Genomic DNA, 72,089 nt, shown 5'->3' with positions numbered 1-72,089 from the left:
GCAGCAGTATTTCCTCTCTCACCTTAAACTTCTCCATACTCTGCTACAAACCTTCTGTTATCCCCTATTCTTCGTATCCTTTTTCCCATTAAATATTACAATTGTGAGACATGAGAGACTCTGGCATAGGACCATCCAGCATGGAGTGCCTGCATCAAAGAAGGCATTGTATTCTATGAGCAAAACAGAATTTTAGTAGCACAAAAGAAATATGAAACCTGCAATTTTAGAGACATCTCCAGCTCAAATACTTATACAGCCTCTTTGTACATGATCTGTGGTAGAAACTTCTGACTTTGTTCTTGGTTGATCAGTCATAGTTGGACATACCACACAACCCCAAAATAGTGATGCCATTTTAGTCCTCTTCAAATACAAAGAAAGTGTAATGGGTTCTACTCTTTAATTTAACAGATGTATAAACTGAGGTTCACAGAGGTTATCTGTCTTTCCCACTAGCACTTAGGAAGTTGGCATAAAAAATACAACATGAATCCAAGAGTTCCCATGTCAGATTCCCATGTCAGTTCTCTTTCTACTTTATCACATTTACAATTCATATTCAACTAAATGTCAAATACATTAGTCTTGCTCACAGAATTAAAGAATCTCCAAATGGAATTCACCTATCATTTGGATCAGTTCATACCCCTATAAATACCTAACAAATGGCTATCCAGCCTTCACTTGAAGATCTCCAGACATAGGGACTGTAGTACTTCTGTTCCCCTTTTGGACAGTTCTAATTGTTTTTCCTTATATCAAGTCAAAATTAGTCTACCATTTTCCTCCACCCCCTTGAATCCTACAACCTAATCTTACCATATACAAAAGCATTATCTTCAAAGGTAAGATGATGAGAAAGAATCCCTCTGTGTATACCCAATGGAAACAGGGTTTGACTTGGCACAATTTTGCTAAGTCATCCTGAATAATGATGTTTCTGAAATTACTGAGACTCCATAAGTTCATGGGGAGCCTCTAAGATATGACTCAGAGAATTAAAGAGAAGGTGGTTCTGACTTCTCTATTTCTGACCACAACAAATATTTTTCCTTCCATTCTCTTTCCTCATGAGGAGATAGCTACAGGAACAGAATATTTTAATGAAAGGCATAAAATGAGAGACTGAGAACACCAAAGAAAATCCATTTTTTTCCCAGGGCTAGTCTTATTGTCTAATCCTCCAAATGAGCACTGGCAAGTAATCTAGTCAGGGGCCTGCTATAACTTCACTTATTTCAAGGATTATTACACCATGGAAAGAGCACCAGTGCTGAAGTCGATGGATCAGGGTTCAAATCTCACCTCTGGTACTTAATACCTGTGTGATATAAGAGTTTAAATTTAGGTTTTGACATCAGGTAAATTATATGATCCCCTCAGTCCTCAGTTTCTTCTTTTGAAAAATGTGGGAATGAATTAAAGGGTATCAAAATTCTCTTTTAATTCTAACATTGTGATCTTTGTTATTCTCTGATATAACCCTCTTCACTAGCAATGGAAGAATGTGTAGCTCTGCCCCTGGAGTCGAGTTTCTGTTAATCTATTTTTGAGGAACACCTGCCAAAAATAAGATCCAAACCATAAGCCCCGGCATGCCTCACAATCTGTCTTTTGTCACGCAAACTTGGCTCACACAGATGTTCCAAAACAAGCTGAAGCTTTCACAATTATTCCTCACAAGCCTTCCCATGGCTTGTGTCACCAACTGGGAACAAGGCCAAGAGAGGTTGTTCACAGAGCTCATGCGAGGCGTTGGCCTCCCAACATTGCTGATAAGTCCAAAGTTTCTCTAATAATTTATATCTCTATAACACTTTGAAGTGAATGCAACACATTCCTCATATCCCTGGGAGTTGAATTATGTAGACTGTGAACCTCCTTTTGCAAATAATTAATATTAATCAGAGTACTATTTCTATAGGGATTTAAGGTTTGCAAAGCCATATACACCTACATATTAATATGTGTGCATATATATCATTTGGTCCTCCCCAAAACCCTATTATGCCTAGGGATACTGAGTAAGTGTAAACTACACAGAAGATACATTAATTACTTTCTATAATCATGACTTTCCTTCAAACTTTAGGTATGCCCTCTTTCAAGTTACAGCAGTATCTATCTCCTGAGTTCCTGGGGGGTGGGGAATAATGAGGGGATGCTATTATCTCCATTTTATACATATGGAAACTGAGGCTTAGGGAGTACTCTATTCATTATGCCACCTAGAGACAGACCCTGGGAGATGAAGTGATCAAGTTGGTTTCATTAAAAAAAATCAATAAAGACATTTGCCTGTAAATAAGCATAGAGGAGGGTCTTTCAAAATCCCAAAAATTAGGATAGGAAAGGATTTCAATGACCAACTAATTCAGCTCATAAAAGAAAAAAACCTCCAACATAGCACATCCTACAAATAACCACCCAGTGCCTGTTTGATGACTTCCAAGAAGGAGCCAATAATTTAAAAAAAAAAGTTTGGAAATTGCGATTGAGTGATTTGCCTAGCTGGGAATATCTGAGGTCAGATTAGAGCCCTGGTCCTCCTGACCTCAGGGCTGGTGCTCTATCCACTGAGCTACCTAGCTGCCCCTGGAGACAGTAATTTTTGAGGCAATCCATTCCATTTCTGGATGACTCTGATTTTTTCATCAAGTTTTTGCTGATATTGAGCCTTCCCAACTTCAACAGATTACAGTTGGTTCTGCTCTATGAGGTCAAACAAAGCACAATACTTTGTCCAGAAGTACTTGAGGGAAGTTATCATCTCCCTTCCTTTCCCCTACCACTAAATCTTCTTTCTTCCTCCTTAAAGATCACCATTTCCTCCACATGAGTGTGTCCATGAATATAAAATTGAGGAAGGCTAAATTGCGATGGTAATTATCTTTAATTGATGCCCCCCCCCCCCCAACTCAGGAGATAGATACTTGAGAGAGAGGGCATACCTAAGGTTTGAAGGGAAGTCATGATTATAGAAAGTAATTAATGTATCTTATGTGCAGTTTATACTTACCTCGTATTCCTAGGCATAAGTAGAGTGGAACTCATTGGATTTATATAACCAAGAGAAACAGTGTGATGTAGAGGATAGAGAACTGGAATCAGTCAAGAAGATCTAAATTTAAATTCTTCCTTAGGCTTTTAGGACTACTGTGACACTGTGGCACACTTTGTGACTCAATTTCCTCACTTATAAATTAGAGAATTTGGCTAGATGGCCTTTAAGGTCCCCTTTAGCTCTACATCTCTGAGTCTTTAAGTCCTCAGAAATTGTGTAGACCAGTCTCCTTAACTTGTAGATGATGAACTTTGAGATTCATAGAGGTTTTAGGGTTTTGTTCAATGTCACACAATGAATTTAGTTTTTCTTTTAAACCCTTGGCTTCTGTCTTAGAGTCAATACTAAGTATAGGCTTCAAGGCAGAAGAGCAGTAAGGGCTAGGCAATTGGGGGTAAGTGACTTGCCCAGGGTCATATAGCTAGAAAATATCTGAGGCCAGATTTGAAACACAATAGATTTGTTACAGAGTTGATGGTAGAAAGTAGTGGCCTATGTAGAGTGTGGTGAGTAATGCCTGCTCTGCCAGAATGTACTTTCCTTGAGGGCAGTAACTATTTAGTTTTTTTTTTTCCCTCCATATCCCCAGCACCTAGCACAGTGCCCATAGTAGATGCATAATAAATACTCAAGGATTGACAAATTGAACAATGGAGAAGGCCACCCTCGTCTAAAATATGTCATAGAATCCTTGAACTGGAGGCAAGCTTGGAAGATTATGTTGTCCAAGCCAATTCCCAAGAGGCCCCTTCTCAACATCTAAATTGATCATTTCATCATCTGGGCTCAATTTTAACCCCTCCCATAAGTCTACCTCAAGAGATAGTTTGTTCCATTGTAAAAATGGAGATTTGAACCCTGGACCTCAATTCCCAGAAATCCTTGGCAGTTCCCAGAACTCCCTATAATATCACCTGAATTGAGAACAAAAATGGGTATTTAAAATGACTGTACTGCCTACTTGCTCTCTCTACTTCCGCTTCTAAGCACATGCGGCTCTCTACCTAGCAGGCAAGATGTAGAGTAAGTATTTGTACCTAGGCATGTGCTTTCTTATTTTGTATTTTCTTTATTTCTTAATCTCTAATAAACCTCATAAAAATATAATACTTTTTAGCAGAGAAACTAATTTTAATTTTTAGAGTTTTGGCGAACCACGTTGGTTGTGATGAAATACCCTCAATCTTTTTAACTTTCCTAAATCTTTACTAAGTTCAACTTTTAATAGTTAGTGCCTAGAATTTTTAAAGCCAAGTTCCTCCAAGAATTTTCAGAAAAGCCTCTTGATCTCCTGAAATACAGACTTGTTTGATTCAAATCACTCCTGTTCTGGCTGCTGCTCCTGGTCTCTCTCTTGCTCACCTGATCCCAGCATCCGGGCCTGTTTGACCCAGATCTCGATCACCTGGTCACGACCTGTGTAGTGAAAATTTCACCTTTTAAGATTGTTATATTAAAACTGTGGCTGCCAAGGAATTTACTTATGAAATTCCTAAAATGAAACACTCAAGTCAGAATGGAGTTTATGGTGGTTTAATCACAATGGGAGTAAGAAAAAGGAGAGGGAGAGAAGTAGAGAGGAGAAAAAGAGAAAGGGTTTACTCAACCTCTGGCAGGGAGCCAGAGGGAGTTAGGCCCAAAGGGGCCAAGGTAGAGAATGAAACAGTCCTTGACTCATGTGACCAATCTGAAGGGAAGCTGTCTGCGGGCCTCCACCTTGCTCAAGCTTCTAGCACGAACTCGTGTCTAGCCCTGTCCACAGGAAGTGAGCAAATTCCCGAGGCTGCTCTCTCCGTCACTTACTGTGCCTCACACATGCCAATGGTGGCTCAGGCTTGGCTTACGACAGCCCAGGTGGGCAGTTAGTTATTTCTGATTTGTCATTGACTAGCACATGCCCATGTAGTGTGGGTGTGCACAATTTTGGGTACTAGACCAAGCTACATGGAGATTTAAAAATTCACACCTGCCCTCCCATCCCCAGCAAACTCTAGCCTCGGAGCAGATCGCTCATCACCCCAGGTCCAGGACTCACTTCCCCCGGATGGTAAAAAACAGGGGTGATTTTTCCTTAGGCTATGATTAGCCTCCATGTGGCAAGGGGCAGGGGATAGCCGAGGGGAAGAAAGAGGAGAAGAGACTTTTGAACTTATAAGCATGACTACTTTAAAAGGATATCTTTTGACTGTATTGATTCTTTCACTTAGCTCACCTGGGAGCCAGGGGGAAAATTCAACTCCCTGCAATTCTTTTGCAAAATTTGAGATTCCTAAAACCCACCCTCACTATGGAGAAGCAGCTCAGGGGCTCAGTGAATTGAGAGCCAGGCCTAGAGATAGGAGGTCCTTAGTTGAAATCTGGCCTCAGACACTTCCTGGAGGTGTGGCCCTGGGCTGGTCATTTAACCCCCATTGCCTAACCATTACCAATCTTTTGCCTTCTGACAATAGGCATCTAAATGGATAATTAAAAAAAACAAAACAAAACAAAAAACCAAGGAACTTTAAAGAGACTGGAGGTTATATTTTAAGGCATTTCAGACTCCAATGTTTTATAAAAATCTCTGTATTCTATTGCATTTTGCTGATTGTTTTGTTTAAGGTTTAACTTTGTGATTTTAAGTTCATCTATTACTGCATTCAATACTATTCTGTTACACTGGATCATTTTAATGTACTGGGTTTTAACTACTGTTATATTCTGTTGCTTTTCCTCTATAACTATACTGAACAAATATTATTGAATACGCCTATATAAAAACAGATTTTCTATTTTTGACTTTGTAAATTGTCACATAGTGGATAGATGGACTACATCAGAAAATTGATATAACAACCTTTGGAAAATTTAATGAGCTAAATATCTCAAATTAATTTTAAGGGTTCTTTAGACATGATTTTTAGAATTTTTCTTAACAATCTCTGGTCATTTTGCCTGCCCCTAACACAAGGTAAGGCCCATTTTAGTAGCTGAAAACAATTATAACCCCAACTCCCGCATTTATAAAAATGTGAATGGAAGCTGGGAAGTTAATCCCAGGGCATTGTACGCCTAGAAGCCTCCCCCCCCCCAAGAAAGGGAGCATCTCTCATTTATAACTCTTCAGCTCATTTTACTTCCACCAGAATGACATCTAGATTTCTTGATGATGTTCTAGACCCAAAATAAGTTTTACTTTGTTTAAAAATATGTTTACCAAGTTTGAAAGACTTGCTATATTTGTAAAAATTGTGACAAATATCCATCAGTTCATAGGCATTTAAAAATGACATACAGCAACTTATGTAAAAAATGATAGTGGTTTGTTTGTTATTGTAATTAACTGGACTATTGAGAATTTGGGGGATACCTACATATTTGTACTACTGTTCTTAAAAAAAAACTGTTACCTTGTAAAATTCATTCGCTTGTACTCACAGTGGATCATGGCCAGATATGAAGAAGATATGAAGATCTCATTTTGGTGAGAAATCCTTGTATTCTATATTTTCTTAGCTGACACAGAGTGTCAATGATTATAAATTATATTTTTGAATTTTTTAAAACTCTTATTATTATATTTTTCTTGCATGTGCAATATATTATTTCAGTCTTTTATTTTTTTCTCTCCTTTTTATATTTGAAGCACATGTCACCAGTATTAAGAATTTTCTTTAACTTTTTGATTTTGCAGTAATATAAGTTTAAAATACATTTGCTATAATGTCAATGCATGCCCCAAAAGCTTGAGACTATAAAAATTATGCCACTAATTGTTTAAACAAAATTATGGGACTTTACTTAATGATTCTGTCTGATTCCAGGACAAGATATACAAAAGAGCCATTGCACAGGGCCAATGAAGCCCAAAGATAAACCTGATTAGTGCCGCAAAAGAGCACATAGGATATACTAGTGTGAAGACTCAAGGTTGCAATGCTTAACATACGTTATGATGTAGGCCTTCCTTGTATCTATACTCACTCTGAAAATACTTACAGACGAGTATCCCTAACTTGGCTCCTGCTTGGCTCCTATAATCTAGTCCCTTTTCTGTCTTTCATAGTGTGGCAAACTTTCTGTAGTCCTGGCTCCTGATTGGATAAATACTTACTTGCTTAGATCATTTTAATTGGGCCCTGATTCAAGGACCTGTTATAGATTTACTTTTCCTTTACTTAGACTTTTTATACATAAGACTTTGATAGTCTATATTTTCATCCAGAAATTATCTTTTTTTATTTGGATTTTTCTGATGTTTTTTTAATTTCTCTTGCCAATTGATTCATATACCTCATAACTCAGCCATGCATGCCTAAGTGATCCTGTGTTTTTCAATCACCCTCTTAATGGGGAAATGTAAAAATATTATTATTTTAAATTGCAAAGTTTAAATTCTTTTTGAGAAGAATTTTAGGTTAAGAAACATGTTACCTCTCTGAATCCAGAAACTGAACTGTTTGGAGAAGACACCATGAAGATGCTTCCAGACCATAAGCTGCAAGAATGAACTTTGGGTGTGGTTGATTGAACATTTATTTGTATGTATACTTTCATGCCAAAGGGGACTGCCCCCTAACTGGCTTTTTGTCAATGTGTCTAGCAATTATTGGTTTTGTTCTTTTTTCCTCTTATCCTCAAATTGTTGTAATCTTTAAGTTGATTATGTTTTCATGATCCTTTTGGGGAAACTTTTCCCAATAGGATCAAATGAGGAAATGTAAAAATGGAGATTTGAACCCCAGACTTCAATTCCCAGAAGTTCTTGGCAGTTCCCAGAATTCCCTATAATAGCACCTGAATTGAGAACAAAAATGGGTATTTAAACTGACTATACTGCCTATTTGAACTCTAAGCACACATGGCTCTCTACCTAGCAGGCAAGATGTAGAGTAAGCAGTTGTGCCTAGGCATGTGCTTTCTTATTTTGTATTTTCTTTATTTCTTAATCTCTAATAAACCTCATAAAAATACAATACTTTTAAGCAGAGAAACTAATTTTAATTGTTAAACCATTTTTAGACAGGGAAAATCATTTGGAAGTTCTTTACATATGTATTGACCCATACTCAGCATCCTTTAACTTCCTTATTATCTTTTGTAGTTTCAAGCAGAATAAATAAATCTTTCTTCCATGTGATTAATGAATAGAGTTTGCTGTTATATAGTTCCCTCAGTATTCTTTTTTCCAGGTTAAAAAATTTAATTTCTTCCTATGGAATCCCATACTTCTAAATGCTATTGTCTTTAAAGTCCTTTAATGTCCTCCAGTTTTTACATGACTCCCCTAAAATATGGTGTCCAGAACTAAATATAAAGTCCAGGTGTGAGCCGTCCAATATAGAGTACAATGGAATTTTCACCTCCTGGTCTAATTTATTAAGCACTTGTGCAAGACATTGTGCTACGTGCTTGAGATACAAAGACAGAACAAATTCCAATTCATTGAGTACATTTTTTACTTTTATGTGACATTATTTCCTTACTCATATCAATTGTCAAATTAACAGAAACCCCCAGGTCTTTGGGATTGATGCCTAATTATACCTCTTCAATCTTGTACTGGGGGGTCTTTTTGACAAGAAAGTCAGAGCTTTGTGACATACTTTATAAGATACATTAAAAAAGATTTAAGATTTGCAAAGTAAAAGCAGCCAGATTTAATATGAGAACTGTGTAGTAGCAGGCTTATTGAGAATGACTGGGCAATCAGAGAAATATTAGCTGGAACTGAGAACTTCGTGGAACTTTTTATTCCTGAGGAAGGAGAAAAACTTCATCTCTTTTGTCTTCCTTTCTAGAATAAACAAAAACTGGACTCTGGGTATCTCAGGAAGTTCCATTGTTTAGTGGAATGTTGGAGTTTGAGGCAGTCCTAAAGAAACCATTATTTTACAGGTAGCTAAGACTAAAAATTCCTCCATGTTTTTGTTATCTGAGCTCTCACACTGGCAGAAGGTGGTGTCATTCTACTGTCCCATCTAAAAGTAGTTCTGGAATAACTTGAATAACCTAAACCAGAGTCATGGAAGTGATAGGAGATAGACAAATAATCAGAAGGGAAAAGGGATGCATCTCAAAACATCAAGAAACAGTGAAAGGTGCTGCTTCAAGTGTGAGATATAACAACCAAGCAATGGGGAAATGTTATAAGATTAGGTTTGGTAGTCTTAAGAACATCATGACAGTTTCTCTTTAAGGGAGGTTGTCAGTTTATGGAAGACTCATGGAAAAAAAATAATATTTTTCAAAGGTTACTACAGTTATGTCCCCCAAATATTATTTTGTCTATTGTCAGTTTGTTTTTGTCTCCCTGTTAACAACCCCTCCTCAAATATTTTGCCCTGACCCTTGGTATTCTACTTATCCAGCTACAGGGGAGTTATACAAATTGAGAGTATTAGAATCCAAGCCTTGGAAGGGTAACTTGGCCTACCCTTTTTCTACTGAATGGCCCATGTCTCTGTGCTCCCGAACACAGTACTGCCCATATGTGAGTAATGCTCTACAATAGTGTAAATGTCCAAATTGTATGTTGTGCTTCCATTCCCTCTGTCTCCTTGCCCCTTTTCCCAATTGCTTGCAAAAAGCTTTCCATTAAACTGAGTCCTATTGTTTTACATGTTATTTTCAGCACCTAAACTCAGTAAGGGGTTGTTTTCCACCATGTCTCTGACTGGCTCATGAGCCTTTCCTTAGCTATAAACTGGGTATTCAGACAAGAACCTAACCTATTAATGGTCTCACTTGTACTGGAAGAGTATGTTACTATAAGCCCAGTTGTGGAACACAAGGATTAATAGGGGAATCCTACATCCTCCCAGAACGGCCTCCCTTATGTCAAAGGACTATCTCAAAGTAGGAAGAGAAGGAACTTTGACATGTTATAAAAGAGCATAGGACTAGGATTAAAGATTCATTTGCTTTGTACAAGAAGTAGGAATTCCCACAGGAATTCTGAACCATCTCATGTCTTAGACTTCTTTGATAATCTGGTGAAATCTGGCTGAGATTAATGCTTTTAAGTGCATAAAACAAAATACAAAGGATTACAATGGAAATTAATCATATTGAAATATATTTGGCAAATTATTTTTTCAAATAAATTCACACACACACACACACACATATTAGAGAACACATTTCCTGGCAGTTCAGACAAATGGTATCTATTCAAGAAACTCTAAATTATGAAGTCAAGTGAGCAGCAGAGGGCAGTAAAGATTTTCCAACTGGAACTGCTTAAGGCAGCACTATATCATAGGAATTGTGTAACTCTTAAGGAAGGATTTATTACTTACTAGGAGATATAGTTACTCTTTTTTGGACTCTGTTTTCATGAACTTATAAATGCAACTGTATTTATTTGAGCCTCAAAATTTCTGTTCAAATCTGGTCTTTTCTTTAGGAATGCTTAGAAGTCTTCTATTTTATTAAATGACCATATTAAATGACCCTGGAAGAGTATAGTCAGTTTTGCCAAATAGTTGATTTTTGATTATAGACCCTTGCCTTCCAGAATATTATATTCCAAGCCTCCCAGACCTTCAGTATGGAGGTTGCTGGGTCCTGTGTGAGCCTGACTGAGGCTCCTTGATATCTGAATTGTTTCTTTCTAGCTATTTGTGGTATTTTCTTCTTGGTCTGGGAGCACTCAAACTTGGCTGTAACATTCCTGGGAGTTGTCAAATGGGGATTTAGTGCAGGAGGTGATCTATGGATTCTTTCAATTTCTGTTTTACCCTCTTATTCAAGGATATCAGGACAGTTCCCTTGGATAAGTTCCTGTAGTATGACATCAAGGCTTTTTTTTCTGGTCATGGCCTTCAGGTAGTACAATAATTCTTACATTTTCTCTCCTGGATCTATTTTCCAGGTCTGTAGTTTTTCAATAAGGTATTTCAGATTTTCTTCTATTTTTTCATTCTTTTGATTTTGTTTTATAAAATTCTGATGCCTTATGAAATCATTAGCTTCTAGTTGTTCAATTCTATTTTTTAAAGATAGCATTTTGTCCATAATTTTTATCCTCCTTTTCCTTTTGAACTATTTTTCTTTGTTACTCATTCTCTTTGTCTTTTTTTTTTCTAGCTCATCAATTCTGGCTTTCAAGACACTATTCTCTTGTTTTAATTTATGTGCCTCTGTTTCCAAATTATCTATTTTGCTTTTAAAGTTCTTTCCCCAGTTTTCTCCAGCTTGTGTTATTTGTGTTTTTTTTATTCCATTTTGAGCTCTTCCAGACCCTGAATCCAGTTCACTAGAGTTTCTGAGGTTTTACTTAATGTTCATTGGTTCACCTCTGTTTTTTTTAATTGTAGTTTTCAATTGTAGTTGCTTTTCTTCTTTTTCTGCTGTTTACTCATAGTCTTTCCTTGTATACTTGTCTAAAGTAAATTTCTCTCTCTCCCTTGTTGCTCTCTTGATGTCACCTGTAGGCCAAATACCAGTGAGTAAACTGAGATAGATGAGTCACCACCAAGGGAAGTTGTCATGATATAGGAAGCAATGGAGTCAAGAATATCATGAGATACAAACTATACTATGAAGCAGTGGTCATCAAAACAATGCAGTACTGACTAAGAGACAGAAAGGACGATCAGTAGAATAGACTAGGGGTAAGTGAGTCTATGATGAACCCAAAGATCCCAGCTTTGGGGGCAAAAATCCACTATTTGATAAAAACTGCTGGGAAAATTGGAAGACAGTGTGGGAGAGATTAGGTTTTGATCAACAGCTCACACCCTACACCAAGATAAATTCAAAATGGGTGAGTGACTTGAACATAAAGAAGGAAGCTATAAGTAAATTAGGTAAACACAGAATAATATACATGTCAGACCTTTGGGAAGGGAAATATTTTAAAACCAAGCAAGACTTAGAAAGAGTCACAACATGTAAAATAAATAATTTTGACTACATCAAATTAAAAAGTTTTTGTACAAACAAAACCAATGTAACTAAAATCAGAAGAGAAGCAACAAATTGGGAAACAATCTTCATAAAAACCTCTGACAAAGGTTTAATTAATCAAATTTACAAAGAGCTAAATCAATTGTACAAAAAATCAAGCCATTCTCCAATTGATAAATGGGCAAGGGACATGAATAGGCAGTTTTCAGATAAAGAAACCAAAGCTATTAATAAGCACACGAAAAAGTGCTCTAAATCTCTTATAATCAGAGAGATACAAATCAAAACAACTATGAGGTAACACCTCACACCTAGCAGATTGGCTAACATGACAGCAAAGGAAAGCAATGAATGCTGGAGGGGATGTGGCAAAGTTGGGACATTAATTCATTGCTGGTGGAGTTATGAACTTATCCAGCCATTCTGGATGGCAATTTGGAACTATGCCCAAAGGGCACTAAAAGCCTGTCTGTCCTTTGACCCTCATATAGCACTGCTGGGTTTGTACCCCCAAAGAGATAATAATAAGATAATAAAAGACATATACAAGAATATTCATAGCTGTGCTCTTTGTGGTAGAAAAAAATTGGAAAATGAGGTGATGCCCTTCAGTTAGGGAATGGCTGAACAAATTGTGGTATATGTTGGTGATGGAATATTATTGTACTCAAAGGAATAATAAAGTGGAAGAATTCCATTGGAACTGGAACGACCTCCAGGAATTGATGCAGAATGAAAGGAGCAGAACCAGGAAAACATTGTACACAGAGACCAATACACTGTGGTACAATCGAATGTAATGGACTTCTCCATTAGTGGCAATGCAATGATCCTGAACAACTCAGAGGGACCTATGAGAAAAAACACTATCCACATTCTGGGAGAAACTGTGGGATTAGAAACACTGAAGAAAAATAACTGCTTCATCACATGGGTTGATGGGGATATGGTTGGGGATGTAGACTCTAAATGATCATCCCAGTGCAAACATAAACAACATGGAAGTAGGTTCTGCTCAAGGACACATGTAATACCCAGTGGAATTGTGTGTGGGCTGCGGGAAAGGTAAGTGGAGGGGAGGGAGGGATAGAATATGATTCTTGTAACCAAGGAATAATGTTCTAAAGTGACTAAATAAAATTTTAAAAAAAGAATATCATGAGATAGTAGAGCAATTTCCCAGGCACTGCCCCACCTGGGAGGCCCAGGCAAATTAAGAAACCATGGTTGTTGTGTGAGAGTTATTGGATGGAGAAAAGACTTTATAAATTGAGCCAAGAAGGAAGTGGGGGTCTTTGGTATGCTGTGGATGTTGCTGAGGGGTCCTGAAGCTCTGTCTGGTTGTTGGATTTGGTTTTCTGTCTCCCCTTGAAGCATTTTGTTTTTTATTGTTGTTTGTGGGGGATGAGATTCAGTGTGAAATTCTCAGACTAGTATTTGGCGTATATTCTCAATTTTCAAGACCCCTGAGTATTACTATTCCTTAGAATAAAACTGCCACCCCCCCAAAAAAAGTTTTAGTTTTCCTGACCTATTTTCAAAAACCTTAAGAAGAGTTTATTTCTAGCCTGGGAAACTTGCCAGCTCTAAGAAGAAGGCAAGAAAAGAAGTATCTTTTTTGTCCCAAGCTAGAAATCTCATGATAGTCATAGGTTTTTTTTTTTTTTATTGTGAGTGTCTTTAATGGTACATAATGTTGAAAATCACATTTCCTCCCCCCCCCCCATGGGTTTCGAGAGAGGGAAGGAGGAGAATCTTCCATCAGGATTATTTAAAAAATTGTAACTAGAAGAAATGAGAACATTTTTGCCCTGAGAAAGCCGCTTGTGTGGGCAGAATCCCTTTTCCTTCTCTTCTCCTCCTCCTCACCTCTGCTGTCTGCTATTTTCTTCAAATAAAGCTGCTTTTCTCTGCTAACATCTCATCAAGTCTCCTGTATACTCATTAGAGTGATACCCCCATTCCACTCCACACAATGGAATTCACAGAGGAATCGAGTTTTGCTGTTTCTAAGCTGCCATCTTGACTACAACCCCAACTGTATTTATTTGAACCTTGTGAACCATTATGCTTGCAAATGGAGTTGTTGATTTTCCTTTGAGCAGGGTCAGATATTGAAAATCCCTAATCATCACTAGGTGAACAGGCAATGAACAAGAGAATTGATCCACCACCAAAGTGTGATGGAGCCTTTATGTCAGGTGCAACCTTTTATATAGGCAAGAGCCAGAGAGAAGAGACCCTAAAATTCTTATGCAAGTTTCTTAGAATCAGAGCCAGATTAAAACCAAGGTCTTCTGATCTCTTCTCTAGAGCTCTTTCCATTTATATCATGTTCTTTGATCCATTTTTAGATGACTTTAGGAAATCCAAGAGTAGGGGTCCAGAAGGAACTGAGAAATTCAGTTGGAAAATTATCAGGTTATTGCTATATGAGAGATGAACTGAGTTAGAAGACTCAAGGAAAGATAATGTAAATACTCTAGGGTAGTTAGATGGTGCAGTGAAGAGAATGCCAAACATAGAGTGAAGGAGATTGAGTTAAAATCCTGCTTCAGACACTTCCTGGCTGTGTAACTCTGGGCAAGTTCAGTTTCCCTATTTTAAAATGAGTTAGAGAAGGAAATCACAAACTATTCTATTATCTATGTCAAGAAAATTGAGTTGATCACATCTCAAAAGATTAAAAAATATCACATAACAAATTCTGCATAAGTGCTTGTAAAATGAATAAATTAAAATATTGGAATATGACAAATTATGTCTTTGAGTAATCCTGATTTTATTCAGAATGTCTTCATTTTTTCTGAGCAATTCTATAAATACTGGTAATTGAGGCAAATTTAGTTCAATGGGATGGTAGTAGGGATCATCAGGAGAGGGACATCCTTCTGAGAAGGGCAACATAAGAAAGAGGACTCTTGCCACAAGGGGACCTTGGAGGTACTGGATCAGGGCAGTTGTGCTGAAGTTTGTCATGGATGAAATACCAGATATCTCCAAACACCAAAGTAGGCAGACACTCAAAAAGGCAGTTATGACATCTAAATATTATCCCCAAAGGTGTTAAGTAGATGGATTTCTAAATGTGCAAGCTCTTGTGAAAATAGTACTCATGATTTCTTATTTAGAAGAAATTCTATTCATATAAATAAAGGAAATCATTACAAAAATGACCTTTTTGAAGCTGAACTGTGCATTGATTTGGAAATTGTCAAAATGGGATTCAGAACATATTTTTATCATTCAAATAGAAAAAATAGAAAAATACATATATTTTTCTAAACTTTGACAATCAGCCTTTGTATAAATTATTTTGCTTTTCTCATTCCTAATTTTGAATTATAAAACTATATTAAGTGTATGAAATATAATATCATCTCTTCTTTGAGGATAGGAATAATTTCTTTTTTGCTTTTGCATCTCCAGTGCCCAGTATAGTGTCTGGTGTACAGAATGAATGGAAATAAACAATGTGCTTTCTTTAAACTATTTTTATATTTTTTAATTGAAGTAGGTAAACTGTTAAACTGATAAAAAAAAAAACCTTTATCTTCTATCTTAGAATCAATACTAAGTATTGGCAGAGGTGAGGCAATGGGGGTTAAGTGACTTGCTCAGGGCCACACAGCTAGGGAATTTCTGAAGCCAGATTTGAAGCTAGGACCTCCCCTCTCCAGGTCTGGCTCTGAATACACTGAGCTACTTAGCTGCTCCAAATTCAATTTATTTTTTGGAAAAAACCCCCAAAAACTTTTCTTTGAAACATAAAGGGAGAAAAAAAGGAAATTGTCACCTATAGGCTTTTTGTCAGGTATATATGCATGTATATATTTAAATATATAATACATATGTATATATTAATATTTGCAAATATATGATACAGATATACATATAAATGTATAGATTATTTGAAAAGTCTTTATAAGTGCTTTTTGTCTATACTTCATAAAAAAGATAATGTCTGGTTATTTCTCATATATCTAGTCCTGCTCATTTGAAACAGATGATTTGAATCACAGAAATCCTTTAAGCTCTTATGAATTTGATCCAAGTATTTTATTGCTTCTTTTAAAATTTTCCCTTCAGTAAAAGGTCCAAAGTTCTTATACCGTAGCTGAAGATCTAGTCCAATATAAACCACTATCTTGAGATTAATCATCAATAACCCTAAAATTACGAGTAGTCCCCACTACTCCCCCAGGTAAATTATACTAGCGACAATGTTAATCCTTTATTTAAGGAACTCTTTATTTGTTCCAACAAACTTTTTTCTGTCTTATATTTTATCCACATGCAAGAGCCATACACACTTTATGCTTATTATAAGAAAATGAAATATAAGAGAGGTTGCTGAAGGGTCCACAGGTAACTTTTAGTACTTCACTGTTGAAACGTCAGGACTGTTCGAATACTGAAAGAGAAAATATAAGTTTCTGTTAATAGTTTATTCCCATATCTCCCAGTAAGAGTAATTTAGTATTATGCATTTTTCTATTTAGTGTGCACAGAGGCAGTAAATGAAATGCTGCTATTTCATTTAAATGAGATATTACTTATTAATTAAATGATGAATCTGAAAGACTGACTTATAAAACCTGGGGGAAAAGAAGGGTCAGTAACCTAAAGGAGATTTGGAGGTCAGTGAGGACTAAAGTCATTCCCACTAGTCTTAAGAAGAGGGCTATTTTATGGCTAAAAGTGGGTTTCAGGTTTCACACTTGTAAAATGAGAGATTAGGTATAGATGAACCAGAGGTTCCTTCCAGATGTGAATCTATGAACTGTGATTCTTTGATCTACAGAAAAATACAGGGTATAATATACATGCTAAAGCTCTTGACAAAGAGGAGGAGCTTGTAAAGATTAGCACAGTTCTTAAAATGGAAACACATTGAGATAGATAGACAGACAGGAAGAGGGGGGAGAGAGACAAAGACAGACAGACAGAAAGACAGACAGAAAGATAGAGACTCTAGTTTCCTACATGATTCTAGTTTCCCAAATGCAAACTGCTTTACAGAGATCAAAGAATGAGGAAAAGGATTCTTATATATAAATATATTTGTAATAATTATTTTTTTTGCAGTGGCAAATAATTGGAAACTGAAGTGATGTTTATCACTTGGGAAATGACTAAAGAAGTTATGTTTTATGATTATGGTGAAATACTATTGTGTTATAAGAAATTATAAAGTGGATGATTTCAGAAAAATCTAGGAAGTCCTGTTGAAACAGAATGAAGTAAGAAGAACCAGGAGAAGAATTTATACAATAATAAAAATACTATAAAAACAAGCAACTTTGAAAGCTTAAGAACTGTGATCTATATGTATATCTATCTATGTATTTATATATGAATGTATACACATATAAATATAAATTTTACAAAGATATGAATATAACATATCATAAATATGTGTTTATTTACAATATATAGCATATTTGTAAGATCAACGTGAGAAATCATTTTGCTTGATGATATATTTGTTATAATGACTTTATTTTCCTTATTTGAAGATAAGAAGATGGAAAGGAGAAATGGCAAATCTGAGTTAACTCTCCTAGATTCTTCAATGGTCTTCTAATTCTTGGACTTTAACAAGTTTTGTTAAAGTTGATCTATGGTGACAGAGGAAGTCTCCCAACATTCCCCTCTAAACAACTTAAAAATAATGCTTCAAATCAAGTTTTTGAATGGTAAGGCCAACAAAAGTTCAGAGGGAAACATTTTCCCATTCTAAGACAACTTAGGAATTATGCAAGAGATGTTTGGAACATTCAATTGGGTGCAGGCCTGGAGTGCATCAGGAGAAGTAGCTGTGGGTCTTGGAGGCAGCTGTGAAAGCAGCAACTTGAGAAGTTCTCAGCCTAGAGATGGTAAAGTGGTCAGACAACTGATCAGAAAAATACTACTGGGGACCCTTGTTGGCAATGGGTACAACTGGCACTGATTGGCAACTCTATTGCCAATACACAGTTCTGTATCATAGTTCCAGGATAAACAAGGACCTTGGTCACAATTCCAGGACTAAGAGGAGCTCTAGCATTTCTGGCTGAGGGGAGTGAGGGACCTTCCTGAGTAAAGACCATAAAACAAACTAGGAAAGCAATAACTATACTTCTCCCAAGATAACATCATCTTGGAAAGACTGAAAACTTGCAGACAGACCCACAAAACTAGCCCTGAAAACTAGCACAAAAAAGTCTGAACCTTGGGATACTTTCTCCTCAATCCCAGGTGAATACAGCTTTAATATAAAGTTCAAAGTCAAGAAATGGGATTTAAAAATGAGCAAACAAGGGAGCAGCTGGGTAGCTCAGTGGATTGAGAACCAGGCCTAGAGATGGGAGGTCCAAATCTGGCTTCAGACACTTCTCAGCTGTGTGACCCTGGGCAAGTCACTTAACCCTCATTGCCTAGCCATTACCACTCTTCTGCCTTGGAACCAATTGGTTCTAAGACAGAAGGTAAGGGTTTAAAACAAACAAACAAACAAACAAATAAAAATGAACAAACAAAAAAATTTGACTATGAAAAGTTATTATGATGTAGGGAAAGCCATACTTAGAAAACAATGCAAAAATGGTACAAGCAAAGCATCAAAGAAAATTGCTAATTGGACACAAGCTAACCAAGAATTCCTAGAAGAGTTAAAGAAAGAGATAAGGGAAGATTGGGGGGAAATGGGTGATGCTAGAAAATTATGAAAAGATAATTAAGAACTTGGAAAAAAAGGCACAAAAATTCACTGAAGAAAATAATTCCTCAGAAATTAGAATAAGACAAGTGGAAGCTAAATGTCTCTGTGAGATTTAAAGAAAAAATAAAAAAAGTCAAAAGAATGAAAATATAGAATATATGAAATCTCACTGAAAAAAAAAATAACTGATCTGCAAAACACATTGAGAAGAGATCATGTAAAGATTTTGGACCACCTGAAAGTAATGATCAACAAAAGAGCCCAGGCATTATCTTACTGTGTTATATTGAATAAAATGTAACAGCATATATATATATATATATATATATATATATATATATATATATATATTATAGTCTATATAAAAATTCAGATGAGGACAAATGTCAGGATTGTGATTTTTGGTGAATCAATTAATCTTTTTGGTTTCCTCAATTATAAATTAAGGGGTTAGGCTAGGTGGTCTTTAAGGACACTCTAAACTTTCTATTACTGTTACTATGATCCCATGATTTAGTCAAACAGGGTCATTGGGAAACAATCAGTTTGTCTGAATTCAACTGTTTTCCAACTGTAGTAATTGGTTGTTTAGAATAATTTACACTAAAATTTTAGGGATGCTTTTAAAGCCATTTACATTTGTAGGTAAGCATTTACTCTCTATACCCTGTGATCTGACTCTCTAACTTCAATCTATAAAGAGGTCATAAAGGCTAAAGAAGGAGGAGAGAGGATTAATAGAAAAAATAGGGAGAAAACCTAATTCTCAGATAAATGGAAATCACTTTTTGTACAATGAGTTACAAATATCTTTTGTTTTTTTAACCTTTGCCCCTGGGACACAGAGAAATGCATGATGGGTGATGGAGCAATGAGGGCACTCTCTTAGATTTCTTTAAGTAAAGAGAGGTACAATTTTATTGCCAATCATAAATGGAGGTACAGAAAATATGCTTTTGTGATAATCCAATTTCTTTATTTTGTTTATCTGGTGCTCATCTTTGAAATAAAAATTGAAGACATTCTGTCCTGTCTTATCACTTTGTAGCCCATCATGCATTTCTCTTTGTCTGAAAGGCTTCATGGAATGTATCCTATAGAAAAGGTTCTCTTGTTCTATTTCCAAGGTCCAGTGAGACAGTTTTTGTCTAAGATCCAAGTCATTCACCATTTGCATCCATGCTCTGACTTCATTTTCTTGCCAGCATTGGGGTTCAATGCCAAAAGCACTCAGGGTCAGGACACATAGAGAAGGTTATTTCATAAGATCATGTCTAGAGACCATAGACAGAATCAAACACAACAACCACATCACTTTACAGAGAAAGACAGTAGGAACCAGTGAGATATTTGCCAAAAGTCATATGGTTAGTAAGCTGTAGGATTGGGCTTTGAACCTAAGTTATTTGATTCTTAGAATTTTTTGTGTCACATTCACAAAATTCTGAAAAAGGTGGCATTCACAAAATTGACTTCAATATTTGGGAAGGGAAATAGAATTTAATAAGTCCAATGAATTAAAAAAAACATAAAATACAAAGGAAAATACTATATTCATCTGGGACAATCTGATAACCATCCTAAAAGGATTTTCGTTTTGTCAAAGTCAAAAGTAAGTAAAAATCATACAAATAGGATTAATGTTTCCAAAATTCTATATCATACAAATTGCATTTGTTGAGTGTGTTAAACATAAAACACCCACCTTTCTCCTTTTTTAAGTAGATTGAAGCCTTCTTCAATTTTATCAAAAGGTAAAACATGGGTAACTAATTCATCCAAGTTAAATTTCTTTGCCATGAAGTCAGACACTAGTTTGGGGAGATCATTTACTGGTTTCCAACCTTAAAAAAATTAAACAACATTATTTTACTTTATTCATAAGACATTAAACGCCAGTCAGTCAGCAATCATTTATTAAGTCCCTATAATATGCCAGGCTATGAAGAAAGGCAATAGCAGTTGTTGCATAAAGAGCTTACATTTTAATGGGCTGTAGAATGGTTGGATTGTCTCAGAAAAATGGACAAGAACTGCACAAGATTGGAAGATGTATTTGTGTGTGAATGGTTGGGTTGCAATCTGTACTGATTTCACATCCAAATGGATGAAATCATGAATCCACAGAATATTAAATGAATGAACAATGAATAATTAACTGGAGGAATTCCATGTAAACTGGAACAACCTCCAGGAATTGATACAGAGGGGAAGGAGCAGAACCATGAGAACCTTATACACAGAGACTGATACACTGTGTCACAATTGAATGTAATGAACTTCTCTACTAGCAGCAATGCAATCATCCAGGACAATTCTGAGGGACTTATGAGAAAGAACATTATCCACAGAGAAAGAACTGTGGGAGTAGAAACACAGAAGAAAAACATATGATTGATCACATGGTTTGATGGATATATGATTGATGATTTTGACTTTAAATGATCACTATTGCAAATATTAATAATATGGGAATGCATTTCAAATAATGATACTTGTAAAACCCATTAGAATTGCTCTTTGACTTTGGGAGGGAAGAGAGAAAAAAACATGAATCATGTAACCATTGAAAAATATTTTAGTTTAATTAATTAAATAAAGATCTTACTTCTTCCAAGCAACCTTTTCTAACTAATGTCACTGCACTGATCTTGCCATCTAGGAACTTGGGCAATGGATGTGATAACTTATATTAATGTATGGCTTTATATATTACAAAATATTTACATTCAAACAATTTACAACTTTGTAATAGAGGTAATATAAGTATTTTAAGATTGAGAAAACTAAAGCTCTATGAAGACAGTTGCCTTCTTGAGTCATCTAACTAGCAGGCATGTAAATCTAGATGCTATATTGAATCATTTATATTAAAATTATTTTGTTGAGCTTTGACTCTAGTTTCCTTCTCAGGTAGTACTTTATAGAATGGATTTTAATGATACTACAAAATTGTCTCTATAACTTGTTTTGTGCAATTCTCAAAACAATCCTGTAAGCTTGGGAGTATAAAATTATCACCATTTACCAGAGAAAGATATAACTTTGTTTTTCTTCCCTAAGCAGATCAGGTAGCAGAGACTACAAATCACTTTCTTATCCTAACATGATTACATCAGGAGGAGCTGACTCTTTCTCCTTTCTGCCTTTATAGTTTGGAAAATAGTCCTGAATAACCCATCCCAGCTAAAAGGAACCAGTAGGGATAAAATGGGAAACTTCCTTACTCCCTGAGGTGGAGCAGATCAGCAAGTGCTTACAAGATGAGAAGAGAGGCCTAGATGAATGAAGAGAGAAGAGGCAAATAGAAATAACTCATTGTGAACCTTCATGATGTTAAAACAGTGGCATCCTGAATCCTGATCAATCTGGTTCACTAGAAGCAATTGGTAAATTTTTGCATGTAGGGATTTTTCTTTAGAAATCAACGTACACAACAAACTAGGTTGTTTTTTGTTGTTGTTTTTTGGTCAACAATCCAGAATGCATTATGAAAATATTTTCTTTTAGAGAGCTGGTTGTTAATATTTGCCAGAAAAGCATGGAGTTAAAGGCAGAGATCAATCGAAGAAACAATAATAAAGAGTTCCTATATTTCCTTCCATCATTTGAACCCTCTCATGTGAAGCTTACCATTAAAAGATGACTTAAGAAGAATGGAAGAGTAAGGCATTTTGAGATATTAAGGCAAATTCTGAGACTTGTCTTTATGGAATTCAGTGGTAGAGAGCTGGTTTCCTAGGAAAGTAGATCAGTGCCATTTACTAGAAAACAATATAGCTGCCAAACTGCAGAAGCTCATGGAATAGATTGAAAACCAAGTACCAGGAGTCAGGGATTATGGTAGGCAATGCCACTGATGAATTATTATCTGCTGAGAGCTCAAGACTGCTACACAGAGTACCAGGGAAAATTGCAATTGGAAGCATTAATGGGAAGCAGTAACTGATGATACTGAATGAGAACAGGTCTGTCTATACAAGCCTCATGGGGGAGAAGATTGTTCACTTTGTTTTTATTGTTTCACCATTTGGACTTGACTGGAAGTTCAATGAATTTTTGTTACCATATAAATGAAAATAGTAATGCTTTGAAGCTTGTAACCTTAGTGATTTTAAGAGACAGCAGGTGATTATCTTTTGCGAGTGTCAGATACTAAATTTCCTAGGTCATGTAGGTGGAGTAATGAGTCACAAAGTCCAACGAGGACTTTCTGTCAACTGGGAGCCACTTAAATATATCGAATTTGTAAGTCTCTCAAGGGCAAGGATGCCAGCTTCTACCTTCTTTACCTTCCCAATATATAGCGTATAGTATGACACATAATATATGTGCTTGATAAATATTTCACTTAATAATATTCTGAATTTATAGAATGCCTGACCCTCAAAAATATGGACAAATATTAGGGAATATTGTGGCTCAATATTAATGTATCTTATTTTCTTGGTTTCTTTTTTTTTCTTTTTTGTTATTTATTTCCCAGAAGTTCTAAAAAATAATTTCTATTCAGGGAAACTGAATTTGATACAAAGTACAAACTAGAACAGTGGAATGATTTAAAGCTGAAATCAAGTCGAAGTCATGTAGTCTGACCATCTCTGACTTAACAGAGCATTAAGAGAAAATCTTTTCGATACTAGTTCAGTTCTTCATCTACATTGTGCTTCCTCTCTGAAGTTTCAAGTATGATTAGGAGTATTAATAGAAGCAGAAAAGATAGGAGAGATGATAGATTTAATGGGAAGGAGAATGTGGCAAAGGTACTTTATAAAATGTAATTGATGGAGATCAGAAACCTAAGAGACAGATGGAGTAAAAGGAAACAATACAGTGAGGTTCCTCCTACCAAAAAACAAACAAAATCCCTCCTAACATATTGAAAATGTAGTCGATAAAATCCAGAAAATGTCACAAGTCATTTGTCCAGTCTAGGTGAGCAGAAGGAGACAGAAGTCTGAAGATCCTAGGAATGGGGCAGCCCAGTGGAGTACTATGGTTCTCAGGCACAGACTATGAACCTGGGCAAAAGAAGGCATCATAAGACCCATAGTAGGGAATCACCATGAGGCTAGGTGCCAATCAGCAGCTTTATCATCTTATATCCTATTCTGAGTCACAGTCTAGGGTAAAATACAATTTCATGAGTGAGAAATGAAAGGGTGGATTTTTTCTACTTGAAAGAAAATAATAATTTTTTTAAAAGGAACCTAAGGACTTCTCCATATTGCCTGATCAAGGTGCAATGACCTTCCTTCACAAGCAGCAACCATTTTTTTTTATAGAGGTGGTTGGTATACATCTGGAACACTGCATATCCTGGCAGATTTGGCAATGTGTTAATTTTTGCTGAAGTTCTTTCTCTCCCTGTCCCCTCACTCTATATTATTCTCTGTTACAGAGGATGGTGCTCTGTATAGAAGATGGTAGAAATAGATATTTTGGAATTATGTGAATAAAAAACACAATAATAATAAAAAGAACTTCTAGCCATAAAAATTCCTTCTAGGAAAAATATTTCTATGGTTCTAACTCATAGTGAACAAAATAAGCCCCTTAAAAACTTGAATAAGAGGTGACATTATTGAGATAGTAGTCAGGGTTAGAACCAGGTAACTATTTTTTCCCCTTTTTTGATATTCTCTTCAAATTCCTGCTTTATTTTGTTCTCTAAACTTTACTCAAAGATTCCTCCCCACTTTCCCTGCTGAAACACTACTTAAAATATTAGATCATGGGTCTTGGTAATGGACATGTCAGAATGTCCAGCCCTTCCACCTATGTGTTGACACCTTTCTCAATTCTCTTCAGATGTTTCCAAAACTATGGCTTCTCATCTGATTGGTGAAACCTTTCCCAGTCCACAATTTCTTGCCAGAAGTTGAACTGAGAAGCTTGGCCATCTATTTTTACATCTTTCCTGACTCCACTCATGATTCTCAGCACTTTTCCACTTTGTCCTGATACCTCTGCCTTCTCTTCTGGTTGTCTTGTATGTGTTGTCATCTCCCATTTGGGAGTATTTAGGTAGTACAGTACATAGAGTACTAGGCTTGAAGATCAGAGGACCTGGGTTCAAATCTGATCCTAGTCATTTTCTAGCTGTGTAATCCTGGGCAAGTCACTTAACCACAATTACCTAGTCCTTGACAGGTACTGTCTTAGATACTAATACAGAAGTTATAGGTTTGCATTTTTTTTTTAAAAGGTAAGCTCCTTGAGACTAGAGGCAGTCTATTTTTTTCCTTATATTTGTATTCCTAGTACTTAGCACAGTGTTGATCACATTGGAAGAACTTAGTAACTTAGTAGAACTTTTTCTCTTTTGAAATTTAAATGAAAAGCCTTCATTTTTCAGCCACATACCACCAAAAATACATCCTTTCCAGGTGCGTCCATCGAACACCAACATGGGATCAAAGGTGAGCACTGAAGATGCTGGAGGATCGCCTACTACCACACTCATTCCACAGTTCTTATGGCACGAAGCCAGGGCATCAATCTGATTACACATGAAAGAGAAAATAAACTGCTTATTGTATCTATCAGAATGGAAAGGAGCTGTACCTTTCTCCATTGCCACTAATTAGCACAGTCCCCCAATTTAATGGATCAACCTACTTGTACTTAGTGATTACTGTTTACCAACACTTATCTAAGTAAGGAGTGGTTATACCAAACAAGGGAGGAACAGTTTAAGGCTCTGCATCCAATGAGTGTGTATGGGGGCAACAACATATTTGCCTATAAGTGTATACAATTTTAGAAAGCAAATTCAAAGTCATTTAGATGTTGGGGTAGGTGCTGACAGCTGACACTGACAGCTAGGGACATTAAGAAGAAAAATTTCATTTGGAAAGTAGTATTTGAGCAGAAACTGGAAGGAAACTTGGGTTTCAATGATATAAAGATGAAGAGGGAGGACATTCTAAGCATAAGGGATAGTCTGTACAAAGCCATGGAGAAGACCAATGAATGTCATATAACAATATTGAAGTACACTCCCATATGCGTGCATTGATTTGGTTTCTTATGAAAGGAAACTTATTTTGAATATTGTGGAAACTTTGCAATTCTTAGTCCACCTTCTATATCATAGGATCAAAGATTTGGAGGTAGAAAAGATCTTAGAAATCACTCTACATTTTATTGATGAGGAGACCCAGCAAAATAAAGCAGATTTCCTCTTTATTTTATCGATAAGGAGACCCAGCAAAATAAAGCAGATTTCCTCTTTATTTTATCGATAAGGAGACCCAGCAAAATAAAGCAGATTTCCTCTTTATTTTATCGATGAGGAGACCCAGCAAAATAAAGCAGATTTCCCAAGGTCCCAAGTTAGCATGTAGCAGTCCCAGGATTAGAACTCAGTTCTAGAGTACCAAAGTTTAGATATCCAAATTCAGCACTTTCTTATACAGCACCATGCTATGATATACATTTATATATATAATATGTTTAAACACACATATGTATGTGTGTGTATCTTATGTTCATAGTATTTCCATCTCTGAAAAAATATCAAATCATTGTCATAAAAAAACTCTAGATAAATAAACAATTTAATTATCCCCCCAAACATTAACCCAATGAACATAATAAACTTTATTTACTTTTCATTAAATATTTCAAATGAAAACAAATCTGCGTCAAGAGATAAGTGCTCCTTTCCCACACAGAAACTGAGATTAATGCATATTATTACTGAGAATGCTGCTTTTTCTCTTTCCTTCCTTCCTTCCTTCCTTCCTTCCTTCCTTCCTTCCTTCCTTCCTTCCTTCCTTCCTTCCTTCCTTCCTTCCTTCCTTCCTTCCTTCCTTCCTTCCTTCCTTCCTTCCTTCCTTCTCTCTTCTCCCACTATGTACCTTTCTCCCTCACACTGTCCATCTATTTCTGTTTTCCCTACCCCCAGGTATTTACTAAGGGCATAGTACTACTGTACTGGGAGAGGCACTATCATTGTTTTAAGAGATCAGTCTTCATTAGGAAATATCTAGAAATATCTAGAAAGTAATTATATTTTTATTATTATTGCTACTACTACTATGTAATAGAAACATATTGTGCTTGTAAAAGTTTAATTAAATATATTATCAATTTCCTTGGCAATAAATCTGTAAAAATGGAGATTTGAACCTCGAACTTCAATTCCCAGGAGTCCTTGGTAGCTCCCAGAGTTCCCCATAATCCCAGGTGAGGTCATCACCTGGACCACGAGGACAGAGGGGTTTTTAAACGGACTCTGACTTCAGGGTCTCCCTCTTCCTGCTTCTGCTTCCAAGCACACGCTTCTCTGGAGATGTAGTATAAATGAAATTGAATGGGCCTTTCAGTCCTCCTAAGCACATGCTTTCTTATTTTGTATTTTCTTTACTTTTTGATCATTAATAAACCTCATAAAAATATAATACTTTTAGCAGAGAAACTAATTTTACCTGTTACAAATCTAAATAAAGTACTAAAAGGACTAAATAAGAGATGAGGCAAAGTCTGGCCACCACCTAGGACACTCAAGAGTGAGGTTGTAAAGTGATTTCTTAGCCAACATTGACCATCAGGACTTTGATCTAACCCCTCCAAACTTCTCTCTTCCCTCCAAGCTCCACTCTTCTACCAGCCCTGTTGCCACCTAAATGGAGTTAGAACTACTTGAGCAACTTGATGAAAGGGGTTTCAATTTCCATTTTGTACACTGAGGACAATGTCCATTCTGTTCATATGAAGGCCCATTTACTCAGGTTGATTTACACACCAGGGAGCAGAAATACCAGGTGGGAAAAGTGGGAAGGAGGAAAGACATAGATTCTTTGGAAAGAACTTATAAGGCTTGCAAAAGACCTTTGGTGGTCCCATGACTTCCCTTTCCCCCTTCCTGACCCTCAGGCAAATTACTGAGGCAGCTTGGGCTCTGAATGGGATCACTTTTCTTTTCCTTAGGCAGTGAGGTGGTAGAGGAGTTAGAATTATGAAGCTGAAGTCAGGAAAACCTGATTTCAAAACTAATCTAAAACTTTTACTACATAGTTGGATGACCCTAGGGAAGCCACTTAACCTCTCTTGATCTCAGGTTTCTTATCTATAAAATGGGAATAAGAATAGCAGATAACAATAATGATAACAAGCAGAGCTGTTGCAAAAATAAAATGAAGTAATATTTGTAAAGTGCTTTGTTGCTATTATTATTATTATTATTATTATTCAGGAAGGTATAGATTTTCCTTGAGGTTCTGATTGCTTATAATTATTTACTTGTCTCCTATTACTCAGAAGATAATGGTGTAGAGTTATATTTGACTTTGGCAATATGAACTTAATCATACACTTCAGATATTCTTAATTGGTTAGCTTCTAAATTTACTGATTAGAGGGTGAATGACCATCTGGGATACCAAGGTTCACCTTGCACAGGAATCATGGAATTTGCCCTGTCACCAAGAATCACCCCCATGCCCACCCCAAGTTTTATACAACTTGCTCTTGCTCAAAAAAAATAATCATATCAGTACTACCATTGTCATTAGAAATAATGACAAAAACAATGATTCACTTGACCAAAATGCCTTTTTTTTTACTCCCTTATATATGTCATTTCTGCCTAGAGGAATATAAGTTCCTTGAGAGCAGGTATTGTCTCACTTATAAAATTTTTCTTTCCAGAATTTAGCCAGGTATTTGCACACAGTAGGTGCTCATTATATTCCTGTTGATTGATTAATACCGCTTTATGTAAACTCAGCTTTAGTCTGGATTATAGCTGCATCATAAAGCTAATTACTAATGAATTAAACCTTGGAGAGGTGAAATCTACCATTGCTCATATTTAACCATTTGCCCATGGTTTCCCAGATTTCTATTTTTCCTGTTGATTATTTACCATTGTATCAAGGTTTCCAGTAACCTCAAAGGTATACCGCACAGAATCACCAGTCATTTCCTTTAGCACTTCACTGATGGGCTTTGTGTGGTCCTTAGGGTTGACACACTCAGTGGCTCCTACAGCCTTGGCCTTCTCAAATTTGCGTGGATTGATGTCAACTCCAATGATCCGGGAAGCACCAGCGATTTTACAGCCTATAATAACTGAGAGACCAACTCCTCCCAGCCCAAAGACAGCACATGTAGATCCAGGGGTAACCTATAGTGAAGAAAAAATACTGGATGTTAGTAATTAATGATTGTACTAATAAAAGTAAAATTGTAATAAATCTGGAATCTTGGGGAACATGAAATCTAAAGTGTAGCCCAATGTCACCATTGACAAAATGATTCTGATAGTAACATTTGGAAGAGATGAGAAACATAGGTAGTTTAGAGATCAGAAAGATAGTCAGATAGATAGACAGATAGATAGATAGATAGATAGATAGATAGATAGATAGATAGATAGATGGACAGATAGATAGACAGACAGATAGACAGATAGATAGAGAGATAGACAGACAGATAGATATGGAAGTAATGCTCTGTCATCTCAGATACTTCATTTAAAAATGCATATACATTTTCGGGAAAGCATGGTGGCAGTCTAGACACAGGATGCTTCCTCTCCTCAGACCCACCGATATAGACTACCTCAAAAGACCCAAAAAGTCATTTTAATAAGAATGAAGGGACTCTACAGTAGGGCACAGCATTGAAGGTATTTGGGATTTGGGCATTTCCACACTATAAGGGGGTGAAAAAGCTCCCACCCAAATGTGAACTGATCTAACCTCCTCCACCCCACCTATGGAGCCAGAGCCAGAGCTAGTGTGTGCCAGAATCAGCGAGTAAGTGAGGGACACCTCTGGAGTGATCAAGGAGCACCTTTAGGTCCTTGGGAGCTGACTAAAAAAAATACCAAAGACCTACCCCTGAGAGCAGCTATACCTGAAAACTTGGTGGGCTGGGGAGCATAGACCGTGGGTGCTCTCAACAAGGAGATGCAGAGAAGAGCAGTGAACAGCAGAAGCTGCTGAGATTCAAGAGCTCACCACAGACAAAATCCTTGCTCCTTGACTCCATACATAGAGAGCCTGCCCATCTCACTGAGATATCTGACTAAAAAGGGAAGAAAACCCCCCCACAGTGCTGGCAAATTGCCCCCAGGAGCCACAACCTCCATATATCACCAAAAGAAAAACAAAAAAAGGCATTGACCCTCGAATATTTTTATGGAGGAAAAACCCAGGCTACAGTGGAAATACAGGAGGAAATTCAAACAATGCCAAAACCTTCAAAGAAATGGAAATTGTCCACAAGCTTTTGAAGAATTTAAATTGGATCTTATCCAAAAGATGGAAGTATTCTGGCAAGAAAAGTGGGAAATAGTTCAAAGAGAAAATAACAGTCTGAGGGACAAGAACTCCCAAATGGAGAAACATCTGGAAGCCACGAAAAGCAGGATAGGCCAAACCAAAAAGGAAATTCAAAAGATTGAAGCAGAAAACCAAAAGGTTATAACAGAAAACCAGGCCTTAAGGAACAGATTTGGGCAACTGGAAACCAATTATCTTTCAAAACAGCAAGAATCAATAGAGCAAAGTCAAAAGACTGACATAATACAAGAAAACATAAAATATCTCACTGACAAGATGACAGATCAAGAAAACAGATCACGAGGAGACAATTTAAGAATCATTGGTCTACCTGAAAATCCAGAAATAAACAGAAATCTTGACATCATACTACAAGAAATCATCCAAGAAAACTGCCCTGATATTCTTGAACAAGGGGGCAAAATAGACATCGAAAGAGTTTATAAACACCGTCTAAACTAAGTCCCCAAAAGACAACACCCAGAAATGTAATTGCCAAATTCCAAAGCTTTTAAGCTAATGAGAAAATTCTACAAGAAGCCAAAAAGAGACAATTCAGACACCAAGGAGCACACCAATCAGAATCACACAAGACCTGGAAGCTACCACATTAAAGGACCGGAAGGCCTGGAACATGATTTTCAGAAAGGCAAGAGAACTGGGTCTTCAACCAAGGATTACCTATCCATCAAAATTGACTATATGCTTCCAGGGGAAAGTATAGGCATACAACAAAATAGAATATTTCCAGGTATTTGTAAAGAAAAGACCAGAACTAAGTGGAAAGTTTGATATCCAAACACAAAGATCAAGAGAAACATGAAAAGGTAAATATGACAGAGAGAGTAAAGGGGAAAGATGTTTTGTTTTGTTTTTAATTTGAAATCACTTCCTTAAGGGCTATAATTAGATCAAATTATATATAGTAATATATGGGGAAAATGTTATTTGTAACTCTCAAAAATTGTATTCATTATTATAGTAATTAGAAGAATCACTTATAGGAAAAGATTGGGGCATTAATGGCTATAAGATGATATGCAAAAAAAGAAAAAGGGTTGGGGGAATTGAAAATGGTACCAAGAGAGAGTTGAAGAAATAAAATAAATAGGATAATCTTTATCACACAAAGATACACATGGGAAGGGAAGGGGAAGAATACTCTTATAAGAAGGAGAGGAAGAGAGTGTTAATAGGCAATACTTAAACCTTACTCTCAGTGAAATCAATTCTGAGAGGGAAGAGCATCTAGATCCCTTGGGATCTTGAATTCTATCTTGTCCTATAGGGGAAGTGAGAAGGAAAAATGAAGGGGGGTAGGGAGGAGGGAGTACAAAAAGAGAGGGAAGGATAGGGGAGAGCAAACTTAACAGACTCTAAAAAAACAAGAAGGCAACAAAAAGGGAGGGACCAGAAAGGGAAGCCTATTAAGGGAGGGTATTAGGGAGATTGATTTAAAGTAAATCACTGGTTTAAAAGGATATAGCAAAAGAAGAAAGGACAGAACTAGGAGAGCATGTCAAAATGCTAGGGAATTCACAAGTGACAATCATAACTTTGAACTTTGAATGGGATGAACGCACCCATAAAATGTAAACAAATAGGAGAGTGAATTAGAATCCAAAATCCTACCATATGTTGTCTACAAGAAACACAGCTGAGGCGTGTAGATATTCACAAGGTCAGAATTAAAGATTGGAACAAGACATATTGGGCCTCAACTGACAGAAAGAAGGCAGGAGTGATAGAAAGAAGGCAATCATGATATCTGACAAAGTCAAAGTAAAAATAGACCTGATTAAAAGGGATAGGGAAGCTAAATACATCTTGATGAAAAGGAGTATAGACAATGAGGAAATATCACTAATCAACATGTATGCACCAAATGGTATAGCATCCAAATTTCTAATGGAGAAATTAGTAGAATTGAAAGAGGAAATAGATAGTAAAACTATACTAGTGGGAGACCTGAACCTACCACTATCAAATTTAGATAAATCAAATCAAAAAATAAATAAGAGGTAAAAGATGTGAATGAAATCTTAGAAAAATTAGAGTTAATAGATATAAGAAGAAAAATAAATAGGGAGAAAAAGGAATACACCTTCTTTTCAGTAGCACATAGTACATTCACAAATATTGACCATATACTAAGTCATAAAAACATGGCAAACAAATGCAGAAAAGTAGAAATAATAAATGCAACCTTTTCAGATCATAAGGCAATAAAAATAATGTTCAGTAAGGGTACATGGAGAACCAAATCAAAAATTAATTGGAAATTAAATAATATGATTCTCCAAAATCGGTTAGTTAGAGAATAAATCATAGAAACAATTAATAATTTCATCAAAGAAAATGACAATGGTGAGACATCCTTTCAAACCCTATGGGATGCAGCCAAAGCAGTACTAAGGGGGAAATTTATATCCTTGAGTTCATATATTAACAAATTAGGGAGGGCAGAGATCAATGAATTGGACATACAAATCAAAAAACTTGAAAGCAAACAAATTAACCCCCCCCCCCAGAAGAAAACTAAATTAGAGATCCTAAAAGTTAAGGGAGAAATTAATAAAATCAAAAGTGATAGAACTATTGAACCAGTAAATAAGACTAGAAGCTGGTATTTTGAAAAACAAACAAAATAGACAAAGTACTAGTCAATCTAATTAAAAAAAGGAAAGAAGAAAACCAAATTAACAGTATCCAATATGAAAAGGGAGACCTCACCTCTAATGAAGAGGAAATTAAGGCAATTATTAAAAATTATTATGACCGAGACTTCCGGTTAAGATGGCGGCTTAGAGAAAGCTGAAGTTCAGATCTCCGGAAAACCCTTCCCAACCGATCTCAAACTAGAAGCTCCTAAGGCGCCGAAATTCAAAACGATCAACAGCACAGACCCTGGGAACCCTCCTCCTGGACCTGGACCCGGTTCAAAAGGTACGGCTCCCCTTAAAAGCCAGAACCCGAGATCCCTCGGACCTCAGGGGTAGGAGCGCAGAGTCCAAGGCTCCCGGAAGCGGCAGCCGCGCCGGGCTCAGAGAGCAGGGTCTGAGGAACAACAACCCTCAGGGTCTTCTACCCAAGTCCCAGTCCGGGTGAAAGTTACTGCCTGGGGCTTCCACTGCAGAGAGCCGGTCGGTCCGGGTGAAAGTTACTGCCTGGGGCCTCCGCTGCAGAGAGCTGGTCAAAACAACAGCAACCCTCAGGGCGGGCAAGACAGCCTCACGGGCTGGATCCTGCTATCCAAGTCTCAGTGAAAGTCTGTGCTCTCGGAGTTTGGGGAAGCGGCAGCCCATCCCCCCGCAGGCCGACGAAACAGCCTCACGGCCAGCGATTCTGAAGGCAACTTCCGGAAATCGAGCCGGGGGAGAGTGTGGCCTCGTGGTCCGACCCTTCCATTCCAGTTCCAGTGAGGCATATTCAGTTTAACCCAGGGAACGCTCATAGAACCAACATCTGCCCAGGACTAAAGCCTCTGATCACCAGACAAAGACAAGAAAAGCCAATCCTCCACGTTCAGAGATGACAAACTCCACAGAAGCACAGAAGCCCCAAAATACCAAGAAAAATAAGAAGAAAGGGGCGACTCTGGACACATTCTATGGAGCCAAAATACAAAATACAGAGCAGATAGAAGAAGATATATAAGAAAATTCTCCAAAATCTTCCAAAGGAAATAGAAACTCTCCACAAACCCATGAAGAATTTGAATCAGAAAGGACCAAAAAGATGGAAGCCCTCTGGGAGGAAAAGTGGGAAATGATGCAAAAGAAATTCACGCATCTACAAAACCAGTTTGACCAAACTGTAAAAGAAAACCAGGCTTTAAAGCAAGAACTAATAAAGCAAAGCCAAAACACCAAGAAATTAGAAGAGAACATAAAATATCTCACCGACAAGGTGATAGATCTGGAAAACAGGGGGAGAAGAGAAAATTTAAGAATAATTGGACTCCCAGAAAAGCCAGAAATAAACACCAAACTGGACATGGTGATACAAGATATAATCAAAGAAAATTGCCCAGAGATTCTAGAACAAGGGGGCAATACATCCACTGACAGAGCTCACAGAACACCTTCTACACTAAACCCCCAAAAGACAACTCCCAGGAATGTAATTGCCAAATTCCAAAGCTATCAAACAAAAGAAAAAATCCTACAGGAAGCCAGAAAAAGACAATTTAGATATAAAGGAATGCCAATCAGGGTCACACAAGACCTTGCAAGTTCTACGCTGAATGATCATAAGGCATGGAACATGATCTTCAGAAAGGCAAGAGAGCTGGGTCTCCAACCAAGAATCAGCTACCCAGCAAAACTGACTATATACTTCCAAGGGAAAGTATGGGCATTCAACAAAATAGAAGACTTCCAACTTTTGGCAAAGAAAAGACCAGAGCTCTGTGGAAAGTTTGATACAGAAAATCAAAGAGCAAGGAATACCTGAAAAGGTAAATATTAAGGAAAGGGGAAAAATGTTATCTTCTTTTACTCAAACTCTCTTCTATAAGGACTACATTTATATCAACCTATGTATACTAATATGTGGGGAAAATGTAATGTATAAATAGGGGGTAAAGAAAGACCAAATAGAATAATGGTTCTCACACAAAGATTCACAGGGGAAGGGGAGGGGAAGAAAACTCCTATAAGAAGGAGAGGAAGAGAGGGGGGGGGTTTACTTAAACCTCAATCTCAGGGAAATCAACTCTGAGAGGGAAAAACATCCAGATCCATTGGGATCTTGAATTCTATCTTACCCAACAAGGGTAAGGAGAAGGGAAAACCAAGGGGGGGGAGGGGGAGAGGGAGAACAAAAAGGGAGGGAAAGAGAGGGGGGAGGGGGAGGGAACAAAAAGGGAGGGACTAAAAAGGGAAACATCAAGGGAGGGGACAAGGGGGACTGATTCAAAGTAAATCACTGGACTAAAAGGTAGAGCCGAAGAAGAAAAGGTTAGAATTAGGGAAGGCAATCAAAATGCCAGGGAGTCCACAAATGACAATCATAACTTTGAACGTGAATGGGATGAACTCACCCATAAAACGTAGACGAATAGCAGAATGGATTAGAATCCAAAACCCTACCATATGTTGTCTTCAAGAAACACACATGAGGCGGGTTGACACCCACAAGGTCAGAATTAAAGGATGGAGTAAGACCTTCTGGGCCTCAACTGATAGAAAGAAGGCAGGAGTGGTAATCATGATATCTGATAAAGCCAATGCAAAAATAGACCTGATCAAAAGGGATAGGGAAGGTAATTATATTTTGTTAAAAGGGACTCTAGACAATGAGGAAATATCATTAATCAACATGTATGCACCAAATAATATAGCACCCAAATTTCTAATGGAGAAACTAGGAGAATTGAAGGAAGAAATAGACAATAAAACCATACTAGTGGGAGACTTAAACCAACCATTATCAAATTTAGATAAATCAAATCAAAAAATAAATAAGAAAGAGGTAAAAGAAGTGAATGAAATCTTAGAAAAATTAGAATTAATAGACATATGGAGAAAAATAAATAGGGATAAAAAGGAATACACCTTCTTCTCAGCACCACATGGCACATTCACAAAAATTGACCATACATTAGGTCACAGAAACATAGCACACAAATGCAAAAAAGCAGAAATAATGAATGCAGCCTTCTCAGATCACAAGGCAATAAAAATAATGATTAGTAATGGTACATGGAAAACCAAATCTAAAACCAATTGGAAATTAAACAATATGATACTCCAAAACCGTTTAGCTAAAGAAGAAATCATAGAAACAATTAATAATTTCATCAAGGAAAATGACAATGGCGAAACATCCTTTCAAACCTTTTGGGATGCAGCCAAAGCGGTAATCAGAGGCAAATTCATATCCCTGAAAGCTCATATTAACAAACAAGGGAGAGCAGAGATCAATCAATTGGAAATGCAATTGAAAAAACTCGAAAGCGATCAAATTAAAAACCCCCAGCAGAAAACCAAATTAGAAATCCTAAAAATTAAGGGAGAAATTAATAAAATCGAAAGTGATAGAACTATTGATTTAATAAATAAGACAAGAAGCTGGTACTTTGAAAAAACAAACAAAATAGACAAAGTACTGGTCAATCTAATTAAAAAAAGGAAGGAAGAAAAGCAAATTCACAGCATTAAAGATGAAAAGGGGGACAGCACCTCCAATGAGGAGGAAATTAAGGCAATCATTAGAAATTACTTTGCCCAATTATATGGCAATAAATACACCAATTTAGGAGAAATGGATGAATATATACAAAAATACAAACTGCCTAGCCTAACAGAAGAGGAAATAGAATTCTTAAATAATCCCATATCAGAAATTGAAATCCATCAAGCCATCAAAGAACTTCCTAAGAAAAAATCCCCAGGGCCTGATGGATTCACCTGTGAATTCTATCAAACATTCAGAGAACAGTTAACCCCAATACTATACAAACTATTTGACATAATAAGCAAAGAGGGAGTTCTACCAAACTCCTTTTACGACACAAACATGGTACTGATTCCAAAACCAGGCAGGTCAAAAACAGAGAAAGAAAACTATAGACCAATCTCCCTAATGAATATAGATGCAAAAATTTTAAATAGGATACTAGCAAAAAGACTCCAGCAAGTGATCAGAAGGATCATTCACCATGATCAAGTAGGATTCATACCAGGGATGCAGGGCTGGTTCAACATTAGGAAAACCATCCACATAATTGACCACATCAACAAGCAAACTAGCAAGAACCACATGATTATCTCAATAGATGCAGAAAAAGCCTTTGATAAAATACAACACCCATTCCTATTAAAAACACTGGAAAGCATAGGAATAGAAGGGTCATTCCTAAAAATAATAAACAGTATATATCTAAAACCAACAGCTAATATCATCTGCAATGGGGATAAACTAGATGCATTCCCAATAAGATCAGGAGTGAAACAAGGATGCCCATTATCACCTCTACTATTTGACATTGTACTAGAAACACTAGCAGTAGCAATTAGAGAAGATAAAGAAATTGAAGGTATCAGAATAGGCAAGGAGGAGACCAAGTTATCACTCTTTGCGGATGACATGATGGTCTACTTAAAGAATCCTAGAGATTCAACCAAAAAGCTAATTGAAATAATCAACAACTTTAGCAAAGTTGCAGGATACAAAATAAACCCACATAAATCATCAGCTTTTCTATATATCTCCAACACAGCTCAGCAGCAAGAACTAGAAAGAGAAATCCCATTCAAAATCACCTTAGACAAAATAAAATACCTAGGAATCTATCTCCCAAGACAAACACAGGAACTATATGAACACAACTACAAAACACTCGCCACACAACTAAAACTAGACTTGAACAATTGGAAAAACATTAACTGCTCATGGATAGGACGAGCCAATATAATAAAAATGACCATCCTACCCAAACTTATTTATCTATTTAGTGCCATACCCATTGAACTACCAAAATACTTCTTCACTGATTTAGAAAAAACCATAACAAAGTTCATTTGGAAGAACAAAAGATCAAGGATATCCAGGGAAATAATGAAAAAAAACACATATGATGGGGGCCTTGCAGTCCCAGACCTCAAACTATATTACAAAGCAGCAGTCATCAAAACAATTTGGTACTGGCTAAGAAACAGAAAGGAAGATCAGTGGAATAGACTGGGGGAAAACGACCTCAGCAAGACAGTATACGATAAACCCAAAGATCCCAGCTTTTGGGACAAAAATCCACTATTCAATAAAAACTGCTGGGAAAATTGGAAGACAGTGTGGGAGAGACTAGGAATAGATCAACACCTCACACCCTACACCAAGATAAATTCAAAATGGGTGAGTGACTTAAACATAAAGAAGGAAACCATAAGTAAATTGGGTAAACACAGAATAGTATACATGTCAGACCTTTGGGAGGGGAAAGGCTTTAAAACCAAGCAAGATATAGAAAGAATCACAAAATGTAAAATAAATAATTTTGACTACATCAAACTAAAAAGCTTTTGTACAAACAAAACCAATATAACTAAAATCAGAAGGGAAACAACAAATTGGGAAAAAATCTTCATAGAAACCTCTGACAAAGGTTTAATTACTCATATTTATAATGAGCTAAATCAATTGTACAGAAAATCAAGCCATTCTCCAATTGATAAATGGGCAAGGGAAATGGATAGGCAGTTCTCAGATAAAGAAATCAAAACTATTAACAAGCACATGAAGAAGTGTTCTACATCTCTTATAATCAGAGAGATGCAAATCAAAACAACTCTGAGGTATCACCTCACACCTAGCAGATTGGCTAACATAACAGCAAAGGAAAGTAATGAATGCTGGAGGGGATGTGGCAAAGTAGGGACATTAATTCATTGCTGGTGGAGTTGTGAACTGATCCAACCATTCTGGAGGGCAATTTGGAACTATGCCCAAAGGGCGACAAAAGAATATCTACCCTTTGACCCAGCCATAGCACTGCTGGGTCTGTACCCCAAAGAGATAATGGACACAAAGACTTGTACAAAAATATTCATAGCTGCGCTCTTTGTGGTGGCCCAAAACTGGAAAACGAGGGGATGCCCATCAATTGGGGAATGGCTGAACAAACTGTGGTATATGTTGGTGATGGAATACTATTGTGCTCAAAGGAATAATAAAGTGGAGAAGTTCCATGGAGACTGGAACAACCTCCAGGAAGTGATGCAGAGCGAGAGGAGCAGAACCAGGAGAACATTGTACACAGAGACCAATACACTGTGGTATAATCGAACATAATGGACTTCTCCATTAGGGGCGGTGTAATGTCCCTGAACAACTTTCAGGGATCCAGGAGAAAAAAAACACCATTCATAAGCAAAGGATAAACTATGGGAGTGGAAACACCGAGAAAAAGCAACTGCCTGAATACAGAGGTTGAGGGGACATGACAGAGGATAGACTTTAAATGAACACTCTAATGCAAATACTATCAACAAAGCAATGGGTTCAAATCAAGAAAACATCTAATGCCCAGTGGACTTACGCGTCGGCTATGGGGGGTGGGGGGTAGGAAAAGAAAATGATCTATGTCTTTAACGAATAATGCTTGGAAATGATCAAATAAAATATATTAAAAAAAATTATTATGCCCAATTATATGGCAATAAATATACCAACCTAGGTGATATGGATCAATATTTACAAAAATATAAATTGCCTAGATTAACAGAAGAAGAAATAGAATTCTTAAATAATCCCATATCAGAAAAAGAAATTGAACAGGCCATCAAAGAACTCCCTAAGAAAAAATCCCCAGTGCCTGATGGATTCACAAGTGAATTCTATCAAATATTCAAAGAACAGATAACCCCAATACTATACAAACTGTTTGACAAAATAAGCAAAGAGGGAGTTCTACCAAATTCCTTTTATGAAACAAATATGGTACTGATTCCAAAGCCAGGCAGCTCAAAAACAGAGAAAGAAAACTACAGACCAATCTCTTTATTGAACATAGATGCAAAAATCTTAAATAGGATACTAGCAAAAATGTAAGAATGGTTCAATATCAGGAAAACCATCCACATAATTGACCATATCAACAAGCAAACCAACAAAAATCACATGAATATCTCAATAGATGCAGAAAAAGCCTTTGACAAAATACAACACTCATTCCTATAGAAAACACTAGAAAGTATAGGAATAGAAGGATCTTTCCTAAAAAAGAATAAACAGTATATATCTAAAACCATCAGTCAACATCATCTGTAATGGGGATAAACTAGATGCATTCACAATAGGATCAGAAGTGAAACAAGGATGCTCATTATCACCTTTATTATTTAAAATTGTTCTAGAAACACTAGCAGTAGCAATTAGACAACAAAAAGAAATTGAGGGCATTAAAATTGGCAATGAAGAGACCAAGCTATCACTTTTTGAGGATGATATGATGGTCTACTTAAAGAAATCAGCTAAAAAGCTAGTGGAAATAATCAACAACTTTAGAAAAGTTGCAGGATACAAAATAAATCCAAATAAATCAACAGCAATTCTATATATCTCCAACACATCTCAGCAGCAGGAATTAGAAAGAGAAATTCCATTCAAAATCACCCTAGACAATATAAAATACTTAGGAATTTATCTCCTGAGACAAACACAGGAACTATATGAACACAACCAGAAAACACTCTCCACACAACTAACACTAGGCTTGAGCAATTGGAAAAACATTAACTGCTCATGGGTAGGATGAGCTAACATAATAAAAATGACCATTCTACCCAAACTTATCTATTTATTTAGTGCCATACCATTCCAACTTCCAAAAAAAATTTTTACTGAATTATCAAAAGCCATAACAAAGTTCATTTGGAAGGACAAAAGATCAAGGATATCTAGGGAAATAATGGGGAAAAAAAATGCGAAGGAAGGTGGCCTTGCAGTCCCAAATCTCAAACTATACTATAAAGCAGTGGTCATCAAAACAATTTGGTACTGGTTAAGAGACAGAAAGGAGGATCAATGTAATAGACTTGGGTTAAGGGACCTCAGCAAGACAGTCTATGACAAGCCCAAAGATCCCAGATTTTGGGACAAAAGTCCACTATTTGATAAAAACTGCTGGAAAATTGGAAGACAGGGTGGGAGAGATTAGGTTTTGATCAACAGCTCACACCATACACCAAGATAAACTCAGAATGGGTGAATGACTTGAACATAAAGAGGGAAACTATAAGTAAATTAGGTGAACACAGAATAGTATACATGTCAGACCTTTGGGAAGGGAAAGATTTTAAAACCAAGCAAGACTTAGAAAGAGTCACAAGGGGGCAGCTGGGTAGCTCAGTGGATTGAGAGTCGGGCCTAGAGATGGGAGGTCCTAGGTTCAAATCTGGCCTCAGACACTTTCCAGCTGTGTGACCCAGGGCAAGTCACTTAACCTCCATTTCCTAGCCCTTACCACTCTTCTGCCTTGGAGCCAATACATAGTACATAGTATTGGCTCCAAGGCGGAAGGTAAGGTTTAAAAAAAAAAAAAGATAGTCACAAAATGTAAAATCAATAATTTTGATTACATCAAATTAAAAAAGTTTTGTACAAACAAAACCAATATAACCAAAATTAGAAGGGAAATAAACTGGGAAACAATCCTTATACAAAAACCTCTGACAAAGGTCTAATTACTCAAATTTGCAAAGAGCTAAATCAATTGTACAAAAAATCAAGCCATTCTCCAATTGATAAATGGGCAAGGGACATGAATAGGCAATTTTCAGTCAAAGAAATCAAAACCATTAGTAAGCACATGAAAAAGTGCTTTAAATCTCTTATAATCAGAGAAACGCAAATCAAAACAACTCTGAGGTATCACCTCACACCTAGCAGATTGGCTAACATGACAGCAAAGGAAAGTAATGAATGCTGGAGGGGATGTGGCAAAGTCGGGACATTAATATATTGCTGGTGGAGTTGTGAATTGATCCAACCATTCTGGAGGGCATTTTGGAACTATGTCAAAAGGGCACTAAAAGACTGTCTGCCCTTTGACCCACCCATAGCACTGATGTGTTTGTACCCCAAAGACATAATAAGGAAAAAGACTCATACAAGAATATTCATAGCTGCGCTCTTTGTGGTGGCAAAAAAAATTGGAAAATGAGAGGATGCCTTTCAGTTGGGGAATGGTTGAACAAATTGTGGTATGTTGGTGATGGAATACTATTGTGCTCAAAGGAATAATAAAGTGGAGGAATTCCATGTGAACTGGAACAACCTCCAGGAATTGATGCAGAGTGAGAGGAACAGAACCAGGAGAACATTGAACACAGAGACTGATAAACTGTGGTACAATCGAATGTAACAGACTTCTCCATTAGTGGCAATGCAATGCCCCTGAATAACCCAGAGAGATCTATAAGAAGGAACACTATCCACTTCCAGAGGAAAAACTGTGGGAGCAGAAACACAGAAGAAAAACAAGTGCTTGATTGCATGGGTCGAGGGGATATGATTGGGGATGTAGACTCTAAATGCAAACACCAACAAGATGGAAGTGGATTCTGATCAAGGACACATGTAATGCCCAGTGGAATTGCATGTTGGATATGGCAGGGGTAGAGGGAAGGGGAGGGAGGAATAGAAAATGATTTTTGTAACCAAGCAATAATGTTTGAAATTGACCAAATAAAAAAAGTAATGTTAAAAAAAATAAAAATAAAAATGCATATATGTACTTACAAGGGGGACAATGCGCAAATATTTTGTTATGATTATTAGTTTTACTTATATCAAGTCTTCCCTGATTTTCTCAACACTAGTATCTCCCTACCAAAAATATTCTTATATTTATATGTGTTTTATATTGACTTATATGTACACATGCTATTACTCCTAGTAGAAGCTCCTTTAAATCACGAATAGTTTTATGTCTTCTCTATTACTAGGGCATAGCTCAGTGTCCAGCATAGAAAATTGTTATTGTTTAATCATTTCAGTCATGTCTTCTTGGCTCCATTTGGGGTTTTCTTGGCAAAGATACTAAGGTGGCTTGCTGTTTCCTTTTCCAGATCATTTTATAGATGAGGAAATTGAGGCTAATAGGGACCTGCAGCTAATGTCTGAGAGTGAATTTTAACCGACAAAGGTGAATGTTCCTGACTCCAAGTTCAGCACTCTAGCCACTGTGCCATCTAGCTGCTAATAGAAAATACAGTAGTTCCCTAATGGATACTTGTTAATTAATTGACTGATTCCTGCTTGTCACAATATTTCAATAGATCCATGAGCTCACTAAAGAGGGGACACCCATGGTACAGATCACAACTTATACATAATTGATTGTACTTTTGAATTCCTGCCCAGTCTTTGCATAGAATTTCTATGGAAAAATTTGCCCCAAGTACTTTAAAGGCCCTTTTCTAGTTTTTTTTTAATGTTCAGTGAGTATCAGCAAATCCTTTCATCTCTGTCCCAATATGAAATTCTTTGCCAATCATGAGTGTTTTAAGTAAGATCTATTTACATTTATTATTCACAATGAACAAAATTCAAATACAACAAATATTAAATAAGCATATGTGAAGCATTGATCACAAAGTTTGTAACCAGGAGAAGCAATGTCATTTTTAGCATTTTATGCACCTATGAGGTTATGTGTTGAGCCATATTAAGATAATTTTAAAGCTGGTCTTTAAACATTAAGTTCTGAATAACCATGAAATCTGAACTACTTATAACAATGATTCTGAAATAATCATGAGTACACACATGGGGCTATAAGTTTTGAGAAAGGAAGACCCAATCAAGTGATTCTTTAAAAAGCCTGAAACATGTGAAACTTTAGCATGTACGATTGAAACCTGAAACCAAATTATATCTAGACTATTGAAAGTTGTCCCACCATCTCCTTCATGTTATCTTGTGATGCCCATGATATATAATTCCTTCAGTCCTCCTTCCCAAACACCAACCCAGTCACAACCCCTATTTAGTGGATTATACACTGTCCACTATCATGCACACAACTGTGCAACTTCAGAAATATGATTCATGGTTATAATAACTTCATTATTTTGTTTATATGTATGGAGGGGAGGGAAGAGGTCTGGAATGAATTAATGAAAAATAATAATTTCAGAATACTTTGAAAGAATGCAGTTTCATTGGTTGTACATGTGGGGTTAGAGAAATATTCTCATGAAGCCTATGCTGATTTTTCCTTAAAGGATATTAAAAGTTCCTTTAAGACTTCATTAACTCTCAGGTCTTAAACCTGTAACAACCAATGCAGATTCTTAGAGTCCTACAGAAGCCAAAAAGCTAGGATGTGGAGAGTCACCAAGGGTTTCCTCAAATTTTTGATTGGTAAATAAGTTTTCAGGGAAGCTAGACCTCATTGAACCAATGGTTTTTCCTTATCAAATAGCCTTTCCCTGGTATGACTAAATAAATTATATTTTGTCAACTGTCAGATGTTCCATAATTATCTCATGTCATTCTAGTCTTGATCCTGAACTACCATAACAGATCTGAGTCTGGCCTGAGCTACTGCAATATGCCAAGATTTGTAGTCCATTGGGCAGAGTTTTTGAAAATCTAAAGGAAGGTCTTTGGCCCATCAATGAACTCCATGAAGACCAGTAGCCCAGAGAACGTTGATATCTCATGAAATAGCTGGAGAGTTGTTCTGAGGGATTTGCAAAGGAATTTTACCGAAATCAAGTTTGAATTCAGTCTCCTTGGAAAGAATTTTTAAAACTTCAGGTTAACAAGTAGTGCAGAAATAGAAAAGCACTAGGGACACTTCATAAAATTTGTCATTATGTGCATTATCCTGGATTTTTGGTACAAGATGAAGGCCGTATATGCTTATTTCTCCACCACCACTGTTATTTAGGAGAAATCAGAAACATTTTGGATGTAAAATATATCTGAAGAATATGCACTAGAACAAGAGTTTCTTGTGATGGTTCCCAAGCCCAAATGAAAGGAAATGACATTGAACCTGTATTAAACTCAGTCACCCTGATCCAACAGACCCCAACAATAAAAGAAAAATAAGGAATATCAGAAAAATTTGGAATGGCATCTTTGTTTCTGAGAAAGGTATTGAGCAACAAGCAGGCTGATGAATTAGTTGAAAAGGCTGTCCAGAAGCCAAAGGCAATGTCCTAAGGATTCAGCACTTACTTGGAAATTATAATAAAATTTTTTTGGTTAGAAAAAACCCAGGGTCAGCCACCTTGCTTTATTCATGACTTTCAAGTGTAGCAATCCCACTTTGCAATGCTTCAAATGATACTATTCCCATTTGCTTTTTAACAAGCATACCTTGCCAATTTCCTCATCAGATAATGAGTGTCCACTGATTTGTACTTCGACAAACACAGAAGGATATAGTTAGGACTCCTTGAAGTCACTTTTCAGTCTGTCTTTTCATTCTCTATTGTTGGTTCTCCACCAATTCTTTCATTTGCTTCATCAAGGAGAACCTGAAATTCATTCTTCCATTTAGATACAATTCCTTCTTTTGTTATTTTTCCCCCTGATATTGAGATTGTCCAGATGAGTCTAATCCTGCAATTGTAATAGTATACCCACTTATTGATTATTAGATAAGGAGGTCTATATACACCAATAGCCAAACTGAAATTTAGAGAGGGTCTAAATATTGTATACGTCTTAGCATTTTCTGCCCTGTTGAGAGTAAAACTTTCCCAGAATAAATTGAAGGGCAGGATACCAGGATGAGTACAATGTTGTAAGGATAAGGGATAAGGGATAGGAAAAAAAAGTATAGATTTTCTTTAAGAGAAAAGGAGAAGTTAGAATAAACCCTGGGAAAAGATTCTGGAAGTAGAAGGCTGTAGAGAGGAGGATTTTGGTAGTTTAACTGCCTTTTCTCTGAGCTAGAAGGGAGGACTTTTGCTCTATTATCTCCTGGGAAAATACTAATCTTCTGGAAAGATTAGGAAATTCCTGGTTTGGAGAACTGCCTTAGAGGAGATCTGTCTTTCCCTGAAGTGCTGAGACCAATCAGGCCAAGACAACTTGGTTAAAGTAAACCCAAGGATTTTTCATCTGGGACTTTGGGTTTACCTGAGAAGCCAGTCCAAGGCTTGGGAAAGGACTCTGTCCACCCATGAGTCTTTCCTCTTTAGCCTTCTAGAGACATTCTATAATAGTTAAGTTAGCAGTCTAGTCAGATAGCTTTGGGTTGTAGATAAGATCTAGAAGCTGGTAAGAAGCTTGAGAAGATGAGAAGGACAACCCTATGAGGAAGTGGGGCTAGAAAGGTGGGAGGAGCTAGAGCTATATAGATTTAGGACCTTATCTACCATTTCCCTAATCCTCAAGAAACTTTGTTTTTATACTCTCAAGGAGTTGTGCTTTACTAGCCCTGGGAAAGGCCCTAGTTGGGATTTTTTCTATCACTAACCGATTTAGGTCATTCCCAATAAATCCATCTCCTTGTGGAGGTAGATTTCTCTTTCAATATCATATTTATCTTTATTTCCAGGGTTACTATGACAAAAATAATTTATCATCAAATATTTAATCTACTGTTCATAACAACATAACTAGGCTGGCCCATGGAAAGGACGATCAGTTTCTAGGATCATCCTAGAAACAACTCTACCATAGCAAAACCTTCTAGTACTAGGAATCTATTGGCAAAGCCCTTGAGAATCCACAGCAGCATCCACTAAGTGAGAGGCATTGAGAGAGGACTTGGTGGAGGAATTTTTTTTAAACCCTTACCTTCTGTCTAAGAACAATACTGTGTACTGATGCCAAGGCAGAAGAGTGGTAAGGACTAGACAATGGGGGAAATGACTTGCCCAGGGTCACCCAGCTAGGAAGTGTCTGAGGTCAAATTTGAATCCAGGACCTCTTGTCTCTAGACCTGGCTCTCAATCCATTGAGTCACACAGCTGCTCCCAGGAATTTTTTCTTAATAACAATTTTATCTATTCAATGTCAATTAATAAAATTTCATTGTTTTCTATGTCATATTTCAGAGTCGTAATAGAAATTTCTTAGAAGAATTATCTTTCCTATTAGAATGTGAGCTCCTCAAATGAGGGGTTGTCTTTCTTCCTTTGTTTCCCCATACTTTGCAAGTAGTGTTTAGTATATTATTTTTTGATTCATTATTTATTTGTCCATTCAACGAATACATTTCTTTTGAGACAAATGGGAAATCTTCCAAATCATTGATACAACATAGTATACTCTGGGTTAGCATATACTATGAAGTGTTCTGCTTGGCAAATTATACTCACTGCAATAAAATATAACCTGGGGCTGGACTTAAGAACTGCTGCCTATGTTAATGCCATTGAGAAAATTTTCAAAGTATATAATAAACTGGTGTGACCTTCACATAAACACATTTTTCTTGCTGGCTCTCAGAGGAATTCTTTCTTCACCACTTCCTCTTCTGTTCCAACTTCCAATCTATCACAAGTTTACATATAACCATAGAAATACTTTTTCCCTCATAACTTGCTGTAATTGACATTCTCCAACCAGTTTCAGTCCAAATTAGTCTTTTTTTCCCCCTTAAATCACACTGGGTATGTGCAGACTCATGGATCTAACAATAACTAGTTTGCATGCATGAAGGCCGTTTGGGGTATTTTACTGTTCAGGAAAATGCCTCCTCTATATGGATGGGGGCTGAAGTTGCCTCCCCACCTCATGAGTCAACCACACTGCACTGGATGGGCATCCAGTGACCTGAGCTATTGGTCAACTCACTCCTACTTGGCTCCTTGCGGTTTTGGTGAATGCTGGAACTTGCTTTGAGACTTTCAAAAGGGCTTTATTATGATTAGTGTTATGTCACTGTCAGAAAATTGAATGGTTGTCCTGCAGGGAGTTAGATTGTTACTTTATATCAGCAAAATGGTTCCATTGGACTTGTTGCAGAATTTTAGACTGTTTTCTCTTTAGTTGAGCCTTTCCTCCCTTTTAAAAAATACCCTTACCTTCTACCTGAGAATCAATAGTATGCATTGGTGCCAAGGCAGAAGAGTGGTAAGGGCTTGCCAATAGGGGTTAAGTGGCTTGCCCAGGGTCACATACATATGAAGTATCAGGGCCATATTTGAACCCAGGACCTCCTGTCTCTAGGCCTGATTTTCAATCCACTGAGCTACCCAGCTGCCCCATTCCTCCCTTTTTAAGAAAAACCCATCCATGTTGCTGTACTAGTTATCAAACCTGATCTTGACTCAAGCAGTAACATGCCTATGAATGTGGATGATAGAAGTATGTATTTTTATAACCTTAAAAGAACAATATCATTTATAGTTTTTATTAGCTGAGTTTAGTTATCCATTAAAAATTAAAATCCAGTTCCTAAGAATAAAGTTTTCATCTTTATAACTTGAAAAAAAAATCCCTCTATAGGAAGTCTATATTTGCATGTTGACTCCTCCATTAGAAGATGAACTCCTTGAGGGTAGGGACTGTCTTTTGCCTCTTGTATCCCCAGAATGTAGCACAGTGGCTGGTATGTAGTAGGCACTTAACAAATATTGATTAATTGATTAATTGACTGAAAAGAGGCAGGCAGGGATGGATTTTGACCTGTTCATCAGTGGGAACTCAAGAACCATAGTTCCAACAGATTATTTCTATGATGTATTATTAATGTTATTGTTATTTCATATTTAGCTCATATATACATATATAGAAAAATTTAAAAATAACTGAAAAGGTCACTGAAGAAAACAATTCCTTAAAAATGAGTATTGGACAAGTGGAAGCCAATGCCTCCATGAAATATTAAGAAACAAAACAACATCAAAAGAATGAAAAAATAGAAGTCTAGAAGCTGAAATAATAAGAGATTCAATAAGGTTAAAATGTTTACATTCCTACATGGGAGGGTGATACTTGTAACTTCTAAGAACTTTTTCATTATTTACAATTGTTAGAAGGAGTATATATATACAGGGTATGCATGAGAGTTGAATTTGATGGGATCATATTCCCCCAAAAAAGAGAAGGGGTGAGAAAGAGGAATGCACTTGGAGAAAGGAGAAAGGAGGGATAGAATGGGGTAAAATATATCAAATAAAATAGGCACGAAAGAGTTTTTACAGTAGAGGAGAAGATGGGAGAGGTGGAAGAGTACTTGAACCTTATTCTCATCTGAATGGGCTCAAAGAGAGAATAATGTACACAGGTGGGTATAGAAATCTACCTTATCCTACAAGTGTAAAAATAATAATGGAGATTTAAAAAAATAGATGGGAAAACTATGCCAATACAGGTTCAAAACTGTTTAGATACTTTTGATATATATAATCAAAAGTATCTTCAGTGATAAAGTGAAATGAAGTTCAAATGTGAACTTTCCTTTAGGGCCAGGTGCAAGAACACTAAAGAGACTCTTATTATAAAAAATAAAATATTTATTGAAATATATAAGGATAACAAGGATTTCTAATTCTAAGGGATAATAAACCCACCCAAATAAACCCCCTGATTCCACAAAGAACCATTTCTTCTGTGTTTCACAGGCTCCCTGATCTGACTAACCCAAATTTATTACTAGTCTAAATAAAACTACCACTATTATCCTTATGATTCTTAACTTCAGATTATAAAAGAGCAAAGGCTAGCTGGTTGAGTCTCAACAAGTTAGGACTCTGAGTCTTAAGAGACTCAGAGTCCAAATCAAAGACCAGGTTTTTCTTTGGTCTTCTCAGAGTTAAATCAATGTATAAAATCTATAAAAACCACAGAGTCAATAGTGTTTCCCAAGTTAGGAAAGGAAAACACTAACCTCCTTCAGATCTTTCTCTCAGACAGAGAGAGAGAAATATGTTACCTCCTCCAGTCCTGAGAGAGAGTCTGTGTGTGTGTGTGTGTGTGTGTGTGACTCTGCCAACTGCCAGAGACCGACTGCCACTCACAGAGAGAGTAACTGACACATAAAAGTGGTTATCATTGTCAACATTTGAAATTGACATGCTCTCTAAGCTCTACTCCAAACTCCAATTCTTTTTCAAGCCAGCTTCTCTACTTCTTATCTCTAAACTAATAAAACAATACTTATTTTCTAATATCATCCTTATACAGGAAAGTTAGAGGGAAAGGAAATAAGAGAAGGATTGGAGCTGACAGAAGTTGGGGCAGATTGGGGAAAATAGTGTTGAGAAGCAAAACACTTTTGAGGCTATCGAGAGGGAAAGGACAGAGAGAATAGGATAAAGAAGGGGAATTGAATGGAGAGAAATTCACAGTAATCATAATGATGAAAATAATTACAGTAAGGTTTATTAATAAAGTCCTCAAATACATGGAGAAATGAGTCAAGTGTATAAGAACCTAACTCATTCTCTGATTGGTAAATGGTCAAAGGATGAGAATAAGCACTTTCTTTTTTTTTTCCAGAGCATGTTTTCCACTAGAGTTTATTTATGATCAATTTCCCTTCTAATCTTGGTTGCATTGGCTTTATTTGTGCAAACACTTTTTAATTGATGTAGTCAAAATTATCCATTTTACATCTGACAAGAAAATATGTCATGGTCCCCTAATGTAGTTATGATATTATCCTTTCTGTCTAAATCATAGGCCAATTTTGACCTTATATCAGTATATAATGTGAAATATTAGTCTATAACTAGTTTCTGCCAAATTGCTTTTCAGTTCTTCGGGTAATTTTTGTCAAATAGTAATTTCTTGTTCCCCAAATCTTGGATCTTTAGGTTTGCCAAACATTAGATGATTGTGATCATTAATTACTATATATTGTGTACCTAATCTACATTGATCTACTACTCTATTTCTTAGCCAGTATCAGATTTCATATCCTGCAACTCTGCTGAAGATGTAAATTAGTTCCACTAGTTTTTTTTAAATTTTATATTCTATGATTCTCTAAGTATAACATCATATCATCTGCAAAGCATGATAGTTCATTGACTATTCAAAGTCCTTCAATCATAATCTTACCTTGGCAGTGTTGATTGCAGCCCCATAGCCAGTAGTGAATGCACAGCCAAACAAGCAAGCCTTCTCAGGAGGAGCGGCAGCATCAATTTTTGCAACTGCAACATCCCTCACCACTGTGTATTCAGTGAAGGTACTGGTATTCATGTAGTGGTAGACTGGCTTCCCTTTGCAGGTAAATCTGCTCGTGCCATCAGACAATACTCCTTTACCAACAATACTATTCAACACATCAAAGGCACCAATAAATTATTTCTGCTCAAATTTTAGTATATAATGTCTCAAATGAAATTAAAATCTCGTAAAAGTGACTGGAACTCACTCAAGCATGTCACAGTAATTTGAATCAGGTTTCAAGCAATTAGAGCAAATTCCACACTGTGGGACACAAAGTGGGATAACCTTGTCTCCTAGAAGAGAGAAAATTTTTAATGAAAAACATTGCCTAGTAATAAAATTTCAATATGTCAAATTAGGAATTATTTTTAGGAATGGGCTATAGAGGATGGATCCAAGAGGGCAGAGTACAGGTAGCAATCTAATTAAAGTCTTCCCTCATTCTCTACCAAACAACTTTATAATAACTCCTCTATACAAATTTTGGAACAGCAGAACCAATAAAAGATCAAAGTCAGAAATTTTCCCAACCTAACACAACTCAGGAGGTTAGCAGGAAAGGTCTGTGATACCAACATGAAGACCAACCTGGACAGTGGCAGCAGGACCAGTGATGGGTCTTGGACAATAGCAACAGCAACAACAGAAGTTTTGAGAACTTTCAGCTCAGAGATGATAGAGCAGTAAGAAAGATGGTGATTATAGGGGAGATTTTTATGGCATTAGATGCAGCTAGCTCCAGTTGGCAACTCTATCACCTAATAGCTGTTATAGGTCACAGTTTCTGGGCAAAAAAATGCTTGTGGGTAGTCACAAGAGAGCAGAGGCCCTTGTCACAGTTCTAGGGCCAAGAGGAGCACTAGCACTTGTGGCTTCAAGGAATCAATGATCACTACTGGGTAAAGACTAGTGTACAGACCAGGTGAGCCATGACCACAGCTCTCTATGGATCATACCATCTTGGAAGCACTGGAAACTCACAGAACTCTATACTAGCTCTGAAAAAGAAACACAAAAAAGCCTGAAGTTTGGCACAGTGTCTCCCCAACCCAAGATGAGCAGAGTCCAACTTTAACATATGATTCAAAGTTAGGAAATAGGCTAGAAAAATAAGCAAACACCAAAAAGAGAACCTGACAATAAAAAAGCTACTATGGTAACAGGGAAGATCAAGACACATATTCAAAATGAAAACAGCTATAAGCAAAACCTCAAAGAAAAATGCTAATTGGACATGAGTTAAACAAGAATTCTTAGAAGAATCAAAGAGATAAGAATGACAGAGGAAAACTTTGGAAAAGAAACTAGAATGATGCAAGAAAATTTTGAAGAAAATTAATAGTTTAGGATAAGAGCAAAAAAATAATCCTGAAGGAAATAACACTGAAAAACCAGAACTGGTCTAATGATAAAAGTGGTACAAAAATTGACTGAAGAAAAGAACTTGAAAAACGGGATAGGCTAGTGGAAAAGGAGTACAAAAATGAACTGAAAATAAAAACTTCCTAATGGTCAAATGAGGGGTGGGGGGAAGACACAAAAGCTCACTAAAAATCATTACCTTAAAAATCAGAACTGGGCAAGTAGAAGATAATGATTGCATGAATCTCCAACAAATAAAAACAAAGACAAAAGAATAAAAAAAGAGGAGAAAATGTTTAATATCTCATCAGAAAAACAAATTACCTGTGAAATAAATCAAACTGAGATGATTTAAGAATTATTGGACCATCTGAAAGCCATGATAAAAAAAGAACCTTGATATCTTTCAAGAAATTATATAGGAAAACTATCAAAATATTTTTGATTCAGAGAGTAAAGTAGAAATTGAAACCTCACAACATTTTCTATATATTTTAGGTATCAGACCTCTATCCAAGAAATTAGCTATAAATTTCCCCCCAAAACTTATTGCTTTCCTTCTAATTTTGGATATATTAGTTTTACTTGTACAAAAAAATGTTCAATTTAATGTATTCAAAATGATCTGTTTTACATCTCACAATGCTTTTGTTCTCTTATTTATTCATAAATGCTTCTCCTATCCATAAATATGGTAGGTAACATGTTTCTTATTCTTCTAATTTGCTCATGATATCTCCCTTTATGATTAGGTTGTATATTCATTTTGATCTTGTCTTGGTAAATAGTGTAAGATATTGATCTATATCTTATTCCTACCAGATTGCTTTCTAATTTTCCCAACAATTTTTACCAAATACTGAATTCTTATCCTCACAATCTGGATCTTTACTTTTATCAAACACAAAGTTACTATAATCTTTTACAAGAGTTTGTTGTATTGTAACAGTTAAAAGAGTGGTTGCCTTAAACTGTGACTGTGAAAATATGATTTCAAGACAGTGTCTTGAGTTAAATCAAAAATAAGATGGTTGCCATGGGAAAAATTCTCAAATATGAAATACCCAAGTCAGCTGGGTTTTATGGAGATTTTACTTAATACAAATTAAGGAATTAATGAAAGGGAGAGAGAATAAGAGGAAATAATGAGAAAAGGGCTAGGCCAGCCTAGGTCTAAGCCTTAAGAGAGAAATCAGTCAGTCTTTTATCAACTCACCACAAGATCTGTCCCAAGCAAGATTCTAGTGTTCAGAGACACCCAGCTACTTCAACTAGTCCGAGCTCCAACTCAGCTACCAAGGCTTCACTTTCCCTTTCAGCCACTAAGACAGAGACCAGCCTCCAATTCAGCTCCATAGCTGAATTTATGTTCAGAGGCCTTTCTGACCTCCTTTTAAAGAGAATTTTCTCCTATGTCACCTCCCCTAAGTTTTCACATCTACCAATCACAGTAGACATTTTCACAGGACTGACCATTCTTAATTCACATCTGAGTAGACTAAACTTTTGAGTAATTCACACCTGAGTAGACTAAAACCTCACACCTCTTGCTAAGCTTGTTTGAACTTTTAGTGATTAATTTGACCTTCATAGGTACTTAGCACCTTTTTGTATTAGATCTAAAAATAGACCCAGCTTAAGGGTTTTAGCTTTACTTTAAGTATGGGTTAAGTGCTTTTCATTGTTCAGTAAGGAGTTTACAACTTTATCTTCCCCTGAAGTATGCTTAAGTATGGGTGGAGTAATGTTAGAGTTCTCACATTCCTGATCAAGTACCTTCATGGTTTAAAATGGGGAATGGTCTTAACCAAATGTTCTAAGGTAGAGTCTGAGAATTTTTAACATTCACAAGTCTGAGAAATTTTAGGTTTCACAGTATGCCTGCTCTGTTCCATTGATCTACTTTTCTATTTCTTAGCCAGTACTAGTTAGTTTTGATTACTGCTTTATACTGTGCAGCTATCCACCCACATCTTTGGAGTTAAGGGTACGATTCACAGCAATATGGAAAAATCCATGTAAAATTTTAGGGTCCTCACTTTGAACCATAGAAGAAATCTTAACTTTCTCTCCTTTTTTATAAAGTTATCTTCTTCTAAAATTTGGGTTAAGTATTTGGTCATAGACTATATGTAGATCAATGTTAACATTTCTAGCCTTTGAGTGTCATATGCTAGGTTTCCGTTCTTTTCACGAAACTTTAAAATCTTTACTTATTTTAACTTTAAAAAAGAAAATATGCATGTTTATGATGTTAAAAGATAAACTATGTTGATATTATATTATACTATACATATGCTTTATACATTTCTGAATTTCTAAACCTTTTCTGTGTCATCTGCTGGCCTTATGTTGCCTGCAGCTTCTGTAAAATTCCTTTCAAATTCTTCTTATGCAAAACTGAAACACACTGAAACCTTGATAGGGAAAGTTATGATGTGAAAGAATCTGCTACTGATAAACCTCCTTGACATTTTTTTATAATCTTGACATTTTTAAAGCAAATCTTATTTTTATAGTTCAATATAAATATTTTTTGTTAATTTAATTGGAATGGCATTGAAATAAGTAGGTTAGTGGAATAGAGGGTAAAAATGGGGAAGATTTTGTAATAAGGGGAAAAGGGTGATAAAAGGAATGGTGTCTTATCCTTCCCCATCCCCCTCCCCAAGGCTGCCTTCAGCTTTGACTGCTGGGTTCTATGAAGGATTCTATTGAAGAGGCTTATGGTGGTAAGTTCTCTTCTTTTGGGGGAGAGAAACTCACCTCTCTCCCCCTCACTCTCAAGTTTCCCTCCAGTAATACTTGAGTCAGTTCTTGAATCTTTCTTTAACTAAAATTTATTAGAGGGAAATGGAAACGGGTACAGGGCAGAGGAAGGATTTAGTATTCAGGAAGTAAGGAAGGAAGAAGGGAGAACTAGCTAATATCCTTCCCCCAAAGTCAAGCAGATCAGGTATGGTTCACCTGACCCACTTGGGGTCAGAATAAGGAGGACTCTGATTCTTGGCTACCCAATAATTAGTGTCCCAATTTCAGATTCAAAGAGTTAGATAGAAAGTCTTGGACACCTTATTTCTTAAAGTCTTGTCTTCTGGTGGGATCTGGGTCAGGAATCACAGGAAATCACAGGAATCACAGAGAAAATCACTGGATCAAGGAGCCAGTAGGAGCTACCTATCTGGTCTATAGTGCCAGACAGAAGATCAGTTCCCAACTGCTGGATCAGTTCAACTTTCCTCCCTCTCCAAAGTTCTGAGTTCCCATTCCTGCCCACACCTCGATGCTATGGAATTCTGCAGCTCTCTCTTTGTTCATTTCTCTCCAAGATGTCAAACCTTCTCTTACATTAGTTTAGGTAGGGTTGCCATTTTAATTATATTGACTTTGTCCACCCATGAACAATTAATTTTTCTCCAATTATTTAAATTTTATCTTATTTGTATAAAAAGTATTTTATAGCTATGTATTGTAGTTTCTGGGTTCATTTTGACAGATATGCTCGTAGGTATTTAATTCTATCTATGGTTATTTTAAATGGGGTATTTCTTACTATTGCCAATTATTAAAAACATTGATAATTTCAACAATTTTTAGTTCAATTTCTAGGATTTTCTACATACATATCATCATATCATCTGTGAAAAGTGATAGTTTTATTACTTCTTTGTCCATTCTGATTCCTTCAATTTTTTTTCTTCTCACTGCTTTTGCTAGCATTTCTAATATAATATTGAATAATATTAGTAATAATAATAATATTGTAACTCCTTTTCTTTCTATGCCACTCTCCTAAGAATGAATTGTGTGCTGGCTAATGGGAAATGAAGAAAATAAAACTTCATGAGGGGATCTGAGAAGTCTGAGAAGAAAAGCCTGAGACTGAGTCTTCTCAATCTTAGAAGAATAATATACAATAAATACAATTACAATGGTGTAAATGAAAATAGAAGTAAAGGGAAGCCAAAGTCTCCATGCCTTAAAAAACAATATTGGCTCTGGAGAAGAATCTTGCTGATAGGGAAGATCATTGTATTTATTATTGGATGTTGTCATGTTAATATGTCATAATTGCTGGACCTTTTTTTTATTAGCACTTGAAATTAGGGCATATCCAGAAATTATTATGCTGTAGAAATAAAAGGCATCAATAAAACTAGTTTTTATAAATAAGATCCCTGCTGCAAGAGAAAGGCTGAGCTACTTCCATTCTCTTCATTTAAAACTTGAAACCTGCCCAATATTCCCACACTTCAGAGGATTCTAATTCTTTTTTATGTACTTTGACAGTGTGGTAAAATCCATAAACCCCTTCTCAGAACAGTGTTTTCAAATGCATATAAGAAAATACATTTAGGATTATGAAGAAAACCAATTATATTGAAATACAGTTATCAAAATATTTAAAAAATAAATTCACAGACCCCAAGTCAAAAAACTCCCTTCACCTGGTTTCAATGATGTTACTCCTTCGCCAATACTTTCTACAATTCCAACTGCTTCATGTCCCACAATGACTGGAAATTTAGCAGGCATGACTCCAGTGGTTGCATTATTATCTGTGCGACATATGCCTGTGGCCAAGATCTACATGGAAAAAGAAAGGCAAATGAACTGAAGGGATAATAAGATATTTTGGAAAAAACAGGAAGGGGAATTTAGGTCATTTTTGAGTGATCTATTATTGGCACAGATAACTTTCTCTTGGTGTTTACATCATTTGGGGGGCTTTGCCTACCATTTTTAGTGTGCCTGCCACACTCCACATGCAGTGAAATGAAAAGTGCTCTGATTAGGGAACCACCTCAATGATTGATTATGTCACCAAAGGATTGGATGATAAAGTCTTTTTGTTTGTTTGTTTGTTTTTTCCTCCCTCAGCAGACAAAGCACATTCCCCTGGAATGACCCAGAGAGGTGGGCATGAAGCTGGGAAGCTGCGAAAGCTTCTCTAGCTGCAAATACTGTTTTAAGGTAACAGGAAAGAATTAAATGAAAATTTATTGTGATTCACATATGAGAAGAATATCTAGAAGATTATGGATTGAATTTTTGGAAGATGCAGCATGGAACATAGCTAAGAAAGTGATCTAGGAAGAATTTTACCATGTAGCCACTGCTCAAGAGTCTAGGATACTTTATTAATTTAAAAAGTATTAATAAATTGACAAGATTTTATATAAAATAATTATTATTATTATAAAAGAGAAACATCTTCAAGTGTGAAGACATACCTTATTTTATAATTTTATAAATTCCAGGTCAATTCAATAAGAATTTTTAAAATTCCTGACATGTGAAAGGAACAATGCTAAGTTCCAGAATGTAAAAGCAAAAGAAAATAAACCTGTCCTCAAGGAGCTTATGCTGAGGGATAAAATATGTATTTTGTTGTTCAGCTGTTTTTCAGTCAGTTCTGACTTTTTGTACCCTATTTGGAGTTTTCTTGGCAAAGAAACTGGAGTAGTTTGCCACTTCCTTCTCTATCTTATTTTATAGATGAAAAAACTGAGGCAAACAGGGCTAAGCTAATTGCTAGGGGTCACATAGCTAGTAAGTATCTGAGGCCAGATTTGACCTCAAGAAGGTGAGTCTTCCTGACTCCATGCTGGGTAATCTAACCACTACCCTATCTAGATGCCCCTGAGAAGAAGCAATCAGCCAGTTGGAGGAGAAACTAAAAAGAGCAGTAATTGAGAAAATTTCAGAGGAAAGAGAATCCAGATTAGAAGTGTTCTACAATATCAAAGGTTATATAGAAGTTGGGAAATATAGGACCAGAAAAAACAATGAGTTTAGCAAGTAAAAGAACAATAGAAAATTAGTCATGTAAAATCATAAAGCAGTTTGATCCCAAAGAAGATGCATGAAAGGATAGAACCCTCCACTTCTTTGCAGAAGTACTACATAAAATCAGATTATTTAATAATATATTGATCAATTTTTATAAATTTCTTCTCTTATTTTTCTTCTGAAAATTATTTATACTCAAGAAGATGTGGATTTTTGGGAGAGTGGCGAATGAAATGTAGGGGGAAACTAGAGGATATAAAAATAAAATATATTTCTGGAAAGAAGGTCAATAGTAGAAAAAAAGATTTTTGGAAAAAATATTAGATACAATGGTTGGGTCAGATTATAAAAAGCTGGGAGGTATAGAAATGGAGACAATAAATGTTAATAGCTAGAAGTTGGCCAATAAAAATGAAGAGAGATATAAAATGAAGGTATGGCAGAATCAAGTTTAGGTATTTAAAGGATTAGGAAGTCTACACACTTTTTAATCCTCTGGGAAGGTGCTAATGAATAATACAAGAATGAAGATTAGAGAAAATGAAGGATGGGAGAAGCAAGGTCTTAGAGAAGACAAGTTGGGCTGTGATTCAACAGCCAAACAAACATTATTTTCAGTAAAGTAGAAGGCTAGAACCTCCAAAGAGTGGAATGCTGGAATGTAGCTTTAGGATAAAAGAGAGAATTTGGAAGATTTATTGTGAGAAAAAATAAAACTAAATAGGGGAAGAGTTAACGGGCAGTCATGCAACAGTGAGGTACAGTTCAGACTGATGAATATCAATTTGACATGGACCCAGTCAGTAGGGTTATATAACTTCTTCTGGCAGAATTCAACAGCATGAGAGCAAGAGGAGAGAAAGGTTAGCCCAAGCTTCATTACCTTGAAATGAATGAGCAACAAGAGGATAATTGGGTAAGAGATTCAAGGATAGGGAACAGAGTATTTGCATTTGGTCAATGTGTTCTTAGTATCAATCAATAGAAAAGATTTCATGGCTAGCCGAGTTCTAGAAGATTTTGTAAGAGATTTTTACATATTTTACAATATGTTAGAGTAGTTGCTCAATAAATATTCAACAAGAGAAAGAAAGATGTAGAAGTCTAGCTCAAATATATAAGTGGAAATATGATCTCAATTATTAAATATTGCCTTCAACAATGTAAAGTGCAACCCATCCAAGTCTGCCCACCCTATTTATTATATGACTCCCTTCTTTGTCCTACTGCATGATCCATCTGATATGCTATGGTCCTATTAGAGCACATAAGATTTGTCCCTGGCTCTTATTATATAATCAACACATTATTTTACTTTAGATCAAAGGTTTTCTAAAGATATCCTGCTTTCAGCTAACATTTGCCTTTCCATTACTCTTGGATCGATATCTATTTTTAAATCTTCTATCAGACATGCAATGCCCTCAACAAAAATGGGGAAGTCAAAAAGAAGGGTAGGTATTTAAAGGATTAGAAAGTCTATACACTTTTTAATCCTCTGGGACGGTATGTACCTGACATACCTCAGCTGACAGTAATGGTGAGAGAGAGATGGAGAGGAAGAAAGAGAAAGAGACAGAGAGAGACAGAGAGACACAGAAAGAGACAATGAGAGAGAGCATAGAGACAGAGACAGAGAGAGTGACAGGGAAAGAACAGAGTACCTAATTACAAATTGACACACATTTAATTGGCATAGAATTTAATGGTTTAGGAAGCATTACTTCAAAGTCCTCTGAATGAAATTCTCCAAATATGATAAAATACTGTAGATGTCTATTTCCAAGTGACCCTTATATTTTCTGTCTAATGCAATATTGAAATTTGGTCCAGAGTCCTTTGGCAGTGTGCAGGTAGAAAATTTGCCACACTTGAGCTACATTCCCAGCATCCTTTTAAGTTACATCCTCATTTTACATACAGAGGCTTGGGAGATCAATTTGACTGAGACCCACTGCAAGGCTCTTTTTTTCACAGCTTGTGCTTTTGGTAAAGTGCTGCAGGTATAAGTCTCTGGCTCTCTTTGCTCTGCTCACTTGACTGAAAGAACCCTTTTTCTTTTCCTTCTCTTTTGATCATTATTAAAATCCTATATATTTTTAAATATTAGGAGTATTTATTCATTTTTACTCCTTCGGCAGTGATGATGCTTTAGGTTTAGGCATTTATCTCATCTTTGGGATTTGAAAACAGTTTTCTAAGATAGCTGTCATAAAAGGAATCATTGAGACACACCTGGAATAGTTTAATAATAGCAATATTGGCAGATACAGAGATCTAAGGTCATGTTGGAAAGAATATGATTCAGAACAGTGGAGCTATTTAATCATGCTAATGGAACTCCTGTTTCCTTAAATCAGGGACCTTTTAGCAAAATGAGATTTACTAGATCATTATATGTTTGGTATGGTATTACACTCAGGTCACTTTAGACTGGTCACAGGTCCTCCTTTGGCACATCCAGTCTATGTGACCCTCTACACATGTCATTGAACTTCTTATTGCCCCCCAAGCAACTTGGAGACCGTAAGATGCAAAGCAGGTGCTAATCTTCCTTGATGGAGAGAGTTTCCTTTCTGAGAATAAAATAAAGTCCACATTAGGAATTTCAGTACCTTAATTCGAACTTCATGAGCTTTTGGTGGGGCAACTTCAATTTCCTCGATGGAAAAGGGTTGCTCCAGGCCCCATAACACAGCAGCTTTGCATTTAATCACCTGAGAAAATAGCAAGAAAAAAGCATGACATTTATGTACCCATAACTTCTGGTCATTTGACTAAGGTAAACTTCAGAAAATGCAGTGCAAGAAGCACTCTATTGGGGTGAGCTGTTGAGCTAATGCTCCAGCAAGCCCAGAACTTTTTCATGCATTTTCAAGCTTAAATCACAAAGCTACTCCATTTGGAGGAAGACTTTCTTCTTAGAAGGTAGATCCACTGGCATGAGAGGCATTAGGAGAAAGAAAAAATAATCTTGTAGCTTTCAGAGGAACTTTGGTTCAGAAGTGGAGGAAAGGAAGAGTGTATGCAAAGTAGAAAGACCTTGAGGAGCTGACTTCCAAGGTAGGGCAATCTCCAATCTCCATCTTTCACCATGGATTTTCCTTTCCTTCTTTGTGTTTGTCTGCCTGATGTAATACTTACCAGCTAAAAGATGCAGTTAAATTAAGGAAGTAAAGAAGCCAGTGTCACTGTATAGAACATGGTAAGAAGTAATGTGTAAGAAAGCCTGAAAAGTAGGAGGGGGCTAGGGGCTTTGAATGCCAGGCAAAAGGCTTTTTATTTGATCCTGGAAGTGATAGGAAGCCACTAAAATGTATTGAAAGGAGTAGAGTGACATGATTTGACCTGAGCTTTAGGGAATCACTTTAGTGGCCAAATAGAGGATAGATTGGAGTGGTGAGAGACTTGAGGTAAGTAGACCCACCAACAGGCTATTGCAATTGAAATACTTTTATTGTCCAGGTGTTAGGTGACATGCTCTTGCATCAGAATGGTAGCAGTATCAGAAGAGCAAAGGAGCTATATTTCAGGGTTAAATGTTGCAAAGATAAAATTGATAGGTTTGGGCATTATGACTGATTATTGTTATTGTCCTTCCTAGTTGAAGAACACCAAAATGATGTCACTGGTGATGTCTTTTGATTCATGTATAAATTGGCTTTAAGTAAGGCAGAGATATGCAAAGTCTTTGGAAGAGATCCAAAGTCCTGCAAATTCAGCATGATGACTAGTGTTGCTTTAGGATGCAGTGGATGACCTTGGTTTCTTTGATGTCTAACCAAACCCATTTCCCCCACTTTTATGGCTGCTGGAACAAATTTTTCTCATCTACCCATTTCACTAGGAGAACTCTTTGCATGCCTTGGGTAGACATCCCCCTAACTAATTGATGGAGTTGGTGTCTGTCAGTTGCCCTCAGTCTTAGCATTATATAGTTATATTATAAAGACAGTAAGGAGACAAGGATGATTTTTGGGCCATGAGCATGAGGGACTGATCTAGATACTGTAGAAGATGGTGATACCCTCTACAATAATTGAGAATGTAGAGGTGGAGGAATTTAGGGGAAAAGATAATGAGTTTTATTTTGGACACATTGAGTTAAAAATGTCTATTGGTTATCCTTTTTGCATTATCAGAAAGGCAATTGGAGATATGGCATTGGAGGTCAACAAGGAGACCTAGGGAGGGTAGATGTAAAAAGAAATTTAATTAAGTAACTTTTAATCTCTTATAAGGAATCTTCTATAATTGTTTGACATGTAATTGTGACAGTACGAGTTAGACCTAGTTTTATGAATAATAGTATATAGGCTATAGTAATAATAAAAGTAGATAGAAATAGATATAGCAGGATGTAATAAAAATAACATATAATAGTATAAGAATAATATTAAAATCCTCTGCAATGATGAAAGTGCCTATTACAGTTGCCCTTACCCTATCCACATGTTCTTTTTTTTTTTTAAACCCTTACCTTCCATCTTGGAGTCAATACTGTGTATTGGCTCCAAGTTAGAAGAGTGGTAAGGGCTAGGCAATGGGGGTTAAGTGACTTGCCCATGGTCACACAGCTGGGAAGTGTCTGGGGCCAGATTTGAACCCAGGACCTCCTGTCTCTAGGCCTGGCTCTCAACCTATCCATATGTTCTACAAGCAGCCAAGGAGCAAATTATATTGTCTCCCTCTTCCAAGAAGGTGAATCTTGCCACCTGTACTCTAGCTAACGTCTCATTGGCTTTTATGTAACCTTAAGCAGAGATGGACTGGTGAATGAAAGATAGTAAGAAGTCAAGGATGACTCTTGAGCTGTGAGCATGAGGGACTGGGAAGATGGTGTCACCCTCTACTGTAATGGGGGAGTGGATTTAGAAGAAAATGAGATCTCATGAGATATGCTCACAAATCTCTGTCCACCAGGGCTTTATGTCAATGATAAATTAGTGTAAGAACTTAGAGTGCAGATGCCAGCTTCATCTAGTCCATATGTTTCCTAATCATACTCCATTCCAGGCCATTCACAACCATTTTAGACACTGAAGTTAAGATTACATTTGGGGATGTAACAAAAATTAAAATGTAGAGCTTCTGGCATAAAAAAGCACTCATGAAAAAAGAATAAAAAAGTTTCTTTGGCAAAAAAGAGCACTAGATGTCAAAAGAAAAAAAAAGCTGACTAACAAGATTGATGGTCCTTTAGTTACAGCATCGGTGGTAGTTCACCTCCCATGCTGCTTTCAAGTACTAGTAATTAGTAACAGGTGCTTAATAGCCTTTAAACACTAGAAATTGGTCCTTTTAAAAATTAAAAAATTTTAATTAAAAAAATTGCTTGGCTATTTATTTCATTTAGTAAAATGGCCCCAGGAGGCCTAAAAAGGTCAGAATTTCAGAATACCTTATTTGAGAAAGTGTTCCTGGGCTTCAACAGACTACATCAGACTGCCAAAGGGGTCCGTGACACACAGAAAATTTAAGAACCTCTGCCCTATCCATATGCTCAGTTATTGTTTCAGTCATATAATTAAGTGTTTAAAGAGAGACATCTTTACTATTTATTCTCCCACAGAAAATGGAAAATCACATCCTTAAGCAACCTCATGGCACACTCACTCTTTTAGCATTAGTCTAAGAATCCTTTGATTTCACTGCTTTGCGCCCCATACTTATTAAACACAACACTGAGAGTAGAAGGTGTTAACTTTCTAGTGAAAGAGAAATAAACCATATTCCTTCAAATACTGCCACAAAAACTGCCACAAGGATCTCCTCTCTACTTCCCCTCCCACCCACCCCTATTCTGTTTATAGTATCCATTTTCTTCCTATAGTGATGAAATCATCCAACTAACATTTTTGTTAAATGCTTGCCTGCCATGATGGGTTTGATTTGCTTTCATAGATAAATAAGAAGCTCTAAGGGCACAGAGCTGTCCATCTCCTTAGTCTGTGATGAAGATAAAGAAATATTTTGCAGGGAAACTGGGTTTCTCAACGGATAGAGAGCCAGGCTTGGAGATGGGAGGTCCTGTGTTTAAATTTGACCTCAGTCACTTCCTAGCTGTGTGACACTGGGAGAGTCACTTAACCCCAATTGCCTAGTCCTTATTATCTACTGTCTTGAAATTGATGTTTAGTATCAAATATAAGACAGAAGGTAAAAGTTAAAAAAGAAAAAAAGAAATGCTTTGCTTACTTTTCCTGAAGTGTTCATCCTGTCTCTCTTGTTTCTAATATTCTATAGGATTTGATGTCCTCTTGTCAAAGTCAAGACTGCCTTGTTTTGCAAATTGATATGCTTACAGATAAATGCTATTTCAAAAAAAGAAAACTTTACTCTGGACTTTCAAACCATTTGTCTCACTATCTGGTGCCACCTTCTTGTAATGTTTAACTTTGGAAAGGAAAGAAAACAATCAACCAGTAACTGACACATCTAATAGAACTGAGAATATAGTCAAATAATAGTGAAGAGTGATGAAAACATCATTTTTATTTTTATAACTGTATGCTGACAAAACAGTTTAGACTGCATCATGAAAATTCAAATCCTTGCCTTTTCTTTGTCTTATTTTTTTTCATTTAAAGATATTTTATTTTCCCAGTTACTTGTAACAATAATTTTTAGCATATGCTTTTTAAAATTATAAAATCCAAACTCTCTCCTTCCTTTCCTTCCCTGTCCCATCTTGGAGATGGTAAACAATTTTATCTGGGTCATACATGTTTTATTATGCAAAACCCACTTCCATATAGGTCATTGTTGTAAGAGCACACTCCTACATAACCAAAACTCCAGAATAAAACCATAAATACACAGATGTGAAAGATAGTATGCTTTGATCCACATCCAATCAATAAACAGTTCTTTCTCTGGAGGTGGACAGCATTCCCCATCATAAATCTTCCAGAGTTGTCCCAAAGTGTTACATTACTGAGAGTAGTCAAATTTTCACAGCTGTTCATTGTACAATATTGCTGTTACTTTGTACAATGTTCTCCTGTCTTCAACAGTAAGAAATTAAAAGCATCCAATATGGAGAGTAATTTTTATTTTCTCTTATTCTGTTCTAGTCATTCACCTCAGTCCACAGTGACTAAATAATATATTGACTTCCTCAATCTGCTCCCAAATTACAAAAAGAAGAGATCATATAAAGAAATATTGCTCAGCAGAGGAAGATAAAAATTGGGGAAGAGATAATTTGTCTTTATGATCTACCTTCTGTGTTCAGAAAAGGGTGAAGAATGTGCATTTCTTTTGCTCCTGCTTGCTGGGTATGACTGTAAAACTCTTCAAGCCAACTCCTTCAATTTGAGACCATGAGTTTTGGATGAGTTTGTTTCCCAAACTACTCTAGGGTTGGGGGAAGGAAGTCTTACATGCACTAATTAATCGTGTTCATGCTGTAAGTTTATAATCAATCTCCACAACGATAAAGCATTCTACTATATTAGTGCTGCTTTTTTCCCCGTATTTTTCATTGTGGTGAATCACAGGATACTGAGATCTAAGGTAACTTCAAAGGTTCCACAGATGTTTAAAAATTGGGTTGCAGCAAGTCATCATAAAAGATTAAAAACATTGAAAAGTTCTCATATGTGAACCCAAGACCATGAGAAGCACTGATGGAACTCCCCACCCCCAGCCCTTATACATTATGGAGGCTCATGTGGAATTTAAATCAGTTTGGGATTTCTAGCTTAGGCTACTTCCACAACACCTCTGAAGTATACTGAAGTATTTTGTATATTTGGTATCCATTGGAGCGTCTTTAGGTTGGATTACATTGAAGTGGGAGCTTCCATCTTGCTCAGCACCATCCCAACTAGCAAACCTAGCTTACATTTAGGCACCATTGTGGTGACTTCTCACTCTCAACTGATTCTTTTTCTCTCATCAAAGAGTTCAATGTCTACTTCCTAGTTATCTTTTCTACCTCAGCTCTTGCTCTTTTACTAAAGGACTTCAATATACCTGTTGGTGTTTCCTCAATTACCTTGATTTCTCAGTCTTTTGAATTCTCATGACCTACTTTTTCATTCTACTAGAGTTTATAAATCTTGGGGGAGTGGGATGACCAGTCTTCAACTTTAAGAAAATACATTTGGCAGCTATGCAGTAATCCAAAAGTGAGAGTGGACTTGAGATGAGGAAACCAACCAGATGAATAATGCAATGATTCAGATGTGATCCAGGTAGGAGTGATAAAGGGTAAGATGTGGCAAAACAACGTGTCAACTTCCCAAAAGGAGAGAGAAAATGGATGCTCCTCCAAATTGATGCTAAGGCTAAAGAGGCTCTGATCAACCATGTGGGTGGAGAGAAGGGAGCAGATAAGAAAATTGTTGTGAAAGTAGAAATGATCAGACTTAGCAAAAGAACTTACTATTTCCCAATAGGAGGGAGAGAAGTTCTCTAATGTAACTTAAAGAGCCTTTTAAGGAGGAGGATAGATGATATGGGGCATAGTAACCATGGACTGCATGGACCTTATTAGGCTGAATCTAGTGGCCAGTGTATATGATGTTAAACTATTGTTAGTACATGAGTGGTTGGGCAAGGGGTTACTATAGGACTGGCCTCCAATTTCAGAATGCAGTGGTAGTAGGGAGGACTTGTAGAAATATGTGGGGCTAAAGGTTAATTCATGACCATTGTACCTTTTACAAGTCACTCTTAGGTTTTTTTCTGAGTGAGTCAATTCCTTTATCAACAGATTGGCTCCTTTGTGGGCAGACTGATTATTGTTTTAGAATTATTATTATTAGATAAGCTAATCTGTTAAACTAAAGCTGCTGATTTAATAATAAGAGATAGTCTCAGTTATTAGTTGATTGAGCAACTGAGTATAGTTAACTGTATAGCATAGAGTAATAATGATGACATTGTTTATTTCCCAAAAGGAGAGAGAAAAGGTCTTCAAATTTGTGTTAAGGCTAGAGAGGCTTTTATATAGGGCTCTGATCAACAGTGTGGGTGGATAGAAGGGAGAAGATAGGAAAATTGTTGTGAAGGTAGGAAAAAAACTCAAGAATATATATTTTTGCCACAGACTCCACTTGTGACATTTTTTTGGTAAAGAACTGAGGTTCTTACCCTATTCTTGTGGGATTCTTTGTCAGGTCTTTGGCCAGCCTGTTCTTTTGCCTATAAAAACTTGTCATTGACTGATGCTCAGGGTCTCAGACCAGACTGGATATGTCTACAGACCACTGGTTTGTGTGATGTTTATTATCATGTTAAAGTCATATTTGAAAAGGCATAGGAGTAGTTCTGGGGGTGGAGTCAAGATAGCAGAGTAATCCTCAGCAGTTCTGTGCCACCATAAGAATCCCCTCTAACCAAGATTAAAATAGCACCACAAAATGAATAACAACTTCCAAGAAAAGAAAAACCCAAAAAGTAGGCAACGAACATTTGGGGCACTGGTGTGAGAGGAGAGCAGACCCAGCAAGAAGCTATAGAAGTAGGGAAAATCAAGCCAAGAGTGAGCCACCTCCCCACCCATCTGCTATCCGAGGTTTGGGAACCTATCCCAAGCCAACATCCACACCCTGAGAGCTTGACTGAGTAAATAAAGGTATTAGCCAACCCATACACCTTGAAATTTCAAATCTGTGGAGAAATATGGAGCCCTAGCCCAGAGAATTCTAGTCTGGGTTTAGGACAAGGACTTAATTCACACTTTGGGGTGGATGATAGTACTAAGTACGAAGTACTGATCTTTTTGCCTAAAGCTCAGTGCAGAGCTCCAAGACAGGACAATAAAGGATGTACCTGACTGGATCAAGTACACCATAAAGCTAAAAGCTTGATACTAAGTTCTCAGGCTAGAATTTGACCAGTCCCTATCCTGATCAAGATTAGAGTGAAATTAAAAGTTTACACCTAAGCCTGAGGCAAGTCTTTAAGCTATCAGCATCTCAAGGGTCAACTTAATCAGCAGAGGAGGGGGATCTCAGAGCTCCCAACCCTCAGACCATCACATCATCCCCCCAAGCTTTCCTATAATTAGGAAAAATGAGCAAACAACAAAAAAAAGCACCTAACTCTAAAGAATTTTTATGGAGACAAAGAGCAAGGTACAGACACAGAAGAGGGTAGTGAAAGCAAAGGAAATACACCCAAAGTCCAAAAGAAAACTATAGATTGGATACAGATTCTGGAAGAATTAAAAAAGGACTTAAAAAACAATTAAGAAAGGCAGAGGAAAAGTGGGAAAGAGAAATTAAAGTGTTGCAAGGAGAAATGAAAGTGATGCAAGGAGAAATGGGCCAATTGTAAAAGGAGAACAAAAAACTGACAGGAAAATTATGTCTTAAAAATCAGAATTGACCATCCATAAAATAATGACTTCATGAGAAATCAAGAAACAATAAATCAGATTCAAAGTAATGAAAAAAATAGAAGAAAACATGATATATCTTATTGAAAAAACAACTGACCTAGAAAAATAGATCCAAGAGAAACAATTTGAGAATTATTGGACTACCTGAAAGCCATGATCAAGAAAAAACCTTGGATATAATATTACAAAAAGGAAAGGAGTGAGTCAGGATGTCCTGGATTCAAATCTGCTTCCCACACTTTTTAGCTGTGTGATCCTGACCAAGTTACTTAACCATGCCTAGCCCTTACTCTTCTGTCTTAAAGTTGTTTCTAAGACAGAAAGTAAAACTCTCTCTTTTCATGTGTCCATTGATGGGTCAGACTGCTGTTGGATTGAGACAAACAGACCATTTAGCTGCTATGATAGCTTCCTATTACTGTTTCTATAGGCTCTGTAAAGCCTGGTCCATGAGACATGAGGATTTCTTGAACTCACAAAGTCACCTGAGTAATCCTATCTCAAAATATGCATTCACCAAGTCCCTCCTCCTCAGAGACTTTTTTTTTTTTGCAAGGGGATAGATAGAACATTGTGTTTTGGGAACTAGAGGATTTTAATAACTGATATTCTTGATATAATTCCTTAGCAAACTACCTCTGAGAAGATTTTGCTGCATCAATTATTTTTTGTTATAAATTCTTTAGTATTTAGTAATTACAGAATTAGAAATAAAAACTCTTTGGAATTGCCTCCAGAGCCATGAGGTAAGAAGTAGTACTTGACTGCCTGAGGACTCAAATCTCCACTGAAAATGCAAGTTGGGCCAATGGTACTGTAAAGGGTGATACATTAATACAAAAATATTTATGTCTGACATTCCCTAGGACATACACAGGGTTTTTTTAAAAAAATGAGGTATACTAAATCACATTACTCTTATTTAAAATATTATTTGTGATATATTAATGAAAATATGCTTTTTATTATTAATAAAATTTTAAATATTTTTTAAATTATTTAGATTTTATCTTTTTCTCATCTCAACAAAATATTTATTTTTTTCTGTTTCATAATATACATATTACATTAGTTAGCAGTCTGTCATATAGTTTATAAATAAATGCCAATATATTGGGGATTTATACTAAAAAAACTCTTTTAATTAATAGAGGTGTTTCATCAAGAAAATTTGGAGATCATGTCATGAAAAAATCAAAATTTAATGACTGTATGTCCCTTATAGACATCCTATCTACTATGGTATATCTGATAAATGATTTGGAGCTAAGATGTTAATGATCGACAACATCTTACTGTATGATCCCTTTCAAATAACATTTGTATTGGGCAGTAGCTTTCAGTTTTTTATGCAGAGGAATAAGTACCAAAAGAAATCTCCAATCCAATGGAGAGATATTTTGACTTGATTCATTCCTCCCAGAAGTTCTCCTCCTAGGTAAGCTAGAATTCAACCACAATAAAGCATGAACGCATCTCCCAGCTGGTCCATTTGGATGGAAAGTATCACTCATGGGGATACAGAAAAGAAATATAGATGCAGTAATACCACTAGCAGCTGCTTAGGGTTCTTGTAACGCTACTGTGGAAGAAACACTATCCTCCCCTCTTCTCTCTTCATTCTCTGTTGCCACCATTACTCTTCCTTCACTTATTTTCCTCCAGGGTTCCCAGGGTGAAAAAACAAAACAAAACAAAACAAAACAACCAAGATCCTTTCTCCTTCTCATAGAATTGGTCTCAATATTTTTTTTTCTCTTTTTAAACTGGGAAGAACTACAAATACCAGGGAATTTTCATGGCTGGCCATCTCTTTGTCAGAATAGAAGTAAAGTTGAGAGGGACCATCAAAGGAATATGTTATAAATCCATCATTTCATAGAGGAGAAAATAGAAACAGAGGAAAGGGTCTGATACCTTCCAAAGTAATGATTCCTGAAAGGTGGTTGGAAGGCAAAGGCTTCAGTGTCCTGTCATCCCTTCTGTCTTGACAGTGTAGAGAGATAACAGAGGGGATAGAGAATCATCTTCTAAGTCAATCAGACTCAGATTGGAGTCTCAACTCTAAAAATCCTGGCTGCATTACTCTGGGCAAATCATCTAACCTCTTAGTGCTCTAGGTGATTTTTCAGACCATAAATTCTCTCCTCACCTCTCCCTCCTGCCTTTTCTGATCGCCTTCAAAACTCAACTCAATTCCCATCTTCTGTAAGTGGCCTTTCCAGGACCTGCTCCCCCCACCGTTGAAGCCCCATAATGATTTCTCTGATTCCCCTTTAGAAAACACTGATTTTTTTTTCTCTGCACTGATGGCTCTCTCTCTCTCTCTCTCTCTCTCTCTCTCTCTCTCTCTCTCTCTCTCTCTCTCTCTCTCTCTCTCTCTCTCTCTCTCTCTTTAATGAGAGAAGACACACACTACACTGCTGCCATGGTTTCTGGGTGAGTTCATTATATTCAATTTTTAGTGTCAAGGGTGCTAAGTTGTTACGACTGAGAGAGATCTGTAAACTAGCTAAAGGGAAGAAAACTATAATTTACTGAGAGTAAGGATATGCTTTTTGAGTCTTTCATGCTATTGAAATGCTCTGGTTACAGAATGGTCTCCCAACTTCTGATGACAAAGCCATTGAAAATGCAGAAATTATTAAAGAATTCCTGTCTACTCTTAAACTACCCACAGCCTTGGCTATTATTTGTTGTTTTACTCATTCAAGAGGAATTGATCCTGTCTCTTTGGGAAATCAGAAGTCAGACACTGTAGCCAAGTTCATGGCTTTAGAAGGTCCTGAGTTAATTTTCATTTTAATATTTAATGATGAACCAGATTTCTCTCTTTCCTATAATGAACAGGAAGTGGAGAAGTGAAAGCAGATGTTTAAGACAAATCAGATTAATGAGGTCTGGGTGTCTTCATAAGACAAACCCCTACTTCTTTTAATACCAGAGTGGCCGCTTTGAGGGGATTGTGGATTAGATTAAAAGGTTTTGGGTGGAAGGTGTGTGTATGTGTGTGTGTGTGTGTGTGTGTGTGTGTGTGTGTGTACATGTGTGTGTATGTGTATACATGCCTTTTGCCCTACTTGCCAGGCATATAATCAGTATGTTTTCTGTGCTGAGGCTTTTGGTGGGTAGCCCCTGGCTTACCTTTTGAACATTTATAAATTGATTTCATCAGTATGCCTAAAACTTGATAGTATAGTTTGTCTTGTTATAGTGGAATAGCTCACTAGAGGGATAGAAACCTTTCCTGCAGTTTTTGTTGCTAAAATGCTAGTGAGGAAGATTGTTCTCTGATTTGGTTCTTCAGCAAGTATTGATTCAGATAAGGGCACTCATTTTACAGATTCTGTTTTACTTCAATTTTATTCTTATTTGAGAATTACACTGAAATTCCACATATCCTGCCTTTTCCAGAGCTCAGGCTAAGTTGAATGCACGAATAAAGAACTTAAAACCATAACTGGAAAATTATGCACTGAAATTCAATTAAAGTGTCCCAAGATTCTCCCCTTAGCCCTATCCTACTTGTACAGCAGATCTAGGAGAGATCTACATGTCTCACCATTCAAAACATTTCTTGGACATCCTCCTCTTTGGGTCAAGTCCTTTTCTCATGTAAATATATCATTACTTGGAGGAGATACTTCTGTTGCTTCCTACACACAGGAATTACAGATCAGATTATGTGAACTTCAAAACTCTGGTACAGCAGTATACATAGGACCTTTTTGGAATTTTCTCTTCATGATTTATATCCAGAATACAAAGGGTATATAAAAAACTTTGAGGAAACCAGCAGGACTCAGCTTGCTTAGTAAAATCCCTTCCAGGTATTGCTAACTACTTCATCAAAATTGGACAAAAGGATTTTTGGGTTCATTGCTTTCATGTAAAACCAATTCCAGAAGAGACTTCAAATAGGAAAAAAAGATGATTTCAAGTTTCTTTACTATTATTAATATAATTTTAAATGCAAAATCTTTAATCCAATTTTCAGAGCATTACTAGAACATACCCAAAGCTTAT

At 36.5% G+C, this 72,089-nt stretch overlaps 1 protein-coding gene across 1 annotated transcript; it reads right to left on the bottom strand.

Moving 5' to 3' along the window:
- Nucleotides 1–16,189: 16,189 nt before the first annotated feature.
- LOC100015820 (all-trans-retinol dehydrogenase [NAD(+)] ADH7-like) lies at nt 16,190–64,061 on the bottom strand. The gene is made up of 9 exons (XM_001369771.4): nt 63,908–64,061; nt 60,325–60,426; nt 56,365–56,503; nt 50,760–50,847; nt 50,441–50,657; nt 28,537–28,797; nt 25,029–25,164; nt 20,368–20,506; nt 16,190–16,373 (listed from the first exon to the last, which is right to left on the bottom strand). The coding sequence occupies exons 1-9, from the start codon at nt 63,923–63,925 to the stop codon at nt 16,343–16,345; spliced, it is 1,131 nt and encodes a 376-aa protein (XP_001369808.3). The 5' UTR covers nt 63,926–64,061; the 3' UTR covers nt 16,190–16,342.
- Nucleotides 64,062–72,089: the final 8,028 nt, after the last annotated feature.

This window comes from Monodelphis domestica, chromosome 6, assembly GCF_027887165.1.
Source record: "Monodelphis domestica isolate mMonDom1 chromosome 6, mMonDom1.pri, whole genome shotgun sequence".
NCBI classification, from domain to species: Eukaryota; Metazoa; Chordata; class Mammalia; order Didelphimorphia; family Didelphidae; genus Monodelphis; species Monodelphis domestica.
This window is presented reverse-complemented; position numbering and strand designations above follow the sequence as displayed.

What these genes read in the sequence shown, in the direction of transcription:
- LOC100015820 (XM_001369771.4), bottom strand. An exon ending in CTGGAAACCTTGATACAATG is followed by an intron (nt 25,165 to 28,536) that starts GTAAATAATCAA and finishes ATGTGTAATCAG; the next exon opens with ATTGATGCCCTGGCTTCGTG. An exon ending in GAAAGGATGTATTTTTGGTG is followed by an intron (nt 20,507 to 25,028) that starts GTATGTGGCTGA and finishes AATTTTTTTAAG; the next exon opens with GTTGGAAACCAGTAAATGAT.